We start from the raw sequence: 72,089 nt of genomic DNA on the forward strand, positions 1-72,089 counted from the left end.
TCACTTCTTAAATTACCCCAGGTGTCTGATGCAAGAGCATCCTGGGTGTAAGAGCAATCTTGCATCACCCAAAAATATTTTATTTTCAGCCTTTTCTATTTTAATAAGAACTAATAGACAGGGTGGTTACTATTTATGGGAACTTGCTATTTTTAGTAAGTTTGTCATATGAGCTCTGAATGTTCTCATTTTCTACAAGAAGGTTCATTTTAGAGATATAAGCCTACCATTATAATATCATTGCTCCAGTTAAAGTATCAGAGAAGTTATTGCGAATTTTCGATGAAAAAATTTGCAAAAAAACTTCGGGCTCACTGTTGGAGGCCTTAGAGTGCCCGGATGAGGTTTGAAAACTCAATGAAAGAGCGCTAACAAAATTTTGAACTTGTAGATCACGAGCTGGTGTTTTCGAAAAGTGGTTATAATAGCCAACCCAAACAACGGTTTGTGAGTTATGGCCTTCCAAAGTTGGGCTACCCGAAATTTCTAAAATAATTGTCAAAGATGTATTTGACCAACTCTATATGTTTTGTTAGGGTCTATCAGCCCTAGGTATTAAGTTTGAGCATCTAAAACCTTCCTAGGTGGCATTAAACTACCTATTTAAGAAAGGTTCGAACATTGTCTAAGAGAGCTCTAGGTGATCGTTCGCAACTTGTCTTCCAAATTATTGTACTGAAGGCGTCCATATGGGTTAGCTTATTGTACTCATGAATTCTGTAATCTCGCATTTGCGGCGCAAATAAGAAATCCATATTTTATTCTCGCATTTACTATTGTTTCTTTGTTTCTGTTATGAATTTATGGTATTAAGGGGAGTCCCTACTTCAGCTTCTCAGCCAATGATCCAATTTTTGTTGACATTTTTCTTCAAAGGCCCACTTTCTCAATGTTTGTCATGAAAATGTTAGCAATAGATGCACCATCATTCATCTAACATTCATAAACTACTAACTAAATCAGCGTCCCTTTTTAGGAGCATTGTAATAACTTTGAACAATCGTTGATTTCTTGCATATTTCCGGCAATGGTTTCAGAAACCCCTATTTTTTATCACAAATCTCTTATAAACTTTAATGGCTTGCTTTTCAGTCAAACTTGGAAGTCATAAAGTTTTATGACTAGGCATCAATTCGCACCAAATTTGATGCACATACACTCAAGGTTCATCTGCAGGTCTGGACAAGATCCTGATGTCCCCAAGTAGACTGGACCTCTATCTAGATCAGAATGGACCCTAACAAAATTATTCCTGTAGCAGCCACTAGTATATTTGTGGAGGAGGTGAAAAAAGATGGTGATTCATTGGATGTGATTAGGAGAGATGCAACAAAGGCAAAACGTCATTCAAATGTTAAGAAGAAAAACAGGAAGTAGGTCAATAAGCTTCCAGACTCTTAACAATATCACAGGCCCTCATAGATTCCAATGCAGAATAAAGCCCAAAAAGCCTGTAGCAACCAGCACTGACAGAAAACATCAAATTATATTCATCATTTCAACATTTTTCTCAAGGCATCTGCAAACATTCTGACAGTTTATCATTTTAGACTTGTTGAGGATTCAATTACTTCAACGGCATATAGGCAATAGTGTTGGCTGTACCTATGGATTACATTTTTACGAGGTAGCTTCAATTAGCTCTAGTGACCTGAAAGAAATAATGTGCTACCAAGTATGCATGGCATCTCTGTTAGCATTTGTAGAACATTAATCTAAAAAACATCAGTCTTCTAAAATCTACCTAAAAAGTAGGTTACTTGAATGTCTACAGAAAGGGTCGGAAGTTTAAAAAGTTATCAAGGGCTGCATAACACACTAATTCAACCTATGCCTGGGTAACTGTAAATTCTACAACTAGCAGTTACCAAATGATAACTTCTTAAGCAGTCACTGTAATATCTCCCTTATAACGGACTCAGAATATTGATTTTAAATTTATGAGTATTAGATCATCCATTTTGTCATTGGATTGACCTGATAACATCATGGGGTTAGCCCTCAACTATAAAAGCCAGTAATTAAAACCATGTTCACAGACAACAAATGATATTTGTTTCATTAAGAAGCATCTAAAGGGTTGAAATATTCCAGCTAAAAGTTGAGAGATAAACAGTTGATTGTAAAAATCAGTAAAGCTGTGATTGTGCATTATGTAAATGAAAGCAATACATTATATGAAACTGCCAATGGCTTTGCATGAATTTTTGGCAACAGCCCTGTAAAAATGTTTTCTACGCACTCAAAATATTTGTTGTGGTTTAAATATTTTATCATTACAAGTGAGATGAGCTAGGTCTGAGATCTAGATTCAACTACACGTGCTACACTTATAAAGCCTTTAAAATTATTATAAACTGGAAAGGAACAAATAATAAACTTCTTAGTCACCTGCAAAGGCAGAAAAAATTAAACAATTTCACCCAGAAGCAAGCATGAACACCACTCTGCCAGAGAAAAGATTGTATTTGCTTATTAAAGTGCTAGGAAAAGCACACAATATTCTATCCCATCCAATCCATATATATGTAGCTCTCGTGATCAGTAAACAGAAAAATGCTAGTAGGATTACTGCATTTGCCAATTCCAAAGCAATTGTTAACACTTAAAACTAGTAAATTGTGTTTGCCAATTCCAAAGTGAGCTTTGAGACTAAATTGGAACAAAGATGAGAAAACCTAGAAATCTAGAGCATACATTCAGAGCACGCAGCACTTTCCTTTTCAGATATTGCATATTATTTACAAATTTTAACAGAGCTTTTTTGACTGCTGGGAAATCAAATAAGGCTCTAAAAGTCTTATCCCAGGAAGCTCCCGAGAATGTAGAAATTAGCCACTGCAGATGAAATCTCTATGAAATCCAGTTCACTCCTCAACCTTTTTCATAGAAATGAGATTCTAATCAACTGCCATGCATAGGCTCGTCATCAGTCAGTCATCAAGCGCTTTACAGGAAAGAAATACATAAACCTGAATGTACAGTTTAAATTCCTCCATCCAGAAAAAGAAGTCGCACAATTCATGGCTGCTTGTGTGGAAATTCACAGCACAAAATCAAATTTGGAAGGTAATGAGGCCCTCACCAGAAAAGAAAATCATAAATGTTTAAAGTTTTTCAACTTTAAACCGTTTCCTCTAAAAGCTAAAAGAAAAACTTTTAGCATAAAATGGTAATTAGCAATTATCAAGTTATGAGTTGGCACCTCTTTATGTCTGCACAATAATTCAGAAATCTTGTGCTCAGCATAGCAATCTCCAAATCCAAAGATGGCTCTAATATTCTGAATAAAAAACAATAGACACTGTTCCAACTTCAGTACAATCCCTACTGCAAAAGTCCAGAAGTGACAATATAAAACAGAACATACTCGTCCTAATTTGCATTGTTTTGGATAAATGTTAAGTGTTCATAGTTAGTTTCCCCTCAGAATAATGGGAAGTCACAGCTGTGAACAAATGAAAGGCATGTCCATCGAGTGTGAATTGATACAGATAGGATAATAGTGTCCAAGTTATGACACACCATGAAAATTTGAGATACTCGAAAAAGAAATGATGTTGAGGAAACAAAATATGCACTAGGATATATATCTGATAGTGAGAAAATGCAACTATTCCTGGACAGTTAACCGAAGTCGTGGGGAGCTATCATTCTTTGTGGAAAATGATATTTCAACCAAGTAAGAGTTCCAACACTTCAGTGATTTTTTTATTATGTTACAAAAAACAAGATGAGAGAAACAATTAAAATGCCTGATCAGGCCACAATTTCAAGTCAAGAAGCTGCAACTCTGGTTTTAGAAGTTTGCTTCCATCTGTAAAGCCTAGACATGTATCAGAATATTTGTCTATTTAGCTTGCAATGATAAAGATAAGTTTGTCCTTAAAGGAGTTTGTAAAACAACGAGAACAACATTAAATCAACAATAGACAGAATCATGAAGCATACAATAGGCTGAGAGAAAACTGCAAGTCAAGCAGTTTTGGGTTATTCATTTTCTCCAGGGAATACTTGTGGCACTTGTTGAATTCCACCCAGCTGAAAACATCATAAATTTCAACTTAGATCCATCCATGGGGTTAAATGAAACATTATTGTATTTCCCAGGGCTGGTGACAAGCAATACCAAGATAGATTCTAAAGTAATGATATTGCAACTGGACTGTAATGTCGCCTCTCCTAAAATTGAATTCAATAATTAATATTAAAAATAATGAACAAATAAAATTAATCATATGATATAAAGCTATTATTAATATAAATAATATATTAATATTTTAGTTGTCAATATAATAATGAATAGCACTATATAATAATAATAATACATTGATATAATGAAAATTAACTATATCGTTCATCTAATAAATGTTATAATGAATATAGTAAAATAAAAATTAAGAAAATATCAATAATTATAATAAAGAAATAAATATAAAATCAATAAATAAATATAAATTTAGCATTGATATAATACCCAGCTATATGAACTCGAAAAATAGTTCAAATATTGGATTCTCCAAATTAATTGATGGCAATTTGTTATCCAATATAGAGAGGATAGTAACTTGAGGCTATATATGGTCCTCGTGCAATGGAATCTAACGTTATTTTATTGACTATGACCTCTGATATATTATTCCATGACATAGGTAAATAAGAACTCGAGCTATAGTTCGGGAGTTTTCATTAAAATATTAAACATAGATGAGGCTAATACCATGGCTTTGATTTTATAAGCATTCTGGACTCTTAAAATTATTGACATTTCTTGTCATAACCGGTCTTTACCATGAATAGATATGGGGAAGCAATGTATACATTTATGTGTGAATGTTTTTTATATTGTATTGCTTGGTGGATACGTAGGAACAAAGGGAGAAACACTCACCTTGGGAAGCTGAGTCAACATTCCATTCAACTGAATCAGGACACAAGCTCTGCCTACCATCAGTGCAAAGGTTCTGTCCACAGATTTGGGGGTTCACAATAACCATCCAGTTCAATAATGTGGAAAACAAAGTAAAGATTATCCAATCATCTGTTTGGAAATCTGGCATAATCGGATATGATACAATTGCCAAAATAAGCAGGTGAACAATAGTCTGCTACCAATGGAGAATCAGATACAACGACCAAGTCTTATCAGTGGTTGACAGTTTATCCAGGGAGCTGATCCACAAACGATATATAATATTGGGAGAAATGGATAATATAACCTTCAGCTATTCGGTTAAAGCATAGATAAATATACAGCAACGACTTACATGATTTCCAACCTTTGATTGTATGGCAACGATTACAATAGTCAAACATCAACAAAGACAACAATTAGTGAAGTAGTGATAATCATGAAATGATTCGATTAGTAAAGGGGGGGAGACATGGATGAATAAACATGAGACACATCCAACTAAAACATGACTTATCATTCCATTTTTCAAGATATAAGAACACATTGTGTCTCACTTCTAGGGGAGCGTATAGAAATCTTGAAGTATATTGTGCAGTACAATGTCGACACCTAAATCTGATTACATCATTTACATAATCCTATTTAGTCAATTTCTAGGGCATTATTGATTAAGTATTTGATATTTAATTAATTTATGTCGTCCCCTAGTTAATTAATTTGATTAATTGACTATAGTCCAATCAATAATCAAAAGACAAAAGACAAACTATAGTCTAATTTATTAATTAATCCCTTTTCCTCTATTAAATTAAATTATTGCACAAACCTATTTAATTTAATTCCATTTTCGTCCTTTGATTAAATAAATCAATTAATCAAATCCTCCAACCATGGCTAAACCCCGAAACAAATCCTAACCTAGGAGCTCAAACCAAACCCAACCCATTCACCCATACTAATCCATCTTATAAGCTAATCAAACCCACTTATTAAACTCATCCACTTGCATTTCCCTATCCCAAGCCTAATCACCTCCTCATCATTTGTACACAACTTTAAACATGGATTAAGAATTCATAAACCAAACCTAAGTCCACCCACTTGTCACATTACTCACATCCCCAACCACATACATTAATCTCAACCCTAAATGCTCCTTACACATCTCTTACATGCTCATCCCCCTAATAACTCATTTGTCCCCACATCCCCCAAAAAGGTTACATTCCCTCCAAAATTCCCCTCCTCACACTCACTCCCATTGACAAGTGTCATCTCCTCATTGGCCACAAGGAAGCACAATCCATATGCTTCCCTTCACTTGCATCCTAGCACTCCCCCACAAATCCTCCACTTTGCATCTTCACCCTCCATTTCACTACCCCTTGGCCTATAAATTGGACCCTTCACTCCTCCATTTTCATCCACCTTCACATGCAAACTTATAATGCTAATCTAAAAGCTCAAACACTATCAAATTACCACTATTATGCCCATTTTTCTCCACAAATCCACATTTAAATCCATCACTAATCTCCATTGTTGAATCCATTTGAAGCTTGAATATTCATTGAGCACACATCCCTCATCTTGGACACATCTACACATAGAGGAGGCTTCTTGGTTTGCATAGTCTTTTTATTGCTTCCTTTGTCTTCTCATAGGTGTTCAGTTTGATTGTTTTGTTGAATGCTTGCTATTGTTTGGTACTCCATAAACACTACATTTTAGCTAATACACCCAAAGTGGAGAAAAATAAGTATAAAGCAGAGAAATCGAAATACAGATTAGATCATAGCAAGTCATTCAGAGAGGACAATGAAACCAGAAGGAAAGCAAGAATATTTGGAAGCATCTGAATTCTATTAAGAATATAAAGTATATTTATTTACTCCATACCATTTATATTGGTTTGTAATATTGAAATTACGGAATATTAGATATAAATGATCTAAAGAATTAATCGTAACAAAGGTGAATCATGGGATAAAATATACAATTGGAAAAAGCTTTATTTTCCCATCCATGGATCATTGAAGCTATGGAGTGTCAAGACCATCTCCAATCAGTCTTATCCGATATAACAGAGATTTTAGTGTACTCATGCTGATATAAGATCAATTCACCTAGAATATATCAAACTATCCCGTAAAAGATAGAAATGATATTAATATTAAATATATAATCAGAGGCAACTGTCCTACAAGGAATCTAATATATACATAGCTTTCTTGGAATAATACTATCATTGCCTATATCTTACCAATTACATAAAGCTTATGAGTAGTACTTCATAGTAAGATAAAGAAGTCAAAATAGTTGTCTCAAATTCCAAAGCTTCCCAACAGGGGATATTACATTCAAGTGCTCCATGTGGATGTGTCCCAGTGGTGCAGGTAATGTTCCCAACATCCTGCACACTTGCAGATTTTGAGTAGGCATACTTATTTTTCAAGACAGAAAGGCCTGCTCTATTAAATGCGAACAAATACAAAAACAAAATTATAAAGGAAAAAAAACTTTTATAAAAAACCCTACAAATCTAAAAAAGTGAGGATCGTCATTACAGATTAAAGACATTTCATTTACTTTCTAAAATTTTGGCTGCTTTTAATTTAATTTAATTCAATAGCCATCCCCCTGTCGTTCCCAAAACCTAGGAAAAACAAATGTCCCCAAACCGCATCCATCCATCCCCATGTGCCCCCATCATAGAAACTGAGAGAAAACACTACCATTTTCTAGTCTTAATGTTGTATCTTTTTGTAAGGGAAAATGTAGACATATCAGCACAATGGTTCAATGGACTGATGAGATCAACATGCACCTTGATGAGTTGAAAAAATTGAGAATCATTAGCAGTTAAGCTTGCAGCCCAATCCAAATAGGCTGATTCTAGTAAATAAAATGGCCAAACAGCTTGCTATGAGTGAGATATGTTTTAAATTCATGGTAATTTTTACAAAAGGCATATCTGCCAAGGTTTATTTGCAGAGTTTAAGCACAAGAAAAGAAACTGCAGAGAATGCACGATGAGTTTGCAGATGAATTATAAGACATCCCTCATTTGCTTTCACCACATTAGTGCAACAGCACAACTACATTAGAACCAGTGTCCAAAGCAGTCACATCTTTCCTGAGAGGTACCCAATCTAATAAGTAAACAAGCTAATTAATGATTTACCCGATTACTCATTAGAATCACAGAAACCCTTCAACAAGCAGGTCTCAAATTACTTCAGTACAAAGTCAATAAAATAGGTCCAAAAATGATATGGAAAGATTATGTGATGTTGGTAGACAGGAAATAAACGTCAAGAATGATGTGATGTAAAAAACAAATTTTATATTAAATTTGTTTATATGGTTAGCATACAATTAGGTGGTACTAGAAGCTCTATATTAGTCTCAGAATAAGAGATATCAAGATATCAGAGCAAATATCTAATAAAATAAAATTCAGTGCCAAATGTTTTATCGCACGTGCAAAAGACAAGTGGGAAAGTGGGAGAAGAAAAACAAATTCAATAGGCTTACAAACCTTGGAATAAGATATAGATTTGAAAAGTGCTCATGTAAAAAGGATGTGAAAGATAGTCCTCTTCCAAGTGCTGCATCCTTATTCTCTTGAAATCTCTCATAATCTGTGTAGACATTGGGAAAGATGAATCTTTGAGTTCATTGTCTACAAAGCACAATTGTAGCATCTTCAGTGTTCTTAAAATCTACTGTAGCGTAATTTCAAGTTCACTTTTTAAGGAATTGTATTTTTAAATTTGTTATCAATAACATTTTTGACCAACAAATGTTCTATTTGAATAATACTTTTGGATCTCTTAGTGAATTTCCTCGGTCAATTTTGAATATTCTGGATGTCTTAAAATTTCAGTGTTCTATCTTTAAAAGAAATAAATGCAGAGGGCTAAGATTATCTAATATTCTCCGTCTCTAGGTTTTGTCCAGCTATTGTCGTCAGTAAATACTATATCAGGATGTATCCCGTTAGTGTATCAAGATGTATCATGTTAATGTATCAGGATGTATTTCGTTAGTGTAACAGGATACATGCCTTCAATATCAGGATGGGGTGTGTGTCGGGATGTATGTTGTCGGGCCGATAGGGTGTGTATCGGGATCGTCGGTATCGGGAAAGTTCTTGTATGGGGTGTGTCGAGATGTATGCTGTTAGGCCGACAAGGTGTGTTTCAGGAAGGTTCTTACTATCTAGCCAACATGTTGTATGTGGCCGAAAGACACCTTCGGCAAGGTTCCTCGAGATGTATATATACCCCCTCTGAGATTGTTGTAAAGCATCTTATCATCATCTGTATGTAACGTCTTCTGACGTATGCAAATAATATAAGGAATTCTGCTATTCTATTCTACTATCTGTATGCATTGATTTCTTTACCCAGTACGGTAAACATTTGGCGCCGTTGCCCGATGGACTTGGAAAGGCAAGCGAATGACGAGTAATGCCAAAGAACAAGCTGAAGGAAAAGGACGAAATACACACAGCACAAGGAAATCTAATTTTGTCTCAGCAAGCTGAATGCAGAAAGAGGTTTTCGAAGATTGCTACCGACGGACATAGAAGTGCGAAAGCATTGTTGGAGGAGACTCGACAACGGGTGGAGTTGGTGGAAGAAGCACGGGAGGAACTTTTTGAATTGGTGTTCGCCGAGGGAAGAGAATCGACTAGCACGCTCAAAGTGCCGAAGGAGCAAGAGCGTAGAGTGAACTCTTCGTTCGCGATACACTTCCAAAAGGGACAGATTTGCTTAATGTAAACCCTTCTTCACCAAGCAGCACAGTTGTTGGGATACCAAGCGTCAGTGTCAAGATACCAAGTGGGAGTATCGGGATACCAAGCGTCAGTGTCCAGATACCAAGTGTGAGCGTCCAGATACCAAGCATTGGGATGGCGGGACCAAAGGAGTTGTCTAAATTTGATGGTGATGAAGCAACTGATCCCATCCGACATTGTAAAACTTGCGAAACAATTTGGAGGGCCAATGGCATAACAGATACAAACGAATGGGTGAGGCAACTTCCGGCAACCCTACGGGGTGTCGCAATTGATTGGTTTACGGGTACCGATCCACAAAAGTTAAGCAATTGGGATGACATTAAAAAGGAGTTCTTTGCAAAATTTCAACTCTTGCACGACGATAATGAAATTGTAACGGAAATATTCAATACTAAGCAGGGGAAGAATGAAACAATCCAAGTCTTCGCCAATAAGTTAAAGGACTTGATCAATAATATGGAGAATAAGCCGACTAATGGGCTACAGAAAAGATGGTTCATTGAAGGCCTTCACCCAAAGTTGTGAAAGAAGATGAAGATCGTGCCACCATCGACATACATTGAAGCATACAACCAGGCAATGAACCTAGAAAGTGAGCAGAAGACCAAGAAGAAGAAGAAGAATAGTTCATCCGATTCAGATGACGACGCATCTTCAGGAGAATATAGTAGCGATGATGAAGGCAACAGCAAGAAGGTCCACGCCCTTCAAAAGGACATTATTTGAATGATGAAGGAGTTCAAGAACATGCACAAGGAGACTAAGTGCAATGAGCTATGGTGCATGGAGCGCAAGAAAGAAGGCCATACGAAGGGATCCTGCCCGAAGGATCAATTTTGTGAGATTTGCCCGATTATGGGACATTCGGTAAAGGAATGTCTTTTCAACCTAAAAACAAGAACACCACAGCAAGTCTTCCTGACATAGGAAGCGTCCGCATCAGGAGGGAGCGGGAACAATAGTACGGAGGGTGCTACGTCAGGAGGATATAGAAATAATCGGTGCAGTAAAAACAACAACGACGGCAACAATAATAATGGCGAGAGGAGTCGAATTCAGTATGATGCGAACGGCCAACCAATAGTTCAATGCCAAGCATGTAATTTGTGGGGCCACTTTGCCCATGACTATACAACAGCGAACACACCGAAACTGTTATGCAGATGGTGCGGACCCGACAATCATGAAGATGCTAATTGCCCGAAGTCGGGAGTAAATTTGATCACCATTGGGATAGACGAAAGAGGTTCTGGCCATCACACAGAAACAAGCGAAGATGTACCCCGACCCGACGAAAGAAAAGAAGCGATTGGAGGAAGCGCGGGCAAAGATTCAAAAGGCAACACAGGCAGAGAAAGCACACCTGAAGGACACTACTAGTACCTTCACACAAAACTGTGCAAAATAGAACATCGTACGGCAAATGTTACAAACCAAGGTACCCGTCAAAATAAATGATTTGTTGCTCACTATGCCCCAACTCTGTACGACACTCACAAAGATAGCTCCAATTGCTAAGTTACCAACAAAGCAAGGACAGGAGAAAGAAGGTGGCACAAGTGCAGAAGATCCGATGCTGTTAGCCCTCTCATCCGGAGGCCATCCGGTAGTTGTCGAAATGGGCATTCTCGAGACTGTTTTGACAGACATGATTGTGGACAGAGGATCCGGTGTCAATGTGTTACGAGAGGACACTTGGAAAAGGTTGGGACAACCGACGCTGTGGCCACCTACGTTCCAATTATTAACAGCGGACCAACACAAAATCAAACCGTTGGAAGTCCTCACGGCACAACCAGTGACGATTGGAACACAGCAATTCCTGCTAGACTTTGTCGTCATTCCGCTGAAGAGGAGAGGGTACAACACTATTTTGGGCCATGGATGGCTAGTGCAAGCAAGGGTTAAGCACGATTGGAAGAAGAATACTCTATCAATGGAGCGCGGAGGCAGAAGATTCATAATTGACCTGCACATAGAAATGGTAGGTGAGGAAGCAACATCATCAAACTCAGAAGGTGAAAGCGAGAATGATGACGAGGGGAAGAAGATAATGGAACCTGATAAAGAGGGAGTATTGAGACTGGAAGGAGGGTCGAGTGAGGACGATCTAGACTCGTTGAATGGCCTTTTTCACTAGCAAATGGAGAATTACGAGCTCTTTCCGAGCTATAATATGTTAAGGGTCGACAAAGATGAGAAAGAAGAGGAAAATGAATGTCCGAAGGAATACAGAAAAGTGGAAGAAGGAAAGGCGGTTAAGGCTAAAGTTGAGGGGAAGAACATATAGTACGAACCCAAAAAAAGGAAAGATCCCACCGTACGACTGCACAAAAAGAAAATGTTATATCGAACCACAGATATAACAAAAAGGTGCCGACAACACGAAAGACACATCATATGGTCTGTACAGGAAACAAAGAGGAAGGGTTTAATAAAAGTTGCAACAATACGCAGTGGAGGTGTTATTGACGACAAGAAGGGGCAGCCGACAGAGTCCATGGTACCGAGCTTCGGGAACAAATTGGGCGATATGGAAAACCAGAGGAAGAGATTGTGTACCTTAAATAAACTAGATGAGCGACAACTGCAGGCACAATGGGCCACGGAAGTTACACAAAACAAGCAGAAGAGATGGCAAAAGAAGTTGAGTATGACAGAGGGAACGAGATCAAACCAGGCAAGTTTCAAGTGAAATGGATCAACGTGTCGTACCAGATTCGAGAAGTGGGTGATAACGAAGCAATGAAATTATGGACGCTAGATGGAAAGGAAGTGGTCGACACAGTGCATAGGTCGAAGATGAATGTCTACCATGAAGGCAATAACACACCTCCATGGACAAACAACTGAGAAAGGAAAAACAGTTGTAAATAATGTATATAGGAAAATAAAATATAGAAGAAGATGAGTAAAAAGTGAAGATAAGTTTAAAATTCAGCTTGGCATGCAAGTTTAAATCTCTAGTTGCCGAAATATAATCTCCAATCTAGTGTACGAATTTCATAAGTTCTCAGTTGAGCACACACAAAGTTTGAAGACTCTCTAATTAGGCTCGTACGGACCTTGAAGCTTGACTCCTCTGACACCATACGAATTTCCAAAAGATAAAGTTCTCCGTTACCATCGTACAAATTTGAAGGTTGGGCGTGTACGGATTTTCCAAGACTAAGTTCTCTGCCTACCGTATGGATTTTTGATATTTGCTTCTCTGTTTAAAGGCCGTACGGCTTTTGAAAATCTATTCTCCTGCTTATTACTGTACGGATTTGATCTGAGGGATAAGAGTTGCCAGCGTTCAGATTTTGAAACTCCTTGTTAGGCATGTACAGATTTTTATCTGTTGAAGAATATAGGCCTGTTCACTACCGTACGGCTTTTAAGCATGTGTACAAACATTTTAAGTGAATCATCGTATGGTCTTTCTTTTTTCTTTTTTTTTGCCCATGTCCATACAGACTTTAATAAAGCAATTGAAGACATCTTAAACCACCGTACAGAAACATGATGAAACCGTACGGCAAAGTAGTAAAACACCGTACGGCGTATTAAGTATTCACCATATGGCATATCCTTGCAATGTATTGAGTGTTCACAAAGCGTTAATTAGACCATACGGCCTCCCCCATATACCATATGGATACCGTATGGCGTCATAACAGGATAGTGCAGAATTATAAAGGGACCGTACGACATCATAAAGTGACCGTACGGCAACTAAAGGAACCGTATCAAAGTCTCTGAACCACACGACAACATTGAGGAAGTCACAATGATAGAAGCATAGTATTTGTCGAACAGACTTCTGTACAATGGGAAGGCATAACAAGGAGGAGTTTAGTTATCACTATTGTGAGTGTCTGGTAAGCTTAGCGTAGCACAGAGGATTTTGCAGGGAGAGTATAAGCAACCCAGTTGAATTAAACACAACTAGTCTAGAAGTTGCCAGTTGGTGCAATAAGAAAGGCAAATAGAGGAGCGCAGCCATACAGTGTCCAGGAACAAATGCAGAAGAAGGGTGTCAGAGGTTTTCTTTTTTTTTTTTTAAAAAATCGACGACAAATCATGAATGTTCAGAATGAGTAACGCATGATGCCAAACGGAAGGGAAAGACATGGAAGGTAGTAAAATGTAAGCAATTGGTTGAAAGAGTGGGGGATGGGAAGAAAATCACAAAAATGGTGTTTTGTGTGGCTTCAAAAGTGCTAATTTGGTCTTGGCGGTGCCTCGCCCTGTATCGCGACAGGGAGCGCGCCCGGGGCGCTGCCCCAGGACCCTGCGGGGGCGTTGCCCCTCAACCCCACTGGGGGCATTGCTCCCTAGACCCCCAGTCGTGGGAAGTATGACTAGTTGATGAGACCGAGAGCTGCTGCAGGCATAGTGTGCCAGAGGTGGAGAGATCACAAAGCGAAGCAAGTCCCTGGCAGAGTTGGTGCTAACATGCTTACAGAGAGAAGACGGGTAGAGGCTGAGCAAGAAGCTCAGGAGATGGCGGAGAAGGCTCAGGAGGAGATGGCCAACCAACTTGCCACCCAGCAGGTTGCTTGAGAAGCAAAACGGACAGCCCTATTAGCACAGCTCGAGGAAAGTGCACGAGGGAAGCAACAAGTGGAACAGCAACTAGCAGCAGCAGAGCAGCGGTTGGTAGCAACACTTCTAAGGACTTAACGAAGCAGGCTCATGATTAGAAGGAAGCTGAGTGCCAGGAGGTTGCATTGATGCTGAAGGAAATGGTGGAGGAGAACTCTCAAATTAGAGCTGATTTGCAAGTCCGAACAAATCAAGTGTATTAGCTTCGATGTAACTGGTCTTCGCAGTTAGAGACACAGCCTTTGGGTTCATGATGTATAAGTCCATGTTGTTTTTGTTGTTTTATGAATAATATAGTTAGTTGTTGGGTTTTTGTTGTGTCGTCGTCAGGAGACGACTTTTCTTTTTGGGAGGGATGATGTCATCAGTAAATACTGTGTCAGGATGTATCCCGTTAGTGTATCAGGATGTATTCCGTTAGTGTAATAGGATACATGTCGTCAGTATCAGGATGGGGTGTGTGTCGGGATGTATGCTATCAAGCCGACAGGGTGTGTATCGGGATCGTCGGTGTCGAGAAGGTTCTTGTATCGAGATGTGTGTTTCAAGAAGGTTCTTACTATCTAGCCGACATGTTGTATGTGGCCGACGGACACCTTCGGGAAGGTTCCTCGAGATGTATATAAACCCCCTCCGGGATTGTTGTAAAGCATCTTATCATCATCTGTATGTAATGTCTTCTGGCATATGCAAATAATATAAGGAATTCTGCTATTCTATTCTACTCTCTGTATGCATTGATTACTTTACCTAGTACGGTAAACAGCTATAGTATCAAATTTCAGTGTAGGTGCATGAAATAATGATCCATGCAGAATGCGCACAAGTTTGTCTCAAGCCACAATATTCCCTCATGCATAGAACACTGCACCAAGATGCCCTATAAATCTATGAGACACTCTGGCAGAAAGAATTTATAGAACTTTTGTTGTTGATTAAAATACAATTGGTGCAATGCATTAGACACTGGATTTTCCCCTAGTACAGTTTCCCAAGGACAATTGTGTTGTATATGTTTCATTCTTCGATTCTTCTTCTCTCATTTTCTTGTTCACTTTCCAAGTGTTGTTTAGATGTTGAAACTCTGATAAAATTTACATCAGAGAAGAACTTATAATACTTTCTCATTAAATTAACTCTGATTTAGAGCATATTCAATTTAACAAGCAGGTCAATATACTTTCTTGAACTTAAACAATGCCTTTTGTTGTTTCTGTCACTTTTAATCGCCATCCATCCCTAAGATACACTTAACAGCCCCAAAACTACTCATAATAAACTTAAGATTCTAATGACTATGCACAAATTGATGCAAGCACCAATTCCAACAGCTCCATGCAAGTCAACATAAGACCATCACATGCACAATCTTCAATCACACTCCGCAACTTCAAGAATTTATTTCAGCTTCAACAACAACATTGCCAATTCCTGCATCAACCTTATGCATTGTGCACAACATACTCATGCACATGCACTAATACGCTCAATTCATATCCATACGCATCTAACACATGTCTGTGTCTTTTCCACATGACTCCCCCAACCAAATGGCACCATATGAATCTAACAAATTGGTATGGTGCAATCCATCCATATGAAAAGCACACCATACACACAACACTTATCACCATATTCTGAAAGGCCTACCTGAAAACCTATAGTATAAATACACCTCGCTATACACTTCTATAAAGTAGTCTACAAACTAGTAATCCTTGTCACATCTTTAGACCAAATCTGTTTGTACAGCAAGGTGTTTGGCCAAATCAGATCAACAAATTCTCCAAACCTGATCACAACAACATATGTTTTCACCATCATCTCTATAAGTATTTGTACAATCACACAATATCAATGAATGAAGTACAACATATTCTTCATGATTTTTGCTTTCCCTATTTCTTTGGTATAAGTAAACCACCACTACTAACTAGGAGACATCTTTGGAATGTCTCCCTTGGAGAGGGGACATTTCTAGGGTGCCACCCAACAGGTACATTGAAGGGGCATTAAGACATCCTATAACACCCTCAGGAAACTCAACCACTTCCCTTGAATGTCTTAGACACTTTCAGTCATCCTCTAGAACTTAAAAATAGGGTATTTTTAAAATTTGATTCACTATCTTAATAGTCTAATGGACCTCACCACTCTCTAAACACTCAAAAAATCTATAAAAATAACCCTTGTTATTTAGACCAATCAATTTGTTCAGCTTCACTACTAGTTATCTAATGATTTGGCTAGAAACTAAAACAAGGAGGCCTTGGTGTTGGAGAAAATATAATGCTAAAATTATGAAAATGGAATGTGCCATTTAAGTATGTGTGGTGCCAATAAGGTCTGTGTGGTGTCAAAGTCCTTTATAGTTTAATTGGACTTGGTAGTCAGGTTACAAAGTAAGGAAAGAACAAGGGGCACTGCCCTTAGACTGCACTGGGGCCTCCACCTGAAAAGCCCCACCAAAACCCTTAGTCCCCCATCTCCAAAACCCATTCCTCCTGTTCCTAAACTCCAGGGGACATAGCTATTAGTGTTGTTCCATAATTTTGTTGCTACACACAAAGTTGTCCTCTGATCTCAAACAAAAATTGGAACAAATAATGTCATCATTTATTTATATAGCATCACAACAATTTCATCGTGTATGTCGATGAGATCTCATATATCGACAATAATAATATATATACAAGCAAGTTCAGTTCTTAGTGTTTGATGCTCACATAGATACCAGTTAAATAACTGCTTATTTGTTCTTTCTACAGGACAACTGTTTTATTATCATGGATTTATATTATACCAATTTCAATGTTTTTTAATTTTCTTGGCAAGGTCTTATCGTCACTTGGTTAAATAACTGCAATATTCCAAACAAAATGACATAAAACCATGTGCAACGAATGAAATTTGTTGAAGCCCTATTACCTTAACAAATATTTACTCATGCTTGCATTCCAACATACCTACAAAAATACACAGTGCAAAAACTTGAAATGGAGAAAATCAAAAAAAAAATATAACCAAATTTCATTACCATATTCGATAGCATCTAGAAAGGATCAGCAATACATTAAAGTTAAAAATGAGAAAAGGGGATAATTTTGATATAATTTTGTTTCAATACAACATTTTCAAGCATCCAAAACAAATAACAGAAACCTACGATACAGACTAAGAGTTGCAATGCAAGAAAATACTAAGACAGGATCTAAATTTGTAATCTTCACCTGCTGTTCATAGCATAGCTTCAATACTCCAGTTCAATATCAAGGTTTTAGAACTGATGTCATTTGCCCCATCTGTAGTGTTAGCTGGTCAAGATTCTTACGTGTTCTCCACAAATTCCCTTTCTCAGATGGACTGTCGTCTTCATCCCTACTAACACTCCCCTGACTCTCAGAATCAGCCCCTTCTGTGTCTTCTGCCTCTGGAATCTCAGTAAGAAATCGTTCCCAAAACAAATCATTGATTCTCTTCTTGTGAGACCCACTGCTCATACCATTATCTGTACCCTCTCTGTTATTCTCATGACCTTTGTCATTAGCCATCTTCTCCTCAAACACCACCTTTGAAGCATAAGTTGGCAATCTTGTCTCCATAGTTATTGCTTCTGAACTTGTCTCTCTATTATCTGTGTTATTCTGTGCAAAACTTCCATCCACAAAGTTGCCAGTGACCTTTTCCATGTCATCTGTGGTATTAAATTCAATTGGAGAAGAGAGGGGATTCAAACTTAAGTTGCATGATATATCAGAAGCAATGCATCCTACTGACCCTGTCAATGGTACTGTCTCTTTTACCTTTGAAGAACAGGATAATTCTTGCAATTTAAAGGAGTTCAGGTCTGCTAAGGTGGATCTATGGACATCTGAAAGCTCCAACGAGATGGGTGTATCAGGGAAACCAGAACTTGCATGAATCTCTGCAATAGCTACTTCTGGTGGGTGGTTTGAAAGATTTCCACAATGCTTTGATTCACAAAGATCACTTGCAACATCATGGAAGAAATTTATTAACGTGTCTGATGATGTCTCAAGCTCCCCAGTCAAATCCTTCTTGTAAATTTGCATAAGCCCAGACTTCATAATATCACTCATATGTGGATTATATGCTGTTAATTGACCATCCTCCTCATCACGTTCCCCAATGTGCAAGATGTCATCGTGCTTTATTATTTGACCATCCTCATCACCCTCCCCAATGTGCAAGATGATGTCATCATGCTTTGGCAGTCGCCTTTTCTTGCTAGCTGTAGTAATTTCTAAATTCTTCCCACTTTGCTCAACAAGTTGTGCTACAAATCTAGGATTCTGCATAGCCTTAGCTAAGAATGTCATTAATCTTTCTTGCCGCTTTTCCATCTGTTGCAGGCGCTCCTCTAATGATTGCAGCCGAACCTCAGTGCCCTGCTGTTGATTCCCAAGCCTAACTAACTCCATCACCAGCATTTGCTTTTCTTGTTTGAGATTTGTAATTTCATCTTCCAACTCACGATTCTTGATCTCAGCATAAGCCCCTAAACCTGAAGTTTCTGTTAGATGCTGCTGCTGTTGGCTGTGGCTGTGAACAGGCTTGCGCCGGTGAATGTTTTTCAGTAAATGCCTGCTACCTCTCGAAAAGTCTTCATTTGCAAACTCCCACCGCTCAGGATCAATTTTGCGAAATCCCTATTCAGTTAAAAGAAAATCATTAACAATGGGAAACTAATGTCTAATTTTAAAAGTTAAGTAAATTAAAAAGCCCATGTTTAATATATAATTCAAACCCATACTCTTTTTAAATCTAGCAAAATGTCCAGACTCCAAAAATCACCAACACATAAAAATCATTCCCCTAATTAATTAAAAGGAAGGTGCACACTTTATGCAATTCTGATGCTGCTGCTGTAGGCAGTAGCCCTCAAAAAACAAAAGCATGTTGATTAAACAAATGCGCATGTAACTTTTTAAATGGGCTCAGGGGCATCAGCCACTCCATAAGTTCTTTGTAATGTAAGGCGTTGTTATGCAGACATAACAGCAAGCAGTGAAAGTTGAAACAACTAAAACCCCTTACACTAATAAAATGGAACTTCATCAAAATTGATATATTGTACAAAGATAGAAACATCATAAACTATTTGTATTTATAAATTCAACACAATGAAGTGAGTTGATGTACAATATTTTATAAAGATGAATTGACAAAATAACTATTGCACAGACTTCAAAATGCCATAATTCAATCATGTAACTTTCTAAGTGGGCTCAGGGGCATCAGCCACTCCCTATGTGATGTAAGGCATTATTATCCAGAGATAACAGCAAGCTTTGAAACAATAAATTCCCTTACACTAAGAAAAAGGAATTTCATCAGATTGTTTTATTGCACAAAATATAAACACAATAAACTATTTGTATTTATATATTCAGCACAAAGAAGTGAGTTGATGCACACAAATTTTTATAAAGGTGAATTGACAGAAAGAAAAAATCTGAAATGTCAACTATGGTGCAAATTTGTTTTGATGTGTGTTTTGACAGAATAAGCTATTGCAGACCTCTGCAAATGCATATATATAAATCATAACCAAGTTGAAATAGTTGAGTGAATTAGAAGAATAATAAGATGGTAAGGCTCAGGGTTCAAACAAGAACCTATGTATTTAAGAGACCCAGTTTTAAAGCTTGGAAGCATGTATATTCTTCATGCAGTGGGTATATACAGATTGCAGAAGGAAAGCAATCCTCATGAACCGGGGAAATCACGGGATTATTTTTCCCACCCCCGCAAACTGTAAAAGCCTAGTCCCCATTCTGCATAAATGGCATAAAATTTTCACTATTCTGTCTGTCAACTATTGTATGCCTATAAAAATCATATTTAGGAACTGGAACCACCATATCACTAAAGAAAGATTTTCTTTTCAAACTAAGCCAGTAAGGAGCAGGACTCACGCAAATCCAATTTGTAAGGAAACCTGGCTTTAAAACGTGGCAGCAGATAAATTTTCTGCAAAGTGGATATATAGTTTGCTGAAGGAAAGCACTTGTGTTGAATCAGGGATTACACGTAGACTAATTTTCCCAGCCCTCAAAACAATAAAAACCTTGTCTTTCCTCTCCATAATGTGCAAGAAGCTTTCCCTAATTTGTGTAGCTTTGTAAAGGAGGTTCAGCATACCAACCATTCCATACATTCTTTATGATCTATTGACTTAAGTCTTATACGTAAAGCAAACTTCACATACTCAAAAATTCATAACACTAGTTAACAAATGAGAGCAAATTACCAAGCCGAAATTTCCTTATACAGTTTGTGATAGAATATATTATTGCAAACAAAAAATACCTAAGGAAATCACAATCAAGAATCTATTGGACGTTTCTTTTAATAGCAGGGTTGAGAAAATATTTGGGAAAAAGGTAGAGATGGATTTGGAATACCACTTGTTTGTGCAGTCATTGCCCTGTATTTTTAAAACATTGCAAATTGGCCCAAACGACTTGAAAAGCCATCTTATCTTATCTTCAGTTAGTCAAAAATGCAAAACGTGAATTTTGACAGGGCAAACAATTGTACAACAAAAAGCACTGCAAATTATTCATAGTATAAACGAAAAACCAAAAATACAATTGTGTATGTATTCACTACTCAACCATTTCAAAACATTAAGAGCAGGTCTCATTACTTGTATGAATAAATTGAAAACAGTGAAGTGAATAGATGTGGAAAAAAAATTGCAACCGTGAATTTTAACAGCGTAAAACAAAAAGAAGATAACATATTGACATAAAGAACATTAAAAGTCATCTTGTTCTTATCTTCTTTACTCACATTGTTAAACTTGAATGTCGACATGCTAAACAATTGCTCAACTTTAAGAACATTGCAAATCAATATTAAAATTAAAAAAGTTAACCCTTAAAAACATTGTAGGCGTGCATGTGTTTACTAGTGAATTCTTTTCAATGTTGAGACTCGTGGTAATAAAATGCAAACAAATAAGCGAATCAAACGTGAACTTTGATAGGGTATATCGCCGAGAAAGTAGAATAACACTGCAAGCATACAGGACCTTAAAACTAAGCTTAGCTTATCCCTTTTACTCGAAAATTGAAAACCAGAAAAAGTCAATTACTCCACTCTTTTTCCAAATTTTCAGTAGACTGCTATATGGAACCAAAAACGTTGTGAATTCAGCTTCAAGACATACTTAGTCATTGCAGCTTATCGTATCTTAAAAAAATTGGTAGAACCAGAAATCATCCGTGAAAGAAATTGCACTCACATATGTATTAAGTTGCCTGATGAAGCTGGAAAAATTGTTGTGCTTAAAGTAAGTGGGGAGAAGAACCCTAGAAAATTCGGCCGGATTCCACACCACAAAACTATTATTCCCAGGGCTCCAGGACACAATAGAATTCGTCGCCACATCATCCACCATATCAAATGTTTTCGTCAGAAAAGGCGGAGGCCCACTACCACCAGTACTTGACCCCTCCATTCTTCACTATCTTTACGATCCCAAGGAAGATCAAAACCCTAACATTACCTTACGCTAAAAGAAAAAGGGTACGAAACTATAAAATATTTTCACAAGGTCTCCAAATTGATCAGTGGCTCAAAAACCCAACATTATCTTCCCACTATAAAAGGATTCCGAATTGAACAAAGCTGAGACCTTAACACTATCTTCAGAAACGCAGGCTCGGTACTTGAGAAAAATAATATTAATAATGCGAAAAGAATTGAAAAAATCAACGTCAAAACCCCAACTTATTTCACAAAGTGCGATGCCTGTAATTCAAATTACTTTTTTGTACAGAAAAGGAACAGAAGCAAAATTCTACCATGCCACTAAATTCTGTACTGAAAATACATGGCTCTAGTTCAAGTTCACCAAAACCCAAAAGCCTGCCAATTTTTTTATTAAAGGATTCTACACTTCTTATTATTCTCAACAAAAGCTCAAAACCCTAATTCATGAAAATGGCAATTCCCAGGCATACAGTGCGTAGAAACAAAAAAAGGGTTCTCGGGTAGAATTTTCAGACTCCACAAAATTGGTATCTTTCGGTAGGATTTCCAAGGCAATGGCCATGAAAATCTTATTCGAGGATTTTGTAGAGTGAGACAGACATATTGAAAATCTCTATTTAACGTTGATTAATTTAAATTTTAATTTGCCACCGCATTTGGGGTGATTTGACTTTGAATTTGTTGGACTTCGTCGATTTTTTTTTCCAAATACAACGCCTGCAAGAGAATTCTCGTTGACCGGCCATGGCCGCCCCCGCGTTATTTTTTTTTATTATTTTTGAAAAGTAGGCCTTTTATGGTTTTCAGCCCGCGTAAATTTGTGGCGGGTCCCTCAATCGTGGGCATTAGGAACGTAAAGCCACTATTTCCTGGTTATCTGAAGTTAAATGGTCCATTTATCTACATAATTTGGTTTTTAATGCTGCATATCTATAGTTATTATTATTATTATTATTTATATGGCTTCTCTTTATAGTGGAGTTTATGTTTGGAATAAGGTATATAAGGCAATGATATTAGTTTATAGAGAGTATAAACATTTAGGATGCAAAGTGGTTCTTGCTATTACTTAAATAGATTATTAATATCGCTATTGGTTAGAAAAAAGTGTGAAATTTTGAAATCATTTCATAATATATTGTTTAAATTGATCAAAGGATAAAAAATCTAACATAGTTTTCATAATCTTGAAATTGTCTTTTGTCTATCTTTGTCAATGTGGATAGTGGTAGTGTTCTCTTTTGCAACTAGTCATTTGTTGACAATTTTCAAGGGTTCATTCTAGTCTTTGGCTTTTGGTCGAGGATAATAACAAGTTTTGGAGATGTTCTCATCAGTAATAAGGTGGGGGTTGTTTAGTCGGTCATGATGTGGGCTTGGCACATTTGATTTGCCTCTTCCTCTTTCATGTTTCCTATGGAGGTGAAAGTGTCTCATATATTGGTAGATGTTGCTTTGTAGGAAAGGAATTTTGTAAATTAATGTGGACTTCTCCCTTCTACAGTTGCTTGGACGTAAGATGGTCTTGGGGTGCATCTCATTTCTATTGGTGTTTTCCTATAGAGGTAGGTGTTAGAAATTGGAAATATTGAAGGGAGGGGGGGTGAATCAATATTTCACAAACATTTGCCCAACTATGGATATCTTTTACAACTTTTAAACATGCATATGTGATTATACTAAAAAGTAAACATAGTACTAACACAATATAACTCATAACACCATTATTTGTTAACTAGGGAAACCCTAGCCAAGGGCAAACCCCAGTGGGGATGGTACCCACATAATGGTCCAATACTTAGAAGTATCTTGTGAAAGATATTGACCCTATAAGGAGTCTATTACATTTGTATAGTATCTATGTCATTGTTAGAGGACTAGGCCTTGTTAGAAGCCTCAATCCTATTAGGAGTTGTTATTACAATTACAAAATATATACAAGATGGGGCCCACTGCTCAAACATGCAATATACAATGAAATTTTGTACACAAAAGGTATAGATACAAAAACCTTTTGACAATGTTGATATCTTATATATATGATTTGTCATTTGTAGCTCACTATACATAATGATAGGCCAACACTGGGGCATATAATTAGGAAATAATTAAAAATTTATGATGAAATTCAGCTTGGTCTATTCGTGTCAATCCGAGAGTGTAAGCTTGCAAAAGGTGTCCGAGAAATATGCTATCAAGGGATGTTGCTTATGATATGAGGGATTATGAATGCATCTAGAACACACAAGAATAAATCTGCAGCAAACTAAAGTAATTCTGGCGACAGGAACTGTCACTTCCTCGCGACAGGAACTATAATTTTCTGGCAATAACAGTTTCAATAGATCTAATAATCTAAAAACAAAACTCTCAAATACAAACCCAACTGATCTACAAAGCATAAACGTGCATAAGATACGGATGGTTAATCTGATAACATAATTTCTTAATGCACAATTATTTCTCTTCTAATTCTGTGATGAAAATTCTACATAAACTACAATACAGGAATGCGACAGGAACTATAGTACAGAAATTAAGACGAATTATAATAGAAATCAAATCTGAAATCCATATCAACTAGATTTGCAGCATTGAAATAAAAATAGATTATTAACACTCATTGAATATAGAAATATGATATTAACTAACAAAAATTATTAAACTATCAAACATAACAATATAAAACATAATAAACAAATGCCAAACACACTAGAATAAATTATTTACAGTCTATCAGCTGCTGGAGAGTGGGCGCCCTTCCTCCCAACAAACTGATTGAAGAAAATGCTCAAAGAACTCTTAAATCAGCTCAGCACAATAATATATTTCTGATATTATGATTCATACATTCTTCTCTCCCTCTCTTGAATATGTGATGGCTTATATAGCCTTTTACATATAAAACAAACAATCCCATTTTTATCATGGAAGTTCAGTCTTTATGGCTGAAACTTATTGTTTTATTTTTAATAAAGAGTGTTAAATATATGACCACTCTTTCTATAACACAATAAACTACTTTCTTAACGATATACTAATTATTTGCAAACTAATTTGCTAATAATATAACAAATAAACAATATGAAAATCTGGCCGAAATGGTAAATCTGAAATATTGGCCTTTAGAAAACCACTCATAACTCCTTTTTCATTTGCTTTCTGAAGATTTTACTACGTGAGAACCGAATTGGCTCTATTATGGACAAAACCCATATCTTGGATTTTTCAGATTCGTCTTCATTTTCTCAAAAACTGCCACGCAATATTGACTATAAAAAAATGTTTGAATTGTGATTTCTTGCAAAATTCTAATAATATCATTATATTTTCTTCAACATATTCCTTAGTCACTATTGATGGAATAGAAAATACTCCAAATAAATACCAATAAGAGTCCTCCATAGAAGGTGAAGAAGGCAATCGGAAGTTGCAGTCCCAACTGACAGGCAACAGGAGGTTGTTAACTAATAGGAAGATCTACAACAATGAATCAACATGCTGCAGTATTAAAGATTAGTAAAACATAATCAACAATGAATTTTCCATATTTTAATCCCAAAAAAATATTAAATACTACTTAATTATATTAAATTATATGCAACATTATAATGGTAAAATGGAATGAAATGGGATACAAATGGAATAGAGAAGTATGTAGGAAAGTGCATAAGATAGATTAAAATGGAGCATTAAATACGTTATAATTGGCTCTCATCACATAACTTCGCACACTCTGCCTTTTACTCTGCTTTAACATAAAGTTCACATCGCAAAAGATGTACATAACAATGTCCAAATGTTAGGATTAACCTCAAATGGAACTAACAATTACATGCAAATATAACCAATACCAAAAAATAGTAGATCGCATAAAAGAGAACACAAAACACCAAGATTTAACGTGGTTCACCCAATCCCTAGGCTACATCCACCAACAACAAGTCCAGTATTATTATTATCTAATGATTACAACCTAATTACAATTTGTAATCCCTTATAGCTCAATATCGCCTCAAGAAGCTACAATATCACCATTCATCATGAAATCCGTACCCTAAGCCTTTTTATGCAAGCTTTTGCCACTTACAAAATTAGGGCTAGAATAATAATAAAAATAGTAGTCGATACCTTTTACAATATAAGGGCATTTTTGGCTTTGGGGGCGCTGCCCCTGAAAACCCCCGCGAGGGCATTGCCCCTCGACCCTACCTTGTATTGCAACAGGGAGCGCACCTAGGGCACTACCCCTTGACCTTGTCTTGAGGGCATTGCCCCCAAACCCTCATATAAATAATATGGGGAGAAATCAACGTCAAATAAACCTCCAAGTCTAATTAGGCTCCAAATCATAACAATCTCCCACTTGGAGACTGATCAAACTCCACAATAATAACCTCCCACTTGGAGACTGGTCATAGCACTACTAAACTTGTAGCTCCCACTCGAATATCAAACCATCTTGGACTATGTTGTTCTTTTATTATGTTCATTCAAGAAGACCAACTGAAGTTGAAGAGGAATTTAGCTTCTCCCTTGTCACAACCTTCGTAAACATATCTACTAGATTATCATTTGTATATATATCTTCTCCAGCTTTACTTGTCCATCATCCAAAACTAACTGAATGAAATGGTACCACAATTGTATGTGTTTTTTCTTTGAATGCATAGCTGAATTCTTTGCAAGATGAATGGCACTCAGAGTATCTGTAAACAAGTAATTATCCTTCTAAAGTTATCCCAATTCTTCCAAGAAGAACTGAAGCCATATCATCTCCTTAGCTACCTCTAGAGTAGCAACATGCTTTGCCTCTATAATGGATAAAGCATTAACCTTCTGTGACCTAGAAACCTAGCTCACGACTGCACCACTGACAGTAAATACATAACCTACAGTATTGCACTTGGTATCAATATCCCCTACCAAATTTGAGTCAACATAGCCCTATAAATCTATAGTAGAGCGCCCAAAGTATAAACACTTACTAGATGTTTCTCTCAAATATTTGAAAATCCATTTAATTGCATTCCAATGCTCAAGCCTTGGATGACTCATATACCTGCTAACAACTCCCACTGCATGTGCAATATATGGCCTAGTACATACCATAGCATACATCAAGCTTCCTACAACTAAAGCATAAGGTACCTTAGACATCTTGTCCTCCTCTTCTTGTGTCTTGGGACACATGTCCTTAGTCAACTTCAAATGACCAGGTAAAGGTGTGATGACAACTTTAGCATTCTCCATAGAGAAATGTTGCAACACCTTCTCAATATAATCAACCTGAGATAATGTCAATTTCATGTTCTTCCTATCTCTGCAAATCTTCATACCAAGGATTTATTTTGCTGCCCCCAAATCCTTCATAGCAAACACATGTGCTAACTGGCATTTTAGCCCCTTAATTTGATCCATGTTAGACCTAGCTACAAGCATATCATTAACATATAAACATAAAATAATGTAGTTGTCATCACTCGACCTATTAAAATAAACACAATGATCTGAATGACACCTACTATATCCATGCTCATGCATAAAACTATCAAATTTCAGATACCATTGTCGAGGTGCTTGCTTCAAGCCATATAAACTTTTCTTCAATCTGCACACTAAGTTCTCCTTACCTTTGACCTCAAATCCCTGTGGTTGAGCAATATATATCTCTTCATCAAATCACCACGAAGGAAGGTTGTTTTAACATCAAGCTACTCTAAATGCAAATCTTTAGTAGCCACAACACTTAAAACAATGCAAATAGAAATCATTTTAACAACAGGAGAAAATATCTCATCAAAATCAATGCCATTTTTCTGTGCAAATCCTTTTATCACTAACCTGGCTTTAAATCATTTCTTACCTCCATCCTCTTCTTTAACCTATAAACCCATTTATTCTGTAAAACCTCTTTACTTGCAAGCAACTTGCATAAATCCCATGTCTTATTTTTCAACAAAGAGTTAATTTCTTCTTTCATTGTAGACTCCCATTGAATCTTTGTATCCACCTGCACAACTTCATCATAACATTCAAGTTCAGCAACATTAGTAAGTAAAATAGAATACAAAGAAGGAGAAATTTTTTTTGGAGGCCTACTCATCCTTGTTGGTCGTCTAATGTTCACTGGGGTGTGTGGTATTTTTTGCTGTGGTTGTTGCACATCATGAGGAATTGTTGGAACATCATCTTTTGGAGTATCATCTAGCACTACATAATCATTTTCTTTCTTATCATGTTGCTGCAACAGATCTTTGTACAACATTTTCTCATTGAATATGACATCCCTACTTCTTATAATTTTACAATTTTCAAAATCCCCAAGCCTATAACCAAATTCATTAATGTCATATCCAAAAAATATACATTTCTTTAACTTAGCTTCTAGCTTGGTTCTATTTTAAGAATCTATATGAGTAAATGTTTCACAACCAAAGGTTCTGAGAAAAGAATAACTGACCTTCTTACTAGTCCATGCTTCCTTTGGAATACCACAACCCAAAGGAGTAGAGAAACCTCTATTAATCAAATATACAATAGTATTAATAGCCTCTGCCCACATGTTTAAGGGCAACCCTACATTCAACCTCATGCTTCGTGCACACCCCGTTATAGTCGTATCTATGCATTCAGCCACTCCATTTTCCTATGGAGTCCTTGGAACAATTTTTTGTCTATGAATACCATTAGCGGAGCAATAATTTCAAATTCATGACTGCAATACTCACCAGCATTATCAAATTTGAGACATTTTAATTTCTTACTGGTCTCATTTTCAACCATGCATTTCCATTTCTTAGATGTTTGAAATACATCAAATTTCTATCCAAGGAAATAAACCCATACTTTTCTAATTGCATCATCAATTAATGTAACATAATAATGAGAGCCACCAAGCCAAGATACCTGAGCTTTTCCCCATACATCTATATGCACAAGCTCTAATTTCTCACTTTTATTTTTCTTCCCAGTCTTCACAAAGCTCATTCTCTTTTATTTTCCATACACAACTTTCACATAAATCCATATTAACACATTTCAAACCTAGTAAAACTTTCTTTAAATGAAGTACTTTCATACCTTTTCTCACTCATGTGCCCAAGTCCGTTGTGCTACAACGTTGTATCAAAATCTATAGCAGCTATTTGTTCTCCCTGCTCAACTGCAACAATTGTTCCTGAACATTCATTTTTCTCTAAAACAATCAAAGTAGAAGGAACAATATGACCTATACAAAGATATAAGGTGCCTACTTCCACACCTTTTGCTACTACAGGGGAACCTTTTGAAACCTTCCAATTTTTATCATTAAAAGTAACTACACAACCCTCATCACTGAGTTGCTCTGCTAAAATTAAATTCCTACTCCACCTTGGAACATGTCTTACCTCATGTAGTAGCCAATGATTCCCATTCTGCAACTTAATCTTAACTTTTCCCTTTCCAACAATCTGACAGGGTTCATTATCCCCCAAATAAACAAGTTCAAAATCCCCTTGGACATGATCAATAAAATAACCTCTATAAGGTGTAGCATGAAATGAAGCACTACAATCTAAAACCCATGAATCATCAACACTTTCTAAAGATAGAAGCAGAGCATCCTCTTCGGATTTGTTACTTACCACATTTGCCTCCTTGTTCCCTTCTAGTTTATCTCCTTCATTGTTCTTTCGAGTCTAGCAATCTTTCTTCTTATGTCCTGATTTCCCACAGTACCAACAATGTCTCGATTCTCTAGATTGAGACCTCTTCCCCTTTGACTTTCCTCTTGAATTTTCATAATTTTTGGAATTATTTCCTCTCTCATTCATTCTGCCTCTGCTTTGTGCATTCAAAGCACTTCCTAATGTAGATCCACCTGAGGTTTTCCTATGAGTTTCCTGACTCAAAATGTAAATCTTCAGTAGTCACAATACTTAAAATATTGTGAATAGACCTCAATAACAATTACATGCAAATATAACCAATACTAAAAAATAGTAGATCACATAAAAGAGAACACAAGACACCAAGATTTAATGTGGTTCACCCAATCCTTAGGCTACATCCACCAATAGCAAGTCCAATATTATTATTATCCATTGATTACAACCTAATTACAATCCATAATCCCTTACAGCTCAATATCACCGCAAGAAGCTACAATATCATCATTCATCATGAAATTCCTAACCCTGAGCCTTTTTATACAAGTTTTTGTTGCTTACAAAATTAGGGCTAGAATAATAGAAAAATAGTGGTTGATGCCTTTTACAATATAAGGGCATTTTTGGCTTTCAAAAACCCTCACGGGGGCATTGTCCCTCAACCCCAACATGTACTGTGACAGGGAGTGCACCTAGGGCACTGCTCCAAGACCCTGTCTTGTGGGTGCTACCCCCAAACACCCATAGAAATAATATAGGGAGAAACCCACACTGAATAAACCTCCTAGTTTGGATAGGCTCCATATCACAACAATCTCCCACTTGGAGACTGGTCAGACTCCACAACAATAACCTCCCACTTGGAGACTGATCATAACACTGCAACAATAGCATCAATAAAATATAACTTGTAACACCATTGTTTGTTAACTAGGGAAACCCTAGCCAAGGGAAAAATCCGATAGGGATGGTACTCACAAAATGATCCACTAATCAAAAGTATCTTGTGAAATATATTAACCCTATTAGGAGTTTATTACATATATATAGTTCCTATATCCCTGTTAGAGGACTAGGCCTTGTTAGAAGCCTCAAAATTATTAGGAGTTGCTATTACAATTACAAAAATGTATGCAAGATGAGCCCACTACTCAAACATGCAATATACAATGAAATTATGTACACATAAGGTATAGATACAAAAACCTTTTGACAATGTGAATATCTTCTATATCTAATTTGTCCTTTGTAGCTCAGTGTACATAAATTCACATACTCTACCTTTACTTTGATTTAAATTTAACATAAATTTCACATCACAAGACATGTACATAACAATATCCAAAAACATCACACAACTTTGCATATCCAAATTTGTCCTTTATACCGAGTTATTTTATCTTGTTGGCCTTCATGTCTTCACACGTGTCTTAAAATGTAAAATTGAATTTTTCTTACTTAGGGTTAAAATCTAGGATGTTGTGCCTAATTATTTAATAATTGAACATTTGCTAAAAATAAAATTCGTTAACTTAAAATACCTATTTCCTTAACTCTATCATGTTCTGCTTGTGCATACCTGTTACTGCTAAAATCTTAATATCTTTATCCACACTGCTCATCAAGATTTGCACACTTAAGTATAGAATCTTGACACTCTATACTACCTCCAGTGAATTGTAGAATCTTGATACTCTATACTACCTCCAGATAACTACACACATGCCAAAACTTTGTTTATGAAGTGTGCTAACCAAAAGGTGTCTTTGTTGATAGTTAAACTCTGTGATAATTTGACAATTTTCTAAGTCGTCAAACCAAAACTTGTCTCCATCATATGATGACTTAACATGAATGATATGTTTCCATAAATGACAACCTGAATGCATTTCCATGCTCACCTCTCAGCCAAATTGTCATCGATGAGTTTCTTTTCTATTGAGGTGGGAAGGAGTTTTGCAAGTGGGTGGTGGACTTACAATTAGGTTGATGATGTTTTTTTCTACATTATGGATTTGGGCACCATTTAGTTATCCATTATGAAGGATTGTGGATTATTGCAACATCCTTTTATTAGACTACCCAACTCGATAGGTTGTTGGCTATGTGTTGATGATGACTTATTTTTTCCTTTGGGTTGTAATTGGTCACTTGTGGCCTCTATTGAGTACTAGAGGAGATTTTTGTTGTAGAGATTGTTAATTGGAATTGTTGTTAGATGATTGTTAACATGTAGGTTTTTTCATTGATGTCAACATATGTTCATAGGTTTCAAAGATGAGTTAGACAAACTATGATTTTGTGTGTCATATGCTATTACGAAGGATAATATAGATAGTGCACAACATTCTTGAGTATGCGAGGTTGGATTTATGTTGCATAGTGAGAATAAACATTATGAATATGGTCGTAGAGCTTTGTGTGGTGATATGTGAGAGCTATAGTTTATTTGGTGATGACTAGTTACACCAGTAATAGGGAATGTCATAGCTTTTTATTTTTCAAATTCAAAACATACACTATTTTTTTTTGTTTATTTTTGCAAGAAAGTTAATGTCTGCAACACAAGGAAATTTCATAGATCTATTATACCTTGTGCCTTAACCTGATTTACAAGTATAGAGTTATGCCTTTATAATCACAATAGGAATTCATTATTATTTTCATATGAGGAATTTCAACACATTAGACCCTAGGAACTTCAAGGACCTTTTATTTTCACAATATCAATATAAGGTTGTAAGCTATCTTTTGCAAATGAATACTTCTTACACATCTTAAATCGATGTAAAACCCATAAAACATTTACACATTTCATCTACGTTTATTTCTTTTAACAAGAATAAAAGAATCTAAACAAGACACAAAACAACCTTGCTCTTTTCCACCTTACCATAATGGCATCATAAGACCTCTAAAAGGGTCCTGGCCATACCCCCAAGCAAGATATCTCAACACACTAAGGAGATCATGGTTGTCACCACAAGAGATCTTTCTTAACAATACTATTTTTTCTTAAGACTTTTTTTAAACTACCTCTTAAGTCACACATTACATAAACAATCTCATAAATATAAAATGGGTAGAAATACTTATCTTAATACAAGATTTTCCTTTATGCTCTATCTCCAACTACGTGAACTCCTTCCTCTCCTCATCTTCTTGCTTCCAAAACTTGAAATTATAAACTCCTACTATACCCAATAATGGAGAGTGGGTGAACTAGGAGAATGATTTCAAAAAAAATCTTAAAATCCTCTCCTTCCCTCCACATCTCCCAAGCTTTCTTGGTAAGAGTGTGGGTGGCATTGGTTTTCTCCTCCTCACCTATCCCATTCACAATAAATATCCTTGGTTTGTGTTACTACTTGCACAACCTTCGAGAGACAAATATTTTGTCCTTCCAATCTTCACATTCCATAAGAAATGACCTTCAATGTTTTGCCATCTTGGAAAAGCCAACTTTTGGGTGGTTCCCTAAGTCCATGATGAGGGTTTATATGGTAAAAAATGCCCCTAACCCCTAGTCTACCGTGTGGGCTTTCAAAAGGGGTCCTAACCCAAATCTAGAATTCATCTTAACCCCTCTAAAACCCACTTAAAGATTGAATACAAATTTCACTTACTACTGAGCATATTCAAAGCTCTTTAACCAAGGGTTTCACATAGGGAACCTCATGACTCAACCTAAAGAATAATCTCCAACCTACTCTTCCTCAATTGGACTTTTTTCATTTTCTACCTAATCAACTACAAGTGTCAAGTAACACCTTTATTCCACATCAAACCTTCCACTTGACATGCCTATTACATAGTTACAAATTTACTAATTCACATTTGAGAAAACTTCCAAGTGGTCTCATTTAGGAAAACATCACATTGTTATAAGGTATTGTAGACCCAACTATTGCACATAGATCTAGTCCTAGTTCTCAGGGAATTTCCTACAAAATTCAATTCATACATCAATAACAAACAAAATCGTACACATATACAATGTAAATAAATTGTATCATCAATCAAACAAATCAATTCACTATTTTCCAATATTCAGAAATACAACATATACATTAAAACCATTATCATTTAGAGTCACTTTATATAGAATGTATTAATTGTAACACAATATTTATTCAATCCAATTGACCAAAATGCTATTACTGAAAGTACCTAATTATTATTATGAGATAAGATGTGATAATGTGCTTATCCATAAAGTTAATTGCATTAGCTAATCCACATAAACACATGATTAAGTCAGCATAAATTAGAAAATCCTTTATAGCATGAAATATAACATATCTAATACTTTCAATCCTTTTCAAGGTAATGCATCCCTATTACATATGCATCTTCATGTCATCAAGTTGAGAAGTTTAAAATTCACGATACCTCTATTAGTAACCATTTACCAATTGTATTCTTTAATCCAAGTACCTCAATGTTACAAACACACACACACACGCACGTGCACACACACATATACATACACACTCTCACACACATATATACATATATGTATATATGTACACACACACATATGTGCATGTGCATGTGTGTGTGTGTGTGTGTGTGTGTGTGTGTGTGTGTGCGCGCGCGTGTGTGTTTGTATATGCACATATGGACATGTGTGTGTATGTGTGTGTGTGTGTGTGTGTGTGTACACACACACAAATTCCACACCCTCAATTGTGAATAACATTCCTAGTTGATCACAAGTCAAGTCCTATTTTTGCACAACAATTCACCTTTCCTAAAAGAGGTATTACCTACCATGTGTACAAACTTACATTAAATAATGACATTAAATCTTTATTGAAGGAGAAATCATAAGGAATTTCTCATAATTTTAACAATTTTAACACGTTCCTTTCTATGTAAAGACAAGCCTTCTATAACAAGTGCCACATACACATTTTCACATTAAAATTTTAGTCCCAAAATGGTTTTAGAGGACCTGTGAAGTCTAGTTAATCCTATCCAATTATGCATGAAATCTAGATAATCAACTTTAAGTGAATCACAAGAGAATCTCCTTAATCATGTTATTAACTGGATTATAAGAATTAACCATTGAAACATGATACATAAACCACATCACTATGAATATTTCTATAAAAAATATAATCATTAATTAATTATGTTTTAATTCTCTAATGAAATCATCTTATATTTAGAATAATTCTCCTAAGAAACACAATCTTACAAGTCCCTAGGCAAGGTCTTACATGGAATTATGCCTGAGGTAATTTATATATTTTGAGTATAAGTAGCTAGTGAGAAGGAATCATTGTATGTGAGAATAAGGCACAGTAGATGTCTTGGTCTAGTGCATTTTTCACAATTTTTGGTTCATGTGGTTCACGTTGTGTTGGTCGCTTGCATATAACATTTGGATAATTGCTTCTAAGATTCAACTAGAAGGTGTAACATTTATTATGGATTGGTGAATAGAGATCATGGATCTTGGAGTGTATTTTAATATTTGTAAATTGTGGTTTATTTGTAATAGGCATCATGTGTACCTTAGAATTGGATGTTTAATTATTCCTACACCAAAGAACTTCTAATAAGTCAACCTGGCTACTTATCTCTATCTTGTATAAAGGAAGGTTATTTCCTTGATTGTAATGTATGGTATGGAATATGATTATATGTGTGAGCATGTTAAGAAGTAAAGTCCACACACAAATGAGAGGGGGGAGGATGGGGTGTGGGGTGAATCAGATGTGAGCAATTAAACTTAAATCAAAACCTATAAATCCCAATTCCAACATTTAAGACAATGGTGCACAACAAGAGAAAACCATACACCACAACACAATGATTTGTTGACAAGGGAAACACTTGATTAGAGGGAAAACTTGAATGGGATAGTACCCAAAGGGTAGTGTACTAATATATAAGTTCCATGTGAAAGGATGTGACCCTCCTGTTAGGAGCCAATTACAATGCATTCCATACAACAACCCTTGTTAGAGGACAATGCTTGTTAACTTAATCAAGTTGGAAACTAGAGTAAACTACACGTTACTTGTGCACTAGACATCCTCAAAGTAGTTACCAATTGAATCCCTAAACTCATTTATAACATCAAACCAAGGACATTAACTTGAAATGATGGGCCAAAGTTTATGCTCTAAGTCATTCCAATTCCTCACTGCACTATTGAAATGAAATGTTAGAATTTCAATCCTAATTTAGAATGTGGAAAATGGAAACATTTATTCTACTAAAAGAGATTCAAAAAATAGTTAGGATTCTACTCTATTTTCTTTTTTTTGCAGCAACAACCATAGGTTTTGTTACCACATAGTTGCAGGAACAATAGAGTGTTGAGCGGCTTCTAGGAAAAATGGAAATGAAACTAACAAAAAATCCCACTCACCAAGTGGCCCCCCTTGGATGAGTGAGAAGAGAAAATACTCAAGATAAACTAATAGAAACCAAAATTTCCATTTTATTCATACTTGAGAAATTGAGTACATGCTGAAACAAAACACTTTACTGACTAATACTACTCAAGATTAAATATGGCTTCTTTACAAAAACGAAATAAATATCACAAGTCTATGAGATAGTTTGTTTATATCAAAACACCTTTAACTAACTTCCTAGATTTAAGATATTTTTAGCCACAAGAATATAGTAGAATTCACATTAATTACAATAGTTATAAGAATAAGTCTTCCAAATAACTGCTCGACAAAAAATATAGAGTCGTGTTCTTCCAAATTTGCACTTAAATGGATAACTCTTGATTTGACTCACTTTCTAGAATATAAATTCATTTATGGCGGTTAACTACCACTTCCTACAACAATTCTTGAATCGGTCAATCTTCATCCTTGTTTGTGTTGTTGGAAATATATATGATAGGATAAGTTACTAAGAGGGGAGGGGTGAATCAGTAACTAATAAAACTCAATCCTTTATTTCACCAATTAATTCTTCATGTGAATTTTGATCTAATTGCATGCATGAAAAACTTAAAGCATTAAAACATTCATAACACTTTGACACACAATATGGTGACCCATAAACCTTCCAAATAGAAAGTAAAACTAGGGTGGGGATGATACCCACAAGCTTTAATACCATAGTATAAAGTTGGCCTATTAAGGCTTACAATGATCACTTCTAATGATCTGCCCTATTAGGAGCAATAAGGACTGCTAGGTCCACCTTGCAAAAGGATTTACAAACATACAATGAAGTATGCACTCGGTAAAAAAAATTACAAAAGACTGTTAAGTCTACCTTGTGAAAGGATTTAATTGATCCACTTGTTAGGATGAAATAGTGGTTGATCTCTAATCTGCAACTTGGTTTGTTCAATGAGATTTATTTGAGTGTAAAGATCACCTTGCTATGATAGATAAATCTTTGTTGCTCCTTATACTATTGTAGCCTTTGTATTTTACACTTCTACTCTTCCATGCTTGTTACATTTCATATCATATATATTTTCTATTTTTTCATACCTTTGGATGTGATACAATATATTACATATGTACCAATCCAAATTACAATTCAAAAAAGTTGGCTAGAATAAAAGTTACACAAATACACAAAGTTGGCCCAACTACAAGAACTCAGGTTCTAAAGACTAACTCAGTGAGGTTATGATACTCGGCATCCACTGTCAATGCTTGGCATCATCATACATTCGGTAGACATAGAAGCTCAGTCCATACTGATCACTTCCAAGTAGTTTGAACTTGGTCTGCATTGGTGACTCAGTGAATACTGCAAAACTCGACATATAAATTGAATCACTTGATTCACACTACATAGCTCAGTCAATGCTATCACTATGAGCTTGGTATAAACTAAATTACTTGGTTAACACTGAGTGGCTTGGTCAACACTAGATTCACATTACTATAATTGTGAACTCGGTAAGCACTACACAACTCAATCTGCATTGAGAATCTTGACAAACACTAAGAAGCTTGGTTTACACTACTAAGTACCGACTTGGTAGAAATTGCTAAGTGCAAATTGAATGGTAGAAATTGCTAAGTGCAAAAACCAATCCGCTACACTAACATTGCCAAAATCTTAGAGAGAAGAAAGCTATTTATAAGTATATATAGGTGAGAAGAACTTATCACGAGAATTAGGGTTGAAGAGGACTTACATGAATCCATTTACCAACTATGAGAAGAAAGAGCCTCTCCAAAACAATGGCTTACTCCCAGATGAGGTAGCATGATGCAACCTCAGCATGGAAAACTCTTTGTCACTATGAATTTGGTTGATTGAATGCAACAAATTATCAAGCTGGTACTTGTGTCCAAATGACCATATCCCATCATAGATCATTGCTCCTATTCAAGTTTCTGACAAGAAATTTTCAAGGCCTTCTCCAGTCGGTGGTTGAATGTCTCAAACATTCTTAAAAGGATCATGCCCATATCATGAGAAATATTCACAAGGCCACCATTCTTGGAAAAATATTAAGTATTTATAACATATCTAGAGCAAAAATTTGCTTCCTCTAGCATAGGATTAGGATCAATTGGATGATCTTCATCATATTTTGTTGCAACTACCTCAGAAAATATCTTATCCAAGCCAAATGTATCAAACAAGTCAACATTTAAATATTTACCTTCAGGGTATTCAAAGTTGATTTCTGATAAGAACTTTTCAATAATCTCATCCTCATTCAAAGAATCATCAACTGGGAAAATTATCGATGATTGAGCTTGTTTGATCTCTTTGTCATTGAAAAGTGATGCATACAACCCATTTTTAACTTCTTCTATCAAACTTGTAGATTCCAAAAGAATCTCATTTTTCAAATTGCACGAGTGGAAGTTACAACCTTGTTGATGCTTGGTCCTCACGAGGCTGCACCATCCATGGCTGAGAAGAACAAGAGGGATCTTTTGTAAGGCAAGGTATTCTCTTGGCTACCTGACAATGTTTTTGATGAGCCACTATTACCTTGTTATGTATTTGCTCTAGAGTTTCCCTCTCCAAGTGGGGTTGTAGAATTAAAGAACAACCTCTTTGAGCATGATTCTTCTATGTCCTCATCCTCGTACTTAACATGTAGATGATATACTCTAGGCACATCATTAGGACTAATTTCAATCACAAAAGGCACTAGAAAATCTTCCACACAAAAAAATTTCATATTATGACAAACAAAAATAGAGGGTGTTGATTTGGCTAGTTTGAGGACAAGCCTTTTTCGAGCGGGCTTTACTTTTAGATAATATTGTTGTTCATAAGTGCATACCTCTTCCTATGAGAGTTTGGCACATTTCAACCCACTTATGATCATATCATCATCCAAGCTAATAGCCTCCCTTTGTGCATCTTGCAAGCTTTGTACTTTTAGACACCGAACCAAGAAGCTAATTTCAGTTTGTAGGGTAGTGATGAAAATGCACAATAGATTACTTTCAGTTGGTTAACAAGTTTGAGGGATCTTTCCAACACATCTATTGAATCTATCAATGAATTCTCTCATAGTCTCACTTTACTTCATTTGAATTTGAAAGAGATGTAATAATAACTTGGCAACATCAATAGCAAGCTTGAACCCTAGAAGAAATTTTACCTCAAGATCATTCTAGCAAGTGATGCAATTATCTGGAAAATTCTGGAACCAAACTGTTAAACTTCCAATGAGGCTTCTAACAATTTTTTTGACAAAGATGTTCTCTTCTTGTGCACCAAGAATCCCACAGACAATTGTAACCACTTTAACGTGATCATCGAGGTCTTGATTTGTGTCACTAGAAAACTTTGGGAAGTATTTGCTTGATCTTTTAGGTGGCATTTAATATTGGGATAAATAGAATGGCCCAATCCAAGCCCCCCATGGTTGGGTTACAAAAAAAGCCACAGCACACCTGAATTCTCTTACCAAAAAAAAAAAAGAGTTTCCAACCTCTGTCCTTAGGGAGGTACCTTCATATATCCAAGGAAAGAAAAGCACTGGAACTTCGCTTTCTATCCCCAATAGAGTCACCAAAAATCTGTTAGTAAATAGATTTGTCCATCAGAAAGAAATTAAAATGATGACTCAATATGCTTGGAGAGAAGAACAAAATGTACTAATAGTTGGACAAGTTATCATTGATTGATAACTCTCTTCTGAATTGAGAGATACAACTCCCTCTTAAAAAGATTTACAATGAATTAGATGGCTTGTTATGTCTTTTACTTGAAGACACAAAGGTTTACTGACATTCACCCATCAACATTATCAAATTTAAGAATAGAATAAAGAGGGAAAGAATAGAAAATAGCCACACAAATACACTTAAATCCCCTTTACATCATAGATAAATAGATAAAATATAATATTATTATCAACTATGAATAACCAAAGGACTAAATTCAAAATATGAAAGTAGTGACCATATAATCAGTGGCAATCCCAAAATTACATCTTCAGACCACAAGATCTGATGAACATAAATTATTTTTATTATGAACTCATAACAAGAAATCATACGGTTAACCTCTCCCTACAATTAAAAAGAAATATATAATAACAAACTAATTCCTCTGTCCCCTATTACAATCAACCTTTACAAAAATGTCTTCTTCCTGTAGCCTTAGGACTTGCAGAAAAAGAAGAACCCCAGACATACCAAACTCTATTCAATATATAGCCTCCTTTTAGAAATATTATTTGGTTTCTTTTATAACCAAATCTTGGAAGAGAGCATTATTAATCAAAATGATATTTAATCTTTCTTCACAATCCTGTCTTCTTTTTTGGATATTCTAATTGGTAGGAAATAGGTTCAAATTTCTTCTTTTATTGGGTGTCATAAGGAGGATGTCTCTTTTTTTTTTGCATTATATACTAACACGCAAGTATTATATTTGTTCCCACTTTTCATTTTAATTCCCTTTACTTTTTACACATGTTGTACTCATAGGTTAAAAATTCATCCTAAACTGACATGTAATTTTGGATTGACAAGTGGCAGATATTTGTGGGACATGAGGTTGAGTAAATTCTTTGCAAAGTTTATGTAGATACCTTGTTGATTCATCCTTTGCTCCATGTTGAGGCTCATGCCTTCACTCATAGGTAGAGACTATGGAATGGTGCATAGGGTCTAGTCAATTAACAAGATTTTGTCTTTATTACATTGCTTGTTCTGATTGCCATACCAAAGATGAAATGGATGCCTTCTAACAAGCCACTTGGCACTATCATTCAAAATTTCAATACCTTGTGTCTTTTATACATGGTTTATCATTTGACCATCATTCTTTTTAACACTTTACAAATGTTCCTCATGTGGGTCTGTAATCAAGCCATCTAAATGTAGAAAGCAGGATCTCAAACCATCTCAAGGTGAAATTCCTTAACATTGTTTGTTTTTATGCCAAGAATGAAGTCTCTAAATCTTAAATGCCTTCACCATGGCTGTGAATTGATCATCATCCTGAATAGAGCAATAGGCATAGGTGGTTTGACTACCGTGCATGAAAACACAGACTCCCATACTTGACCAATTGGGCCCTTTTGAAAATCATTTCGATTTCATGTATCTTGCTGGGCATGAATGCAATTATTTCCATGATCTCTTGTGCGACTCTCCCATGTATGTGTAATTTCCAAGTGCCTTGAAGCATTTTTTCAAACATTTGATTGGTCTTCTTCACACCTCACTAGGATCAGGCTCACTGGTGCTCAATGGGAGGCATTTCCTTATAATAATCTCAATCTTGGGTATCAGACTAGTCATGAAGGGTTGGTTCCTTATAAATTGGCATTTTTCAAACTAATCACACATACCTTCACCTATACTTTGACTTGTCTCTACATTTGTACTTGAGATCCCTTTATCTTTTAACATCTTATGAAGTGCCTCGTCTCCAATTTGATCCCATCTATGTTTAGTTTATGTGACAATATGTATGAAATTAAAAAGCCAAACCCGATAAATTCTTTTTTTTTTGAGGTGCCTCTTTATAGGGTTCAAGGACATTTTCTTTCTCTTTCTGTGATGAGAATCACAGGGAGTTTATTCCACAGGCATCTCATCGGGGCTAACTCATGGAGACTCCATTAATTCACTTAGAGATGGACTATGGAGTTTTCTGTATGCATAACATTTGTCTTAACTAGTGGGTCAAGGTCTTTCTCAAAGAATTTGCACCATCGCTAAATTTTTATGCTAAGCTTGTAGTCTCAACATGCCAATGTTGTCCAAGATTTTAGTACTACATTAGGAATTTGATCTTTGTGCCTCTATGAGGAAGCCTCCACTAACAAACACTATTGAGATAAAGTCACAATAGCATGCATGTCTCTTTCCCTAGTTGATCTCAAGGACTCATTAATCAACCCAATGCCATGTAGAAGGGGATATGAAATTTTATTCCAAACACTCTTGGGCTTTGACCTTAAAGGTATTTGCAGATGCTTTGCACAATCAACATATCATCCATTCAAATGCCCTCACATTTTGTTTGGCTAGCTATTATCTTTATTAATACTACCCAACATGAGTATATGATTTCAAATAAAGCATTTGATTTCTCATCTTATTCATAAGGTGTTGTGGCAGAGTTAGAGAGATTCACTCCATTGAAATACTCTTCAATTTGAGATTAAGTCACCGCTTCTTACATCTTGCAATTGTATTGATGATCTAATCTTTTGAACTTGGTGCTTGAATCTAAACTTGTGTTGTCCTTTCGATCCATTGAACCTCTGAATATACATTCTTCTAAACTATTGAATCTACATTTGAATCCACATTTTTAATCTAGCAAGGTGGACCTTTGAATATGGCAAGGTGGATCTTTGAATTTGAACTTGAACTTGATTGCCTGGGATGTGAACTTTGAACTTTGAACTGAAACCAACTTTGAATCTTTTCTTCTACATTGAACCTTGGAATTGGTAAATCTCAAACTTTGAACTTGAACCTTAAGGTTCAAATTTCAAGTTCAACATAACTTCAAAACGTTGCCTTCTTTACAAACCAAGATTTACAATAACATTATTAGCAATAAAAACCAACCAAAGATTCTTCTTATGGGGAAAACCAAAGTTTAAAACTTGAGTGTTGAAAGAGGGATTATAGTCATCATGAGGTCAATAGGTTCTAGGAATATTTAGGGTGAGTTTTTTACCATAGGTAAGGTTTGTGGTTAAGTTTGAGAAGATAGGAAGGTCATTTGACCAAATTGGTGAAAAGTTATATTGTGCAACTTTGCAACTTTCAAAAGTTTCTTGAGAAACTTTTGAAAAGAAAGTTGCAAAGAATTTAAGAGGAGTCCTAAAGGATTAATAACCACCCAACCAGCCTATATAAATCATGTGAAGACCTGTGAGAAGGGTTGGAAGTTGTACGGATTGTGTGTTTTTGCAATCAACATCTTGAAGCATTTTGTGAGCATTTTTTTTTGTTTTGAATAATAGTAGGTAGCTAGGAGTTAAAGATCTATTTAATACATTATTTGGACCTTATTTGGGATCATTTCATACCTAGTTGGAGTCCAATTGAATAATAGTACAAAAATTTGTTAAAAAGTTGCAAAGTGCAAATTTTGTATAAGTGTAATTTTTTACAATTTCTTGCAAACATTGTCAAGAATGCATAACCAAGTCAAACAATTGGTTGGGAAATTAAAAAATGACCTGGAGGAGTCTATATGTGTTGGAGATCACCAAATTTTTGGGTTAGAATCAAGAAGAAAGTCTTGGAGCAATTTGTTGTGCCTTCTAGAGTGTTGATCTGTACTTTTCCAAGATTTTTTTTGGTTTTGTGTGATGAGATGATTGAGTCCAATCCTTGGATTTCTTTCACATGTTCAAGGCATTTATTTGAATCATTATAGTAGATTAGAACAATAGATTGCCTTCATTTTCCTTCATTTTGTGCTTTCCTTGCAACTAGGGTTTTGAAGCTTCTAATGCATTCCTAGCAATCCATGACTGCTTTGTTAGCTTTGGTTGGTTGGGTTTAAGCTAGTACCAACCTTATTTCATCCATAAAATACCTTTGACAGTATCAAACACATTGAACATAAGTGTCCCTAAGGGTCTCTAAGCACCATCGGGCTGTGATCTTTGACTGAGCATTTCTCTGAGCTCGTGTGAGGTATTGATGAACTGTTAGGTGCTAGAAGATCATATTATCTAGGACTAAAAAAACCTATCTTAGTTTTTAGATATTCAAATTTCTTTGGATTTGGCATCTATATCTCAACTATTGCCAAAAGTTGACATGTTGCTCAATTCAAATGAGCAAGGTTGTGTATATTTCAAATTGTTGGTCCAAGGATCGAATCATCTACTCTATTAGCTCCAGTTGGTCAAGTTTAGGCCATGACCAAACTCATTTCAAACACAACATCCCTTTGACAATATCGAACACACTGAATGGAAGTGTCCTTAAGGGTCTTTAAGCACCATTGGGTTGTGATCTTTGATTGGGCATTTTTTTGAGCTCGTACAAGGTATTGATGAGCTGTCAAGTGCTATAGGATTGTATTTTCTAGACCTTCAACAACCTATCTCATTTTTTAGAGATTCAATTTTTTTTTGGATTTGGCATATGTATCTCATCTATTGCAAAAAGTTACAATGTTGATCAATTCAAATGAGCAAGGTTGTGTATATTTCAAACTATTGGTCCTATGATCAAATCATTTGAACTGTTAGCTCTAGTTGGTTGGGTTTAGGATAGGACCAACCTCATTTTAGCTACAACATCCCTTTGATGATATTGACCACATTGAACAGAAGCATCCCTAAGGGTCTCTAAGCACCATCAAGTTGTAATCTTTGATCGATTGGGCATTTCTATGAGCTCGTGCAAGGTATTGATGAACTATCAGGTGCTAAGGGTCATTTTTTCTAGGCCTATAACAATCTATCTTAATTTTTTAAGATTAAACTTTGTTTGGATTTGGCATTCATATCTCACCTATTACCAAAAGTTGCAATGTTGCTCAGTTCAAATGAGCAAGGTTGTGTATATTTCAAACCGTTAGTTCTAGAATCAAATTGTCTACTCTAGTAGCTCTAGTTAGTCGATTTTAGGTAAGGACCAACCTCATTTTAGCCACAAAATCCCTCCAATGGTATCGACCCCATTGAATGGAAGCATCCCTAAGGGTCTCTAAGCACTATCAAGCTACAATCTTTGACACAAATACAAAATCATGACATATTTTTACTTTTCATGTCTTATTATATCAAAATAAGTGACATATGAGTTTGATTACATGTTATAATGAATTTGATAAATGTGTTACATTTTTTGTATAAAACAATGAATGTTCATGTGTTTGATTAATTGCAAGAAAGTAAGATGAAATACAAGTTTGTATGCACACACTGAACAAGTTAGATGGAAATCTAAGTTTAATGTATATCAAAATGAACAATATATTATGCCATATCAATCATATGGTTACAAAAATATGTTGTCTCATTGGTACAATGCAAAATTTGAATACTTGACAAATGTCAAATGTGTATAATAGAAATGTTGAATGTGCACAATACAAATCTCAAATATACAATACAAAAGTTGAATACCCAACAGATGTTGAATATGTCTAATAGAAATGCCAAATGTGCACAGTAAAAATCTTGAATATATACAATAAAAAAGTCAAATATATTTGAATGTCACATGGTGACCATAACAACATATTTATATCACCATCAGTATCTATGACTGTGCAAGATCATCGAAATTGAGCCTCTTTGATGTAGTTTGTGGCTCGCTAGGTGTCTACAAAAGAAAAATTAAAATACACCATCAAATATCTTATCTCTAAGTAATATGAAAATAACTAGAAATTGGGTTATAAATTGTGGATAGTTGAGTTGTTCATTACCTCATCCCTTTGTCCCATAGTTGGACTGAATGATAATAGTAATGGGCTCCTTCATCGATGGATGGGACTCTTAACAAAATTATGAGGTAGAGTGACGATGGGAGACACAACTACTAATGAATCAATCCTCACGAGAGGCACAACCACAAATGAATCAGTGCTTGTATGAGGTACAACGTATTTGGTAAGCGATAAAATGTTAGAATTATAGGGTGGCTCTAAGGATTCCAAATAGAGTAAAAAAACAAAAAACATACTACAGCCTGAGCTAGATCTCTTGTGCTAGCAAGAGGTACAACCTGTATGGTAAATAATAAAATGTTAACATTATAGAGTGGCATTAGGGATTCCAAATAGAGTAAAAAAACAAAAAAATGTACTGCAGCCTGAGCTAGATCTCTCGTGCTAGCAAGAGGTGCAACCACTGATGAATCTGTGTTGGTATGAGGCACAACTTGTATGGTAAGCGATAAATTTTTAGCATTATAGAGTGACATTACGGATTCCAAATAGAGTAAAAAAAAAAAAAATGTACTACAACCTGAGCTAGATCTCTCATGCTAGCAAGAGGTACAACCACTAATGAATCAATGCTGGTATAAGTCACAACTTGTATGCTAAGCAATAAAATGTTAACATTATAGAGTGGCATTAGGGATTCCAAATTGAGTAAAAAAAACAAAAAAAAAATGTACTGCAGCCTGAGCTAGTGTTGGAATTACAAATGGGAAACATGGACTTCTATTAGGATGTTTTAGCATAGATCTTATGATTGGCTCTGGTTGCCTGATTAAAGATCGAATCCATATAGTGTCCTTCTTAATCCTCTTTGATCTGATATAACAAATTTTGTATCCTTCTATTCTTTGTTCTCCTCTAACTAATTCTGTAATTCACTCTAATTGCTAAGTCACCTTGAATGCTCTGTGAACAAATTCAATCATTCACTCCTTGTTATCTCCTGTAACTTGATCTCTCTCTCTCTCTCTCTCTCTCTCTCTCTCTCTCTCTCTCTCTCTCTCTCTCTCTCTCTCTCTCTCTCTCTCTCTCTCTCTCTCTCTTCATTATAATTGTTGGGGCTTCATCTTCCTTATAAAGAATTTGGTGGTTTAGGGTTAGGTATGAATCTACGACTGAGATTCATTCTTTTCGCCACTTAACCCTTCCTATTTTTTGATTGGCTGCATGCAAACACATAGGGATTCTGAAAATAGATTCATCCTCATCTTTAAAGAATTTAAATCTAACCTTATGTCAGCTTGAAAATGGTTTACATAGTTGTTTGTACAATCACAAACAAATATGTTCAATATGTGTTACTTAGCACTTGAAGTTACTGATGCTCAACACATACTATAATTCTATTTCTGACTCGACATCTAAACTGCTCAGCATCTACTATTTACTTGACACTTGAATCACTTGGCATGGTCTATCTGCTCGACACTTGAGTGACTCAGAACATGAGTGACTTAGCACTCATTGCAACTCGGCACAATCTTGTATTTTACATATTATACTAGACACACATTACTAGTTTGACATAAACTAAGTAAATGTCTTAAGTGTGTTGACACTCAATTGTCAAAACCAATATGAGATCAACAATCTCCCCCTTTGACATGTGTGTCACAAACACTTAACTATACATAATCAATCTAATCTTCTCAAGTATAACATATTCACAACTTGGCTTATATACAAAACTTCAAAATTTTGAAATTTTTGCAATAACCTATAGACCTCAAAATTTATAACTCCCCCTGAGTTAATGTGCTTGTTTTGTATAAAAAATCTATTCTCCATTCTAAGTAGGTTTGTCTCTGCTAACTGATACTCTTTGCCTTCAATGTATTTGCAACCGATGCCCTATCCTTAGCTGATATCTGCTCTACTCTATTACTATTCTATTTTTATTCTGAACTTTCTTTCTCCTTTGTTTATTTTTTTTGCTCCCTCTTTCATTAGTTCCTTTTTTTTTCTTGCTATCTTACTCTCTCCCTTACTCTTTTCTTTCTCTCCCCCTTTACTCTTTTTCTTTTTCTCCCCCCTTTTTGACACTTATGTCAAAGGGTCTATACACTTATAGTGTATTTGTACAAAAAGGATTTGTGCACTTCCATAATTATCTTCAGAGTTGCATCCCAGTTGTCACATGCAACATCCAGTGACTTGAGTTGGATTACCAGCTCAGCTACTAGGTGAACTAGTCCATCTAATGTAGAAAGATGAGGATCTTTCTTTAACAAAGTTTCTGCATATCCTAGCTCTTTATGGAGTATTTCCATATGTGGGGTGAGGGAGGCTTGAATTTTTGTCAACTTGGCTCTTATATTAGCCTCTTCTGCTATTAACACAACTAGTTGACTTTGTGTTTGAAGCAAAGCGTGAAAATGCTTCTCACTCTAAGCTGGGTTTTGGGGTAGTTGCATACCTAATATATTGAGATTTCTCTCTAGACTCTGAATTCTATGTCTTGTTTCTTGAGTGAAGAGTGTGGGGTCACATAGTTTAGTGTAGAAAATATTCTCAAGTACCTTCTTCACATCTTCAACCTTTGTGGTTAGTGCAACTTGAGTAAGTGCAATCTCACCAAATATTTTCTCGTTCACTTTACTCTGAAATTTCTTCTCCAACCACTCAAGAAGTATTGCACTTGTGTCAATATCTTCATTATTGACCTTTTCAACAATTTTTGACAATTGTTCCAATAGAGGCTTTGTTTCTTTAGGTGTAGGTAGGCTGAATGCATCTAAGAAGATTTCCTTGATGTCTTGTAATGCTTGCTTTTGCCTAAATTCCTTTCTAAGCACTTCTTGGTGCTTCTTCTTTTCCAAAGCTTTTTGTAGTATTCCTATTTCATCTATAGTCATTGTTGCATAATAAAACTAAGGAATAATGATCTCTTCATCTAAAGTTATATTACCATAGTGAGTTACCTTGTCAACTTTTATAGAGCATGACCCTGGTGCTGAAATTTGTAGCGGTACAGCCTCTATGCTTGACTTTCGAAGGATTTTTGTAGGAGTACTTGATGTTGGTAATGTTACCAATGCTTGAATAGCTTCTGACTCCTTTCCTTTTGTGTATCCTTTCTCTCTTCATATCTGCTTTGGTCAATCACAATGATTTGAGTTACACCTTGTGGTTGTGCTACAGGTACAAATGTGTCTATCTATCTTGTTTGCTCTATTGTTGTCTCCTTTTCCTCTTCATTGGTAGTCTATCACTCCTCAACTATGTCTTCTTTGACACTTGTGTCAACCTTGATAGATGTATCTTCAGTTGTTTGAATCAAGGGTTGAACACTAGTAGTTGAAGCTCATTTACACTAACCACTACTGGATTTTCACATAGTGTTTCTTGGAGTGTAGATTGGTCAAGAATCTTCTTTAGATCTTATGTAGTTAAAGGGTTGATGTTCTAAGTTGAACTATTAGGAACATCCTTTATAGTTATGGTTTTTGCAGGTATACTAGTGTCACAAGGAGGGTTCATACTTGGCATTTGTGTGTCTTGCACACTCTGTTCTTCTTGAAACTCTTTAGCTATAGCCATGTCTTCATCTTTCTTTTGTGTCTCCTCCTCAGTTATCCTTCTCTTTATCATCCTCCTTGTCATCATTATCATCTCCATTATTTCTGCCCTCAAAGGGATCTTCTTATCCTTGTTTGATAGTTGTCAATCCATAAATCAATTTCCACATTTGAGTGAATTTATTTATAACATCTTCAATGTTATTCTGAAGAATGTTGAATGCCCTATATTTTGGTGCAAACCTTCCACCATATTTCTTGTCGGTCTTGGTAATCTGCACTTTTGTCAAGTCTGGCATTACCTGGGCTAATGTGGATTCTCTGATTTGTTTCTCTAGGTTTAAACAATAATGCCATTTATTTTCAACAATAGTATATAATTCCTTTGACATAGTGTTATATAATTCAAGTGGGGTGTTCTTGAACTTAGAAATCATTTCATATATTGATTCTTCAATCAAATTCTACTCTTCTCTACCAAGTTTTTCAAAATTAATACTTTTCAAACCAAAAAAATCTATATTGTTTCTAACATTTTCACAGATATCCTCAAGATCAAATTTTGGTGGATGACTTACCACTATAAATTGGCTTCTATCCTCTGATTCTATTATCTCATCATCAATTTCTAGTTATGCAATGTATTTCCTTCTTTGTTTTTTTTTCTCTGGGCCTTCTTGTTCTATAGCCTTGGCCTTTTCTTTGGCTTTCTCCTTAGCCTTTTGTGTGGTGGCTCGTGTGCTTGCCCTGGTTGTTGGTGTTGTTGGCTTTGTTGGGCTTGGATTAGTAATTTTCTTTGCCTTTGTCATTGCCACAGGCTATGCCTTGGCCTTTCTCTTCTTAGGTTCTGCTTGTACTAGTGCTTCCTTGGTTTCTTCTTCCTTGGCACCTTCTACCTCTTCTTCATCCTTATCTTCTCCCAATCCTTGGGTTAATGTAAGAGGTTCTTGAGCTTGTTCATATTCTTCCTCTTCATCGTCTTCATCCTCTTCTTCTTCTTGATCTGTACCTTCACCAAATTTGGCCTTTATTTTCTTCACCAATTTGTCTTTCCTCTTCAATGTGAAGGCAGTCTTTAATTCCATCTCAACTTTGGATTTCATTTTTTTTGGCTGATTTATAAACTTCTTTAGCAAGTAGTGATAGCTGTTGAGGCTTCATCAACATTAATCTCATATCCTAAGGGTCTTAGCTATCTTACCCTAGGTATGGCATCTTGTACATATGTATAATCAATATCAACAAGAAAGCATATGTCATTGTAATATTGTTCAACCAAATAAACTAGTATTCTCATCCATTGTTTCATAGACTTCTTGAAGTCTTCAAAATAGCTGGTCATGATAGTCTCAAAGTTATCTCCCATTTGCTCAATATATTCATTGACTTGAACTGTAATTGATCTGTTTGTCTTCCAACTCACCTTGCCAAAAGATGGGAATGTGTTCAAAACATAGAAAAATATGCAAATTAGGATTGATCCAAACTTACACTATGCACTCTTGGATTTTCTAATGGTACCTAGGTTCTCCATTATTTGTTGCAATTGTAGTTCACCTAGATTATAGGTATGATCCCTCTTTATAATTTTGAAGCCCACATCTACTACAATGCAAGGTACACTGTTCAATCTGCTTGATTGATAAAACTTATGAGAAATTACTCTTATGGAAAAGTCAAGTAGTGGGTCTGTGATGGTATCAATGGTCATTCCACGTTTGTTCCATTATGCTCCTGTGTTTTTCTTAATGACCTCCTTTGAATCACTTCACAGAGTCTTTGGCCGATCTAGGGTTGGAAAACTAGTCACCCTATGAACTATTCTCTTTGAAATTTTGATAGGACCATCTTCTAGCCATAATCATCCATCATGTATTCTGTTCAACACTATCTTTATCCATTCTATTTTGAACATTGTGGGGAAATCTAGGGCATGATCAAACCTTTCCTTTCAACAATCTTAAATTCTTCTTTCAAAATGCCATTTTCACATAACTTGTCATTGGCTTACCTTATTTCCATATCTTCTATTCCTCCTATCTTGCAATTGTAGCATTTTTTGACATCTTGGACCATTATGACTTTTGGGGGAATCATGGAAAGTGCGCCTAACGGGTCTTATTTGTATGCAACATTTGGAATTGCTCTAAAATCTATTTGCTTCACTTCATTGCTAACTAATTGAACATTTAAAACTTCTTGATCCTCTACATTCCTTGAACTAGACGCCATTTGACAAGCTAGGGTTTGTACAAATTTCAAACTGCGTGACTTGGCTTATGAAGAATACCTTTGAAATTTGATGAACTGGTGTTGGATCATTGCTAGAATCTATGCAAATGCTTTGAACTTGGTTTTTTGAGTCACCTTCTACTCTCCTTGCATTCGCTCAAATTTGAAATGATAAAAAATGAGTGAAAATTGACCTTATTCCCTTTAAAATTCTACATTTAATGCTTAATGCTTGTACAGATGTAAACTCAGCATCAACACAATTTCTATTTTACTTAGCATCTACTGATATGACCATCACTTGGAAGCTACTGCAGGCTCAACATCAACTAGCTAACCTGGTAGCTCAACACTAACTAGTGTTTTACTTGGCATACATAGAGAACTTTTCATGCTCGGCAACAACATTAAAAATTGAAGATTTAACCTTGAATTTTCTACAATTTCTTGCATCTTCATTCATGCTTATCCATACTTTTTAGTGCTATTTTCTTTTAGAACTGATGTATAATATAATACTTTAAATATCAGTCCCACATACCCCTTATTTGCTTAGTTTGATGAGGTGTGACCACTTGACCAATTGGGTGAAGTGATCCCTTCTCCATTTGATGTACTGCAACCATCTTTCTTCTTCCATGTCTTATTCATCTCATTCTTGATGTGTTCAACACTTGCCTTGCCCTTGCCTTTATCAAATTCACAACTTGGTACATTGGACCTAGTTGGACAATATTTACTAATATGACCAGTCTTTGAATAGTTGAAACATGTAGTTTGACTCAACCACCTCTTGTACTTACCACTAAAGTGAGTCCTAATACAATTTTTAGGTACATGTCCATATTCCTGACAATAGTGATAGCTATATCTTGTATTTTAATCCCATTAATAAGAATTTCCATAGCTTCTTACCTTAGTTGGCTTGCTTGATGACCATGTGGACTTGGATCTGCATTCAAAGGCTCTATGTCCATACTTCTGATAGTTGTAGCAATATCCTTCAAATTTTGGTGCATGCATGGTTCTAATTTTGCATTCATGTGCCTGATGACCTTTTTTATTGCACTTATGATAGTGGACCATGTTCTTAGGCTTAGCATTCTGATTTGTATTCTTGCTCCTGCACACATTAGCAAGTATGCCCTTTCTTTCCATAATTATGACAAGCAGGTTTGGAGTTCTTACCTTTGTTGTTCCTTTCCTCAACAACTTTGGATGATTCTCCTTCTTCAGTGCTTGTGTAGCCCAATCCTGATGTATCTCTATTGGATCTAGGGGATTTTAGTAATTGCTCAAAGTACTTGATGGCTTCATTTGGCTTGTTGAAACTTTCAACAAATTCCTTTCTCTTTTCAGGTATTTCTATAGTTATTCATTTTGCAACTTTAATGTAGCTATCTCAATGTCCTTGACATTCAACTCATGATGAGCATTCATCATTTGGCTTAAGGTATCCAATTGCATGTTTGAGATCCTAGATAGCTCTATTGACTTTTCTTCCAATCTATTTGTTAGAATTCTTTTGTCTTCTTCAATCATGGCCTTATCTTCTATAGCTTTCTTCTTTTGTTCAGTCACTTCACATAGTAGTATAGCTTGTGACTCTTGCTCCAACTTGAGATTTTTGATTTCTTCGGCCTATGCTATGTTCTTTTCCATTAGATTTGCAATTACTGCATCAAATTCACTAGATTTGCCATCTGTAAATAACTTTTTGGTGTGAATCTCTTTGTAGTCTGTGTCATTTTTTGCTATGGCAATCTCTTTCCTTCTTTTTAGGGAACTCTTAAAAGCATCTTTAGATTTATTCAGTTTGTTGTTTGGTGTGGAGCCTGATTAGTCCCCAAGTGGGAGATTGTTAGATTATGGTGACTGATCAAGAAAGTACTATACATACTTCATAAATTCTTTGGGGCTCGGGGCATCGGCCTAAAAAAAATTTTTGGGGCCCTATTTTATCAGGATTTTGGGCCGACATGTAATTATTAATTATAACCCTAAAGCGGTAAAAATAGTTGTATAAAAAAGCTTAGGGTTAGGGATTGTTTCATAGTGATGATGTGAAAATTGGTTCTTGCAGTGGTATTGAGTTGTAAGGGATTACAGATTGTAATCACTGGATCATAATAATATTGGACTTGCTATTTGGTGGACGTAGCCCAGGGGTAGGGTGAACCACATTAAATCTTGGTATCTTTTGTTCTTTTCTGTGTGATCTATTATTTTTTGATATTGGTTATATTTGCATGTAATTGTTATTTCTATCCATGGTTTAATCCTAACACGGTTGATGTAGTATAATATGTATTTCGATCTCCTGGTTCTCAATGGTCTTTCCCAATTTGTAGGCTTCCATTTCAAGATCTTTTCTCTAAGTTGCAAAGCTTCTTCTTCTAAGAACTTGGCTTTGATACTAATTGTTGGAATTACAAATGGGAAACATGTACTTCTGTTAGGATGTTTCAGCATAGATCTTGTGATTGGCTCTAGTTGCCTGATTAAAGATCAAATCTATACAATGTTCTTCTTGATCCTCTTTAATCTGATATAACAATTATTGTATCCTTCTATTCTTTGTTCTCCTACAACTAATTCTACAATTCAATCTCACTGCTAAGTCACCTTGAATGCTATGTCAACAAATTCAATCATTCACCCCTTGTTACCTCCTGTAATCTCTCTCTCTCTCTCTCTCTCTCTCTCTATAATTGTTGGGGCTTCATCTTCCTTATAAAGACTTTGGTGGCTTAGGGTTAGGTATGAATCTATGGATGAGATTCATTCTTTTTGTTGCTTAATCCTTCCTATTTTCTGATTGGTTGCATGCAAACACATAGGGATTCTGCAAATAGATTCATCCTTATCTTTAAAGAATCAAAATCTAACCTTATGTTGGCTTGAAAATGGTTTACATAGTTGTTTGTGCAATTTTTTTTTTAAAAGTCCAAACTGTGTTACTCAACACTTGAAGTTACTGATGCTCAGCACATACTGTAATTCTATTTATGACTCAGCATCTGAACTACTCGACATCTACTGTTCACTTGGCACTTGAATCACTCGGCATGGTCTATCTACTCGGCACTTGAGTGACTCGATACATGAGTGACTCAACACTCATTGCAACTTGGCACAGTCTTGTATTTTACATATTATACTTGGCATGCATTACTAGTTCGACATAAATTAAGTAAATGTCTTAAGTATGTTGATACTCAATTGTCAAAACCAATCTAAGATGAATAGTTGGATCTCTCGTACTAGTAGGAGGCACAATCACTGATGAATCAATGCTAGTATGAGGCACAACCTATATGGTAAGTGATAAAATGTTAGAATTGTAGAGTAGGTATTAGGGATTTCTATAACACACACAAGCAATCCAAATTGAGATCACAAGAGGGCTTCAACTAAGAATCTACATACATGCTTCTAGCTTCTGTTGTGTTTGATCTTGTCTTTGACGCTCGAGACTCCTAACAAAATGAAATGGGAAAGGATTTACATGAAGTCTCAAAGAATTTTGTAACAAGTAAAAGATAAATAACACAAGTTAATAAGACAAATTGTTGATGAATACTATAAAACTGAAAAAAAATGTACTCATTTGTAAATGCAATTGTTTAATATGTATATAGAACAAATGCATACTAGTAAAACTTATGAGAAGGAAAATATGAAATTTTACCTCTTCCATTGCCTCAACATCGATAGTCTCAGGTGCATTCATCAACTCTACAAAACTCAATTGTTTCTACAGATATTCAAAAAACAAGTCAACACGTATTCATCAATATTGAGTACATGTATATACATTCATTCACAATAAATTTCAAAATATAAACTTGACTTGTATTTAATACCTTTTTATTGTTTCGATGTTCTTTCTTATTTCCTCCCCTTTCATCTAGACCTTGAGCTATGTGGAGTACCCTAAAGAAGAAACAAATATAACATACTAGGAATCAATAAGACACATCATGAGTTCAACTCAAATTGTAAACTTGATAGGTGTGTAAGCTATGATACCACATAGCTCTCAAGGCCAAAGTTAATGGAAAAAAGGATGACATCATCAACTTGAAAAATTTTAGCCCCTAACAAGCCCTATAAAATAGTAAAGAGTATTATTATAAATATGAGATAATGTTGTAAATGGAAACAAGGTACAATAACAACACAGAGATCATAGGAGGGAAAGAAGACACAAGAAGGACTTGAAGGATGATATTGGAAGGATAGTTGAAAGATAAGAAATTTTGGGGCTCAAAAAGGCTACAAGGCCTAAATTGAAAACAAAGACATCGAGAAGGAAAATAGAGATTTGAATGAACTTTTGGCACCTTGTCAAGAAATTAAAGTGGAGATCCATGATCTCCACACTCCTACAAGACACCCTATGTGATATGGAGGTTCTTCAATGCTGATAGGTATATGGAGGATGAACTTATGAGGTTCATTAGATGGAGTCCAGGTATGCTAGGAGAAAGATATGTGGATGGGAATCAGATGGATTTGATGAATTTGGGAGGGTTTCAATGATGGTAGGAGATGGAAGAGGATCTATAAGTGGGTTGGATGAAAGAGGATGATAATTATTCTACATGGAAGAGGAATGATGAGTGTAGAGATGGAAAGGTTTCAATGTGCTAGCAACTTCACATGATGTAATTAGATGAGATGTCCTCATCAATTTAACTTGATATGAATATTCTATTGGCTTCCTTGTAAGACTTCTTAGAGACTAGGGTTTTTTGTAAAACAATTAAGAAAAAACATTAACAAAACTTTGTGTTGTTAGCATCATACCAATTAAGAAACAATATTTCAAAGCCAATGTATTATTGTACTTTTAAGAGTATTTAAAAAACTTTTCCTTGGGTGTTCTTGCTCCTAGCCTCACACCTCTAGCAGAACAAGTAATATGTGGTGTTCTCGTACCACTTGTTGCACCCTACATTGCATATTATTCACATATCAATCTAAAGTGCTCTATAAAAATAAAATAAAAATTTACTTTTACGATATTTAGGTGATTAAATAATATCATGTCAAAGCTCACAAGGTTCATTAGATGGGGTTTGGGCAATGCTAGGAGCAAGAGATGTGGATGAATTTGATGAATGGGAAGGTTTCAATGATGGTAGGAGATGGAAGAGGATTTATACTAGGGGTTTCAATGATAGTAGGAGATGGAAGAGAATCTATAAGTGGGTTGGATAAAAGAGGGGTGATAGTTATGGGACATGGAAGAGGAATGACGAGTGCAAGAGATGGAAAGGTTTCAACATTCTAGCAACTTCAAATGATGTAATTAGATGAGATGTCCTTATCTGTTGGAATACTTTAGAATAAGTAAGAGGGGGGTGAATCAGTTATCCAAGGTCCAAATACACATATAAAGTTTTTCAGTACTAAACAAATACATGTGCATGCATTGATCATCTAATATCTCAAACCATAGTAGATTACTATCCTAGGTCAAATGAACTTTGTAGAAATGTAAACATGAAATGCCACAAAATCATTCACACAATTTGACACAAGGATTTATATGGAAATCCAATTTTGGAAAAATCACTAGTAACATGCTATCAATTTTCACTCTTCTGAAATGAGCTCTATGAGGAGCCAACCCTGTTAAAGGTTACAATGTACATTGTTAAATGTGACCTTGATTAAAGGATTTCAATCATCCTGTTAGGAGTGAGCCTTGTTAGAGGACTTCAAAAAACTCCATTAGAATGTCACCTTGTTAAAGGATTTATTCATGACTGTTAGGTCAACCATAATCCAAAGGATTTATCTAAAATGATAAGTTGTTAGAAAGTAATAGTAGGAATTGATTTGATAACAAAACAACTCACTTGAAAATTATAGATCTCTTATTCAGTCCTCCATACTGCTTGGCATTCATTCCTCTTCATCTCTAACAACTTGTTCACCCTTCAATCCTTCACATCCTTAAGCCTTCATGCTTAGTATGCCAACTGTAGGTTTATTCCTTTGGCCACCAAATGAAACAACACCTCAAGGCTCCTTGTCTACCTTTGGTTTGCACTATCACACTTTGCTTCTGGCTTGTTATCTCCTTATATAGAAAATTTAGATCTTTACCCTCTTAACCACAATCATCCATCTTAGGGTTAGATCAGATTAATTGAATCTACCTTGTTTTCCATTTCGTTCCCTCTAGAAACTTCCCTTACAATCCTCTTCAAATTAATCTTCAAATAGTTTATCTTGAATTTTGTGCCACCAGCTCATCATACTTATCTTCCACACACTTCACATAATTCAAGAAATCAACTTTGTCAGCTTAGATTCATCAAATCTTCAATCAAACTCATTTTACTGGCACTCAAAAATAACATGATGCTTGCTTGGCAATAACTGCCTTTTGATGATCGATCAACACTAGGTTGCTTGGCATACACTAAGTCTTACTGGTGCTTGGCACACATTAAAATTCCTTTGCTTGGAACCTACTAGATTTCTCTTTGCTTGGTACATACTAAATTTCCTCGGTCGCAACTAACTTTCTGCTTGGCTTGCACTCACTTGCTTGGTTTCCATTGTTTTCTCAGTCAAGCTTGGCAAACACATTTCTTTTCTTAGCCTTCTTCTTGTCTTTGCTCAAGTATCCTTTCATTGTAGCCTGAAGTAGATGAAAAATACACTATATCATCAAAGTCTTACTTGGTCTTAGTATTTCCTTTATACACCATATAACTTAACCTTTCTCTAGGTACTCTTTTTATCCTTTCTTTTCAAATCATCTTCATTTATCAATCAAATAATAACATTTAGACCAAATTATCAATTTTCTCAAAAGCAAGTAGTAGGTTTGACATCAATGATAAAATAATGATTTTTCCATGATAGGTTACATCAATCTCCTCATTTCTATACTTTAACAATCTCCTTCTTTGGCATTGATGGAAAACCAATACCAACAACAATACCAAAAATAAACTAATACATTGTATTGAAATCTCTCCCTCTATTAGTATCTGTTCTTCTTTTGTATAGGCTACAATCTCTCTTCTTCTTCAGATATTCAGTATAACTCTTCCTCTTTCTCTTTCTCCCTTTTTTTGATCTCTCTCTCTCAGGTAATAATTCTCCCTCATACTTGTAGTAACTTATAGTAAACTCTCCCTCTTTATAACCAATTCCAAAGACTTGACATATTTTCATGTAGATATCATCAATTCAGGTTCTCCCTTTGTCACCTTGCATGTGACTGTAATTTTTTTATTTCAGCTCCTTCCGTACTTCTAAGATATTCATATGCATCCTTAGGTAAAGATTTTGTGAATATATCAGCTATTTGTTCCTTTGTATTCACATATTCCATTCTCACTTCTTTGTCTTGAACCAAAAATGTCAAGTAATTATACTTGATTGCAATGTGTTTTGTCTTTGTATGCATCATAGGGTTATTAGATATTTTTATAGCACTTGTATTGTCATCGTAAATTACCATAGGTTCAGTGATTTCTTCCTTTATTCATTTTAGTAATTGTTTGATCTACAACACATTTGTACAATTTATAGTAGTAGCCACATATTTAGCTTTAGCAATAGATTGTGAAATACAGTTTTGTTTCTTGCTAGTCCATATAACCAATATTTTTCCTAAGAAAAATGCTCCACCAGTTGTAATTTTTTTTTCATCAATGTTTCTAGCTCAATCAACATCTATATAGGCTCTCAATTCAAAATTTCCATTTTTCTTGTAGTATAGACTATGGTCTTTTGTACCTTTTAAGTATCTCATAATCCTTTTAACAATCATTAATTGATTCTCCTTAGGATTTGTAGAAAATCTTGCAATAATCCCAATAACTAGTGCAATGCTAGGTCTACTATGAAGTATATTGCAATCTTCCAATCATAGACCTATACAATGTTTGATTTACTTTAGTAGAATCATCAATTTTGGATAGTTTATGTCCCATCACCATGGGAGTACTAACTAGTCTTGAATCTTCCATACCAAGAGTTTTCAAGATTTCCTTTACTTACTTGGACTGAGTAATGTAAATACCACATTTCATTTGATAAACTTATAGTCCAACAAAGAACTTTATTTCTCCAAACATAGACATCTCAAATTATTTCATCATTTCATTTGAAAATGTCTTACACAATGCATTTTGTCCTCCAAATATGATATCATCAACAAATATTTCAGCTAGCAAAATTCCTTTACCTCCTTCTGTCTTCAAGTATAGATTTTTGTTGTCATTAGTCTTCTCAAAACCAATCTTCACAAGATAATTATGTAATCTTTCATACCATGCTCTAGGATCTTTCTTTAAACCATATAAATATTTGTGCAGTCTACACACCGTGTTCTTGTTGTTTGGATCAAAAAATCCTCCAGGTTGTAGAATGTAAACCTCCTCATCTAGTATACTATTCACAAATGCTGACTTAACATCCATTCATAAATTTTGAATCCTTTATAGGCAGAATAAGAAAGCATAGTTCTTACTCCTTCCAATCTTGAAATTGGGGCAAATGTCTCTCCATAGTCAATTCCCCCTTCTTGTGCATAACTTTTGTAGACTAACCCTGCCTTATTCCTTGTTACTTCACCATTCTCATTCAATTTATCGCTATACACCCACTTGGTTCAAATAAAATTCTTCATCTCTAGTCTTGGTACTACTATCCATGTTTTGTTTTTCTTAATCTAATCAATTTCTTCTTTCATGGCTTGACTCTAGTATTCGTTCTCTAATGAATCCTCCACTAATTTAGGTTCATGTATGCTTAAAAAATTTGTATCATTCCTTAATCTATTCCTTGTCATTGGCCCAACCTCCTTTTCTCCAATGATTTATTCAGCAAGTATGTCTTCTAACATATTTTTATAATCTTGGTTGTGTTCTTCTTTCTTCAACGTGTCCTTCTTTGTTAGGTAACTCAACATTCCTTTCATGTAAATTAATCTTGACATTAGAATGTACCTCAACTTTTGATTGTAACTTAGCTCCTGAATGCAACTCAACATCCATTATATATGACTTGATAGTCACTGACTCTTGTTGATTAGCAGCTACAGTATCATCACTATTACAGACATGCCTTCATAGTAGTACATAAAGGTTTTTTTAATTCTCAGGTTCCATATTTTGTTCATCTTCATGTATTTTAGTATATTCATCAAATTTTACATTTGCACTTTCCAAAACTTTTTTAGTATTAGTATTTAAACACTTATAAGCTTTACTTCTTGTGGAATAACCTAGGAACATACCTTCTTCACTTTTTGCATCAATTTTACCATTTCTATTGTCCTTAAGATTATAACGCTTGCTTTCAAATACCTTAAAATATTTGACATTGGATGAGTATCTATACCATAATTTATAAGGTGTGAAATTTGTACCTTTCTTGACTTGTACTTAGTTCAAGGTAAAGACAGATGTACTGACAACTTCTCTCTAGTATTTTAGAGCAACATTCTTCTCAATCATTAGTGTTCTAGCACAATCTATCACAACTTTGTTCCTCCTTTTAGCTATTCCATTTTTTGGAGGGGTCCTAGGTGCAGAAGTTTGTCTTTTGATTCCTCTATCATTGCAAAATTTATTGAATTCATTTGATGTAAACCCTCCACCTTTGTCAAATCTTAGACATTTCAAGCTTTTACCAGTTTCTTTTTCAACTTTAGCTAGATACCACTTAAAATTTTAAAAAGCATCATATTTTTCTCTCAAAAACATAATTGTCATCATTCTTGAGTAATCATCAACAAATAGAATAAAATACTTGTCACCTTTGTAGCTTTGCAAATAAATTAGTCCACATAGATAGGTATGAACTAATTCCAAAATTTCTTTTGAAGTATGAGTCTTACTCTTAAAACTAGACTTTGTCATCTTGCCTAACTGACATTGTTTGCAAATCACATTATCAAGTTTTTTCAGTTCTAGCAAACCTCTGACTCTTTTCATTTTATTGATACTAACCAAGTTGTCAAAATTTACATGTCAATTTTGTGCCATATCCACGCATCATCAAATTGCACAACAAGACAAGTAGCTTCATTCATGTCAAGATAAAACAGATTACCTCTTGTTTGATTACCACTTACAATGAGTTCTCCATCAACATCATAGATCTTAGCTTTCTTGTGTTCAAATTCAACTTTATATCCTAAACTATTCAATTGTGACACACTCAACATATTATAGTTAAGTCCTTCAACATAGTAAGCATTGTCACGCATGATCTTGTTTGTCAATCTTATCGATCCTTTACCTTTCACTAGACAGGGTGCATCATTACCAAATCTAACACTATTTCCATTGTAATGCTCAAGGGTAAGGAACTTACTTTTGTCACCAGTCATGTGATGAGAACATCCACTATCAACGATCCATCTTTCACCTTTGGTTACATAAGATACTAATGAAGTTTCCTCATCTGTTATAGCTACATACACAACTTCATCATCACAATCATCTGATTCATCATTAGATTCTTCTTCAACAATGTAACAAGATTTCTTTCCCTTGTCTTTATAGCCTTTGTTACTCTCATCTTTTCAACCTCTGAATTTGTCTTCATTTATGTTGTTTTTCTTCTTGGGACACCTTGCTACAATATGAGCAACTTCATTACAATTAAAACATATGATGGGTAACTTACATTTGTATTTTCCTTTTCCTCTATGAAATCTCCTAGCCAACAGTGCTTCTAGTTCTTCTAGATCTTCATCATCTGTTTCATTGTCACTAGCAACATGCTTGACCTTTTTCTTTCCTTTATATTCTTGGATTGTTAGCTTAGCTTTTAAAGAAGAATCAATATTCTCAGATTTAAAATTATCAAAATTTGAAAGTTCAAAACCAGTGAGTCTACCAACCAGCCCTTCAAGGGTTAGATCACTACAAGGAGTACACCTTAGTTCTTGTATAGTAGGGATGCTAATAGAATAGATAGGTAATAGGGTTCTTAACACTTTGCTTATCACAATCTCATCTTCAATAATTCCATTCACTCCTCTAATTGCATTCACAACATCTTTGATTCTTGCACAATACTAGACTATAGTCTCACCTTCTTGCATTCTCATTTCATCAAATTTTCCTCTTAGACTTTTTGCTTTGGCTCTCAACACATTCTTGTCTCCTCCATAGATCTTCTATAGGGCATCCCACATTCCTTTAGAAGTGGTATATGTTTTGATGTCTTCCAACTCTGAATAGCTTAGGGCAGCTGTAATCTCCAACATTGCCTAATTGTGTTCTTTCTTCTGTTTTAGTTGTTCAGCAGTTGGGGCCCCAACTACTCCAACATATTTAGTGGTGATAGTTGCCTATGCATAATCTCCAAGTCCTCCTAGATGTAGCTTCATCAAAATTTTCCATGCAGGAAAGTTTTCCTTCTTTAACTTGGGCACTCCTTTTTGTACATCTTGATCTTTAACTTCAAGTACCTTCAAATTGTTTCCTTCATAAGCACCAAATGCTCTAATACCAATTGTTGGAATACTTTAGAATAAATGAGAGGAGGGTGAATTAGTTATGCAAGGTCCAAATGTATAGATAAAACTTTTTAGTACGAAACAAATACATGTGCATGCACTAATCATCCAATGTCTCAAACCATAGTATATTATTGTCTTAGGTAAAATGAACTTTGTCGAAATGTAATCATGAAATATCAAAAAATCATTCACACAGGGATTTTATGTGGAAACCTAATTTGGTAAAAACCACCAATAACATACTATCAATTCTCACTCTTCTGAAGTGAGCTCTATGAGAAGCTAACCCTGTTAAAGGTTACAGTGCACATTTTTAAATGTGACCTTGATTAAAGGGATTTCAATCACCTTGTTAGGAGTGATCCTTGTTAGAGGAATTTAGAACATTCCATTAGAATGTCACCCTATTAAAGGATTTATTCATGACTATTAGGTCAACCTTAATCCAAAGGATTTATCCAAACTGATACAGTTGTTAGAAAGTAACAATAGGTCTTGATCTGATAACAAAAAAACTCACTTTTAGATTATAGATCTCTTATTTAGTCCTCCATATTGCTTGGCATTCATTCCTCTTCATCTCTAACAGCTTGTTCACCCTTCAAGCCTTTACCTCCTTAAGCCTTCATGCTTAGTATGCCAACTGCATGTTTATTCCTTCAGCCACCAAATGAGACAACACCTCAAGACTCCTTGCCCATCTTTGGTTTGCACTATCACACTTTGCTTCTGGTATGTTATCTCCTCATATAGATAATTTAGATATATTTTTTCTTAACCACAATCATCCATCTTAGGGTTAGGTCAGATTCGTCGAATCTACCCACTTTTCCATTTTGTTCCCTCTAGAAACTTCCCTTATAATCCTCTTCAAATTCATCTTCAAATGGTTTATCTTGCATTATGTGCCACCAACTCATCATACTTATCTTCCACATGTTTCACATAATTCAAGAAATCTTTTTCAGCTCAGATTCATCAAATCTTTGATCAAACTCATTTTAATGGCACTTAGCAATATCATGTTGTTTTCTCAGCAATACTTGTCTTCTAATTCTTGGTCAACACTAGATTTCTCAACATACACTAAGTATTACTAGTGGTCAACACATATTAAACTTCCTTCAGTCGACACCTACTATATTTCTCTTTTCTCAACACATACTGAATTTCCTCAGTTGCAACTAACTTTTCTACTCGGCCTGCACTAACTTGCTCAGCTTCCACTGTTTTCTCGGTCAGGCTTGCAGACACATCTCTTTTCTTAGCCTTCTTCTTGTCTTTGCTCAAGTATCCTTTCATTGTAGCCTTAAGTAGATAAATAATAAACTATATCATCAAAGTCTTACTTGGTCTTAGTGCTTCTTTTATACACCATATAACTCAATCTTTCTCTAGGTACTCTTGCTACCCTTTCTTTTCAAATCCCCTTCATCAATCAATCAAATGATAGCATTCAAGCCAAATTAGCAATTGTCTCACCAACAAGTAGTAGGTTTGACATCATTGACAAAATAATGATTGTTCCATGATAGGTTACATTAATCTCCTCATTTCCATACTTCAACAATCTTCTTCAACACTCATCTGTTGGAAATGAGAATAGAGTAACTGAGAGGGGGAGGGGGTGAATCAGTTACTACAAAACTTTCCATAGTCCCTAAGATGTCTGAATATACCCTTGATTTGATTAATATAAAATGCTAAAACTTGATAATGCAGCAAATGATTAAATATTAAGAACTGATATGTTATCATGCACAAAGCAATTCAGCAATTAAGAACACAAGAGACACTAGTTTTAACGTGGAAACCCAATGTGGAAAAAACCACCAATGTAACTAGATACTGTTTTTCACTCTTCTAAAGTGAGCCATGTTAGGAGCCAACCTTGTTAAAGGTTACAAAAACACACTGTTAGGTGTGACCCTGTTAAAGGATTTAATCACCCTGTTAGGTGTGGCCTTGCTAGAGGTCTTTAGAACAATTCAACTAAACTATCACCTTGTTAGAGGATTTATTGAATGGCTGTTAAACCAACTCTGTTAAGAGATTTTGAATTCATTGTTACAATGGTTAGAAAGCACAATGAAGTGACCTGATATAATGTGCAACTTATCTTTGCTGATTACAGATCTCTGTTATGCTTGATTGGATCCTTACTGATCAAATACAACTTTACAGCTCCTTCAACACATCTGATCCTTCATCAGACTTTGCTCAACACTCACCTTTTCATTTCATACTATAATTCGCATTCATAACTTCTTTTTCACAATCACACACCTTTTAATTCATAACTTGAATGACCATATATACCTTTCAGATTATCTTAGTCGGCTCAAATCACTGGCTAAACAAACAATTACAACAGTCAGCTAGAAGTAATTAATTAGCAAATCCCTATACTGGCCAACCCTGCACGGTGAACTTTGTTCAGAAAATAGTTCCTATGTTAACCGACTGAGCTCGGTTAATATAGCGAACTTCGTGACAATCCTTCAATCGCCGGGAGAACTCGGTAAGTACTAAGTTTCTTGAGATAACCGAGTGAGCTTGATGGAAACTACCCTTTGGAGACCGAGTGAAGCTCGGTTAACACTGACTTCTCCATTATTCCTTTGATGACCGAGTGAGCTCGGTGGAAACTACCCTTTGGAGACCGAGTGAAGCTCGATTAACATTGACTTCTCCATGATTCCTTTGATGACCGAGTGAGCTCGGTGGAAAATACCCTTTGGAGATCGAGTGAAGCTTGGTTAACACTGACTTCCACATTTCCTTCATTGATCGAGTGAGCTCGGTGAACACCGTCTTTCACCTTTCCTTTGTTGACCGAGTTAGCTCGGTTAACACTGTCTTTCACATTTCCTTTGATGACCGAGTGAGCTCGGTTGGCACTGTAGATTGCATTGCAGACTGTTCGAGCTTGGTAAAATTGAGACTAATGACTGATATAACATTTGTGTGACATCAAGGACAACATTATTCAAAAATCTCCCTCTTTGGCATTGATGGCAACACAACATGTCATAACAAAATGAAAATTTGAAAACAAGTCCAACAAGATAACAGACTTCTCCCTCCTTCAATAATCTCCCTCTATTAAGGGACTTCATGGAAAACTTTTCAAATCTCACAAATTTCAGAAGGATATGACAGTAAATCTCTCCCTCTTTGACAACACATGCCAAAGACAACAAAAGTTAAGTGAATTGTAATGTACCTTTAGTACTGATTCATATGCAATGATTTCTGATTAAACTGCATCAACAGATAGATCTTCAATCTTGTTATGCGTTGATGCATTACTAGAACTTATTTTTAGTGGACTTCAAATAGGGGAATGACCCCTAACTTACCTCTAAGATACAAAAATGCATCCTTAGGTAAAGGCTTTGTGAATATGTCAGCAATTTTTTCCTTTGAATGGACATATTCCAATCTGATCTCCTTGTCTTGCACCAATTCTCTGACAAAATGATATTTTATTGCAATATGCTTGGTCTTGGAATGCATCACTGGATTCTTAGATATGTTGATTGCACTAGTATTGTCACAGAACATGACAACTGGTTCTCTAATTTCCATCTTCATTCCTTGCAATAACTGCTTAAACCAAACAATATTAGAACAGTTTACTGCTGCAGCAACATACTTTGCCTCTGCTGTAGATTGGGATGTACAATTTTTCTTTTTGCTTGTCCAAGAAACAAATCTTTTTCCAAGAAAGAATGCTCCTCCACTTGTACTTTTTCTGTCATCAAGGTTTCCTGCCCAATTAGCATCAGTAAACACTTTCAAATCCAAATTACCTCCAAATTTGTACCATAAGCCATAATCTTCAGTTCCTTTCAAATATCTCATTATTCTTTTGATTGCCATCAGGTGAGTTTCTCTTGGCTTTGCTGAAAATCTTGCAACAATACCAACTGTAAGGGCAATATCTGGCCTGGTATGAACTACGTATTGCAACTTTCCAATCATAGATCTATATAGTGTTTGATCTACCTCTTTGGATTCATCATCTTTGGTAAGTTTCAATCCAGTACACATAGGAGTTCCAACAGGTTTATAGTCCTCCATACCAAACTTTTTCAATATCTCCTTGATGTATTTTGATTGAGTGATGTAGATGCCATTCTTATTTTGTTGAATTTGAAGACCAACAAAGAATTTTATTTCACCAAACATAGACATTTCAAATTCCTTGTTCATTTTTTCTGAGAATTCTTTGCAAAGATCATCATGCCCTATGAAAACATTATCATCTACAAATATTTCTGCCAAGACAATCTTATTATCTGGTCCTTCCTTTATATACAAGCTACTATTATCATTAGTTCTTTGAAAACCAATCTGAATAAGATAGTTATGCAATCTTTCATACCATGCTCTAGGGGCCTGTTTTAGACCATACAATGCCTTGTGTAATTTGCAGACCATGTTCTTTTTATCTGGATCAACAAAACCTTCAGGTTGTTCAATGTAAACCTCTTCATCCAGTATTCCATTGAGGAATGCTGACTTGACATCCATCTGATAAAATTTGAATCCTTTGTGAGCAGCATATGCAAGTAAGGTTCTGACTCCTTCTAATCTTGCAATAGGAGCAAAGGTTTCTCCATAATCTATGTCTTCTTCTTGAGAGTATCCTTTGCATACCAATCTTGCTTTGTTTCTAGATACCTTACCATCTTCAGTCAACTTGTTTCTAAATACCCACATGGTTCCAATTACATTCTTATTTTTAGGCCTGGGTACAAGAGTCCATGTCTTCTTCTTCTCTATCTGTTCTATTTTCTCGTTCATTGCCTCAATCCAACTATCATTTGCCAATGCATCTTTAATGCTGCTAGGTTCAAAATCAGCAAGTAAACAAGTATTTTTCAGCTTGCTTCTTGTCAAGGTTCCTTCAGATTTGTCTTCAATGATATGATCTGGTGCATGATGTCTTCTGACATATTTAGCTAATACAGGTTCTTTACCTCTTGAATGAGTTTCATTGCTATCTCCTTGTGCTTCAATTTCATGTTCTGGCTGTTTTGGCTCGGTAAGAATTGGCTCGGGCGCTTCAGATTCGATAGACACTTGCTCGGTAATGTCTGAATGTTGCTGTGGCTCAGTTTGAACTTTATGCAGCTCGATTACTGATGACTCGGGAGTTAAGGATTCTTGAGTGAACGGTATGCTTGGTATAGTATCTGGTTCAATGTAAACAAATCTTCTGTAATCTTCAGGTACCTTTTTGCTTTCTTCTTCAGATTTGTCTGCAAACTCATCAACTTTCACATGTGCACTTTCTATGACTTTGTGAGTGGATAGATTTAAACATCTATATGCTTTTCTTTTGCAAGAATATCCTAAAAATATTCCTTCATCACCTTTTACATCAAATTTTTCTTTTCTAGATTCTTTCAAAATATAACAATTGCTTCCAAATAACTTACATTGGGTTTGTAGCCATACCATAATTCATAGGGAGTTTTGAATGAGTCCTTCTTCAACTGTACTCGGTTTAAGGTATGAATTGCAGTGCTGATGGCTTCCTTCCAGTATTTAATAGCAATGTTCTTTTCTATCATCAGGGTTCTTGCACAATCCATGATGGATCTATTTGTTCTTTTAGCTATTCCATTTTGTTCAGGAGTTCCTGGTGCTGAGACCTGTCTTTTAATACCTTTTTCAATGCAGAAGTTGTTGAATTCATGTGAGATGAATTCACCACCTCTATGTGACCTTAAGCATTTTAGTCTTTTTCCTGTTTCTTTTTCTACTCTTTCCAAATACCATTTGAATTTCTCAAATGCTTCCGATTTATTCCTTAGATACATGACAATCATCATTCTTGAGTAGTCATCAACAAAAATAATGAAAAACTTTTCTCTAGTATAGCTTTCTATTCGAATGGGTCCACATAAATCAGTATGCACAATTTCTAATATATCTTCAGATTGATAGTTCTTACCTTTAAAACTAGTCTTTCCCATTTTACCAATCTGACAATTCTTGCATAGACCAACCTCAGGTTTCTTAATGTTAGGAATGCCTCTTACTTTCTTGAATTTGCTTATTTTTACCAGATTATCAAAATTGACATGACACAACCTTTTATGCCATAACCAACTTTTTTCAATTTGAGCAATAAAACATGAGCATTCACCAAGTTCTAGATAGAACAAGTTACCTTTAGTTTGGGTGCCAGATCCTATCAACTTTCCTTGCTCATTCAATAGTCTTGCCTTTCCATGCATGAATTCCACCTTGAATCCAATATTGAGTAATTGTGTCACACTTAGCAAATTATGTTTAAGACCTTCAACCCAATAGGCATTATTACATACAAGTTCTTTGGTTAGACAGATTCTTCCTCTTCCTTTTATGAAACGAGGTTCATTATTACCAAACCTTACACTGCCACCATCATAGTCTTCAAACTAATCAAACTTAGTTTTATCACCAGTCATATGATGTGAGCAACCACTGTCTATAATCCATGTATCATTCTTACTTATATGAGAAAAAAGTGCCATTTTTTCTTCCTCATCACTATCAAAATCATCTTTAACGGCAATATAAACAATTTCATCCTCACTATTATCAGAATCTTTAGAATTTTCAGCCATGAAGCATGATTTCTTACCTTTGTTCTTGGATGATTTGAAGTTTTTCTTGCCATTCCATTTGTAATCTTTCTTTTCATCATTGTTTTGCTTGTTTGGACACCTTGCTGCAATATGACCAATTTTTTCACAAGAAAAACAGATTAGAGGAACTTTACCTTTGTATTTTCCTCTGCCTCTAGAATATTTCCTTGCTAGTAGAGCTTCAATCACTTCGAGGTCACTGTCTGAACTTTGGCTCGAATCATTTTCACTTTCTAACTGAGATTCCTTCTCCTTTTTGTTTTTTTCCTTGAGTGAGAGCTTGGCTTGAAATGCTGATTCAATGTTCTTGGAAGCTGGAACATAGTTGTCAAAGTTATCTAGTTCAAATGCAGTTAGTCTTCCAACTATGGCCTCAAGATTTATCTAATGATTTGCTTCACACCTTCTTTCCTGAATTGCAGAAACTCTAATTGCATAAACGGGAAGCAAGGTTCTAAGAACTTTGCTTATAACTGTTTCTCCTTTGATATCACCTCCAGATGCTCTGATTGCACTCACACATGCTTTAACTTTTTCAACATACTTTGCAATGTTTTCATCCTCTCTCATCCTCATTTGATCAAATTGTCCTTTTAGACTTTCTGCTTTTGCTCTTCTCACATTATCATCTCCTCCATAGATCTCTTTTAGCTTGTTCCACATCTCAAAGGCAGTTTTGCAGTCCTTAATGTCATCAAATTCTTCATAACTGAGAGTGGATGCTATGTCTATCATCATATTGTTGTGAGTCTTCTTTTCAGCAATGTCATTGACAGACAATGTGCCAGAAGGTTCTTCATATTTTTCTTCAAGGTATTTCAGTCCAGTATCACCAACAGTAGCCAGATGAAGTCTCATCAATCCTTGCCATGCGGAGAAGTTATCTTTGTTGAGTTTTGGAATTTCTCTTTTGTAAGACATCTTGATCTTTGGCTTAGATCCTTGAAATCTTTTCTTGCAAGCACCAAAAGCTCTGATACCAATTGATGGAAATGAGAATAGAGTAACTGAGAGGGGGAGGGGGTGAATCAGTTACTACAAAACTTTCCACAGTCCCTAAGATGTCTGAATATACCCTTGATTTGATTAATATAAAATGCTGAAACTTGATAATGCAGCAAATGATTAAATATTAAGAACTGATATGTTATCATGCACAAAGCAATTAAGCAATTAAGAACACAAGAGACACTAGTTTTAACGTGGAAACCCAATGTGGGAAAAACCACCAATGTAACTAGATACTGTTTGTCACTCTTCTAAAGTGAGCCCTATTAGGAGCCAACCCTATTAAAGGTTACAAAAACACACTATTAGGTGTTACCCTGTTAAAGGATTTAATCACCCTGTTAGGAGTGGCCTTGCTAGAGGTCTTTAGAACAATTCAACTGAACTGTCACCTTGTTAGAGGATTTATTGAATGGCTGTTAAACCAACTCTATTAAGAGATTTTGAATTCACTGTTACAATGGTTAGAAAGCAACAATGAAGTGACCTGATATAATGTGCAACGTATCTTTGCTGATTACAGATCTCTATTATGCTTGACTGGATCCTTACTGATCAAATACAACTTTAGAGCTCCTTCAACACATCTGATCTTTCATCAGACTTCGCTCAACATTCGCCTTTTCATTTCATACTATAATTCGCATTCATAACTTCTTTTTCACAATCACACGCCTTTTAATTCATAACTTGAATGACCATATATACCTTTCAGATTATCTTAGTCGGCTCAAATCACTGACTAAACAAACAATTACAACAGTCGGCTAGAAGTAATTAATTAGAAAATCTCTATACTGGCCGACCTTGCACGGTGAACTTTGTTTAGAAAATAATTCCTGTGTTAACCGACTGAGCTCGGTTAATACAACGAACTTCGTGACAATCATTCAATCGCCAGGAGAACTCGATAAGTACTGAGTTTCCTGAGATAACCGAGTGAGCTCAGTGGAAACTACCCTTTGGAGACCAAGTGAAGCTCGGTTAACACAGACTTCATGATTCCTTTGATGACCGAGTGAGCTCGGTGGAAACTACCCTTTGGAGACCGAGTGAAGCTCGGTTAACACTGACTTCTCCATGCTTCCTTTGATGACTGAGTGAGCTCGGTGGAAACTACCCTTTGGAGACCGAGTGAAGCTCGTTTAACACTGACTTCCACATTTCCTTCGTTGACTTAGTGAGCTCGGTGAACACTGTCTTTCACCTTTCCTTTGTTGACCGAGTTAGCTCGGTTAACACTGTCTTCCACATTTCCTTCGATGAGCGAGTGAGCTCGGTTGGCACTATAGATTGCATTGCAGATTATCTGAGCTCGGTGAACTTGAGACTAATGACTGATATGACATTTGTGTGACATCAAGGACAACATTATCCAACATCATCAACTTAACTTGGACATGGATGTTCTATTGACTTCCTTTTAAGACTTCTTAGAGACTGGGTGTTCATTGTAAAACAATTAAGAAACAACATTCAGGGAACTTTGTGTTGTTAGTGTCATACCAATTAAGAAACAATATTTTAAAGCCAATGTATTATTGTACTTTTAACAATATTTTAAAAACTTTTCCTCAAGTGTTCTTGCTCCTAGCCTTGCACTTCTAGTAGAATGAGTATTATGTAGTGTTCTCATACCATTTGTTGCACCCTACATTGCATATTGTTCACATATCAATCTAGAGTGATCTATAAAATATTTTTTTAAATTTTTACAATATTTAGGTGATTAAATAATATCATGTCAAAACTCAAACAAGAAAATGTGTGTCTCCTGTCGACGGAAGACCATCACCATCAAATAATTTGTGAGT

The 72,089-nt window shown here is 35.5% G+C and overlaps 1 protein-coding gene across 8 annotated transcripts; it reads right to left on the minus strand.

Moving 5' to 3' along the window:
- Positions 1 to 2,448: 2,448 nt before the first annotated feature.
- LOC149564637 (heat stress transcription factor A-1-like) lies at positions 2,449 to 22,430 on the minus strand. 8 transcript variants are annotated; one of them, XR_016361880.1, is made up of 5 exons: positions 21,589 to 22,430; positions 17,546 to 18,985; positions 17,244 to 17,281; positions 3,206 to 3,283; positions 2,449 to 2,908 (listed from the first exon to the last, which is right to left on the minus strand). XR_016361880.1 is itself a non-coding variant. In XM_089818186.1 (3 exons), the coding sequence occupies exons 1-2, from the start codon at positions 21,802 to 21,804 to the stop codon at positions 17,585 to 17,587; spliced, it is 1,617 nt and encodes a 538-aa protein (XP_089674312.1). In that variant the 5' UTR covers positions 21,805 to 22,430; the 3' UTR covers positions 2,449 to 2,908; positions 17,546 to 17,584. The 8 variants fall into 8 exon arrangements, 2 of the variants coding, with proteins under 2 accessions (XP_089674312.1, XP_089674311.1); XR_016361877.1 differs by having other exon boundaries at positions 2,449 to 3,027; XR_016361878.1 differs by lacking the exon at positions 17,244 to 17,281.
- Positions 22,431 to 72,089: the final 49,659 nt, after the last annotated feature.

Source organism: Cupressus sempervirens, chromosome 3, assembly GCF_028749045.1.
Source record: "Cupressus sempervirens isolate cs-2001-9-10 chromosome 3, ASM2874904v1, whole genome shotgun sequence".
Classification (NCBI taxonomy): domain Eukaryota; kingdom Viridiplantae; phylum Streptophyta; class Pinopsida; order Cupressales; family Cupressaceae; genus Cupressus; species Cupressus sempervirens.

Bases quoted from the DNA above. Each gene is read 5' to 3' on its own strand.
- LOC149564637 (XM_089818186.1), bottom strand. From the start codon at position 21,804: ATGGAGGGGTCAAGTACTGGTGGTAGTGGGCCTCCGCCTTTTCTGACG. The intron at 18,986-21,588 runs GTGAGTGCAATT...TTAACTGAATAG, and splicing joins TCAGGCAACTTAATACATAT to GGATTTCGCAAAATTGATCC.